Source organism: Juglans regia, chromosome 1 (assembly GCF_001411555.2).
Source record: "Juglans regia cultivar Chandler chromosome 1, Walnut 2.0, whole genome shotgun sequence".
In the NCBI taxonomy this organism is placed as follows: Eukaryota; Viridiplantae; Streptophyta; class Magnoliopsida; order Fagales; family Juglandaceae; genus Juglans; species Juglans regia.
In genome coordinates, this window is record NC_049901.1 from 15159003 (window position 1) to 15230791 (window position 71789).

At 37.4% G+C, this 71789-nt stretch overlaps 5 protein-coding genes across 7 annotated transcripts; 3 read left to right on the plus strand and 2 right to left on the minus strand.

Moving 5' to 3' along the window:
* The first annotated feature begins 6080 nt into the window (after positions 1-6080).
* LOC109010609 (probable mitochondrial adenine nucleotide transporter BTL3) lies at positions 6081-11621 on the plus strand. Its single transcript, XM_018991488.2, has 4 exons — positions 6081-6887; positions 7351-7654; positions 9215-9682; positions 11323-11621. Exons 1-4 carry the CDS (start codon positions 6418-6420, stop codon positions 11395-11397), a joined length of 1317 nt encoding a protein of 438 aa, XP_018847033.2. The 5' UTR covers positions 6081-6417; the 3' UTR covers positions 11398-11621.
* A 1305-nt stretch (positions 11622-12926) lies between these two features.
* On the minus strand, positions 12927-21065 carry LOC109010610 (cyclin-dependent kinase C-1-like). The gene is made up of 12 exons (XM_018991489.2): positions 20859-21065; positions 19208-19289; positions 18938-19028; positions 18805-18834; positions 18522-18631; positions 18361-18433; positions 18139-18259; positions 17832-17949; positions 16655-16794; positions 14828-14885; positions 13956-14026; positions 12927-13690 (listed from the first exon to the last, which is right to left on the minus strand). The coding sequence occupies exons 1-12, from the start codon at positions 20966-20968 to the stop codon at positions 13150-13152; spliced, it is 1545 nt and encodes a 514-aa protein (XP_018847034.1). The 5' UTR covers positions 20969-21065; the 3' UTR covers positions 12927-13149.
* A 226-nt stretch (positions 21066-21291) lies between these two features.
* On the plus strand, positions 21292-44089 carry LOC109010611 (calmodulin-binding transcription activator 3). 3 transcript variants are annotated; one of them, XM_035695491.1, is made up of 14 exons: positions 21292-21515; positions 21590-21771; positions 27092-27211; positions 34991-35106; positions 35273-35361; positions 36635-36677; positions 36931-37138; positions 37305-37418; positions 37547-37854; positions 39545-40084; positions 40213-40904; positions 42054-42633; positions 42944-43267; positions 43794-44089. In XM_035695491.1, exons 2-14 carry the CDS (start codon positions 21732-21734, stop codon positions 43911-43913), a joined length of 3294 nt encoding a protein of 1097 aa, XP_035551384.1. In that variant the 5' UTR covers positions 21292-21515; positions 21590-21731; the 3' UTR covers positions 43914-44089. The 3 variants fall into 3 exon arrangements, with proteins under 3 accessions (XP_035551384.1, XP_035551382.1, XP_035551385.1); XM_035695489.1 differs by having other exon boundaries at positions 21624-21771; XM_035695492.1 differs by having other exon boundaries at positions 21696-21771.
* A 1760-nt stretch (positions 44090-45849) lies between these two features.
* On the minus strand, positions 45850-51867 carry LOC109010613 (ubiquitin carboxyl-terminal hydrolase 4). The gene is made up of 6 exons (XM_018991492.2): positions 51500-51867; positions 50324-50440; positions 49224-49322; positions 48098-48286; positions 47445-47626; positions 45850-46596 (listed from the first exon to the last, which is right to left on the minus strand). Exons 1-6 carry the CDS (start codon positions 51614-51616, stop codon positions 46191-46193), a joined length of 1110 nt encoding a protein of 369 aa, XP_018847037.1. The 5' UTR covers positions 51617-51867; the 3' UTR covers positions 45850-46190.
* Positions 51868-52781: 914 nt separating this feature from the next.
* On the plus strand, positions 52782-54251 carry LOC109010614 (tubulin-folding cofactor C). Its single transcript, XM_018991493.2, has one exon. It carries the CDS (start codon positions 53004-53006, stop codon positions 54087-54089), a length of 1086 nt encoding a protein of 361 aa, XP_018847038.1. The 5' UTR covers positions 52782-53003; the 3' UTR covers positions 54090-54251.
* The last annotated feature ends 17538 nt before the right edge of the window (positions 54252-71789 follow it).

A 71789-nucleotide genomic window follows, 5' to 3' on the forward strand; every position in this document is an offset into this window, starting at 1 on the left:
AGTGATTTAACCAATTTCGTATATGAAAACTTTTGAGAGTGTGATGCATGGGACCAAGGTTTACTCTACAGGGGTGAGTCCAAAAGCTCCTGCCTTGAAGAGGTTTTTGACACTTCAGAGAGAGAGAGAGAGAGAAAAAAAAAAAACAACAACAACAACAACGTTCTTTTGTACGTGGGACTAGGTTGCTTGTTATGAGCCACTTTGACACGTCCCACGTTGTGTTGTGGACTTGGCTTCAATCTGCTCAATGTACTAAGTAAGCCCAATTTAGATATAGAAACATTCTCAATCTATTTCATCTCATCTCATCATTACAATTTTTTTAAATTTTCATACAAAATATAATAAACAATTCAACTTTTTCAAATATCAAAATAATAATAATATTAAAGAATAATATTCTAACAATATTTTATTCAACTCATCTAAAACGATCTCATCTCACTATCCAAACGAGTTGTAAAATTGATGAGCAGTATGTTCGTTGGTTGGGTTTTGATTGTCCTCTGTGAGTGTCAGAAACAACAGTTATACTTTGCAACAGTCCGTCCATTGCTCGAATAGAAGTTCGCCACTTCAACAATTTCACACAAAAACCATAAGGGTTTGGATGAAATCAAAATTATCGAACACATGCGATGCAGAGCAAGGGGAACACATGAAGATGAAGAAAATGACACGGTTAAGCTTATTAGCGTTGAGGGTTTCGAATTCGTGATCGATAAGGAAGCTGCCATGGTTTCTTAGACCATCTACAATATGCTTACCTCTCCAGGTCTCTCTCTCTCTCTTTTCCCTTCTTAAAATTCTTTCTATAGTGAAAACATCTAGGGCTGCCTTGGGTTGAGGTGGACAATTCATTATCTTGCATTATATGATTAAAGTCATGCTACTTAGAAGTCTCGCACTTTACATATCACTTAAAACATGTGATTTTACTTTTTTATCCTCATATTTCATGAAATATGAGAGTAAAAAGATAAAATGATATTTTTTAAGTGGTGTGCAGATTGCGTGGCTTATGTTTAGATTTTCTCATAAGATTAAAGTTAAAAATTTTGGAGAAAACAATTCCTATTGCCTCACATACTTTTTTGTGATTCGTGTCTGACGAAGTGGGTTTATCTATTCTGTAATTTATGATAGGAAGCTTTGCAGAAATGCAGCATGGGGAAGTGACTTTCCCTGAGATCAGCACAATGATTTTAAAGAAGATCAGCAAGTATTTCTACTGGCATCTTCAATTTGCCAAGTTGTCATCTTCCCCCTCATTTATTTCTTCATTCGTGTCCTTCTTTTGGTTGTCTCGTCCGATAATTGGTTTTGGTTTTTGTGTGAGATGATCTGGAGAGGGGGGACAGAGGAAGGGTTATGCTGGAGAGGTTTCCATTTGAGAGGAGGGGCTTTGGAGACAGGGGAGAGGGGAAAGGTTACGCGGGATGATTTTGTTTCCGTACATTATCATATGATATGCTTAAACATGGAAGCTAAAATGGGAAATCCTATTTGTCATTTATCGCTATTATTTGAAATTTAATGGATGGACCGGCCAGAAGATTTACTATTCATCATTCTATTTCACCTTGACCCTTTAGGAGACAACAAATACTTGAGCATCTGACTTTTTTTTATTAGTAAGATATAAAATAAATAATAAAATTATATATTTTCATTAATTTAAGTTTTTTAGATAAGTGGTGTGAGAGGGGAGAAATCTCTAGAGGCCAGGCCAAGGATAAGGCTTGGGCCCAGGCCCACGTATGAGGTTTGGACTGAGTCGGATCGGCCCAGGAGGAGAAGGACAGGGCAGGGTACACCGACAAAAGAACAAGAGGTGAGTAGCTGACACCATAACCTGTTAGGGACATCCCTTGTCCCTGACGCTACTGTCCAGACGGTGCAGAAGGACGAACATGCCTAACCAAGACCATGCCGCATTTAATAGAACGGGAGCAGGCACGCCATGGCAGGGGCCACGCCACATTCAATGTGTCCTGGGGGTTGGCACACTACAGCATGCCTCTTGGGTGTCAGCGACAACCATGGTCAGACCCGATAGGACTGCAGGGAAATAGGAAACTGGCAGGGACACCCGATCATACCAGTCACATCACCTCGAGGTGAGCCTCGACCAGGTATAAATACCCTCTCTCTTAGCCGAGAAGGGGGTTATTCAGTCTCTGATATACTTCACCTCTCATTCTCCTTCAATATTTACTTTCTTCATCTCTTGCATTGGAACTAACTTGAGTGTCGAAAGTACCATGGCCCCCTCCCCCCTCCTCCCATCCCAAAAAAAAAAAATAAAAATTCTCCTTCTTAGCAGGAACCAAGTCCAAGCTCAATAGAGTGGAGTTGTCCAAGCCGAGCTCTACCCCAACAACAGCCAGTCGGAACACAAGTCTCTTGACTTGTCGACCTTCATGATACAAGCTCAGTCTCTGGACTGGCTGCAGAGTAAAGGCTAAAGGCCAGAGCATCCCGAGCTCTACCCCAACAACAGCCAGTCGGAACACAAGTCTCTTAACTTACCGACCTTCATGCTAAAAGCTCAGTCTCTTGATTGGCCGCGATGCATTGGCTAAGGGTCAAAGTATCTCAAGCTCTACCCCAACAACAGCCAGTCGGAACACAGGTCTCTTGACTTACCGACCTTCATGCTACAAGCCCAGTCCCTGGACTGGCTGCGAAGTAAAGGCTAAGGGCCAAAGCATCTCAAGCTCTACCCCAACAACAGCCTGTCAGAATACAAGTCTCATGACTTGCCGACCTTCATGCTACAAACTCAGTCTCTAGACTGGCCTCGATATATTGGCTAAGGGTCAAAGCCTCCCTAACTCTGTCCGTTCCAGGCAGACATAAGGTATGGCTCGTTGCGCAAAAACAAGAGTTCCAAGCAAAGCATAAATGGAGTAAAATAAAAGGAAGTTACAAGCACAAGTACGCAAAGACAAAAAAAAAAAAAAATTCGAGACCAGTCCTTGATGTGAACTTGGCGCAACTCAAGGCTAGCAATACGCCTCCCAGGTGAACGCGCCTGATACACCGATAGAAACTCCCAAGGAGTTAAGTCAGGATACTCCTCCGAACCAGCGTTGAGCACCTTCCGATAGATATGTAATTGGCCACCAAGAGGCACTATGCATTTGGATGAAATTGTGCGAGGGCCAACCTAGGAAGTGGAGGACGTCGCGGATGGGGCGGCAAAAGGAAAGCCGGAGCCTATTCATGAACATAAAGGGATAGAGAGCCACATGGCCTGCCATCCCGTTAACGTTGACATCGGACTCACGGCGGTCAAGCACCTCCATAATAACTATCGAAGAGATGTTGTATTTCTCCCTAAACGCTCGAAGTGATGATTTACTTATACCTATTAATTTAAACTTTTAAGACAAATTATTATTTTACATTAATGCTCTCCTCTTTATATATATATGCCTTATTTTTTGAATGAAATGAGTCAATACTATTTTTTCCGTATAGAAAAAATAAATTGAAGAAATTAAGAGGAGAATTTTTATTTTTTGATGATGGGAATAGTGATGGAGTCCGAGTAAATTGGAGTGCAGGAGGCTGCGAAAGGAATATGAGAATATGATATTCCGGTAGTTGCCCTTTTTTTTTAAAAAATATGAATATATATAAGTAATTCTACATACAACCGTAAAGTGCGTGAACACTACATAATCGCTGTGAAAAAAGATTATGGTCCACTATTAAAAAATTAATTTTTTATGTGGGTCCTTTAATTTATTTATTTTTTATAAAATAATTACGCGACGATTGCAAAATTACAGTTGCAAATATATTTTCTCATATATATATAATCTATATAAAAAAATATTTTTTTAATAATATTTTTATTTTATTTTAAAAAATGCACAACACTTATATAATTAATTATTATATCTAGTACTACTCATGGAATTTTATCTTGCGGACCAGGACCAGGGGTTGATGGGCTTCCAAGTTCCAATGCGGCAATGCCGAATGGGGAAATAACTAGCGTAAAACTTGAGCTTTGGGCTTCTGTCATCGGCTCCAAACTCTTTTATTTCTTTTTCCTTGTTTTGTAAGTGGGCTCTTCCAATCTTTATATTTCCACCTCAAGCAACAATCTTCATGTAAGCTAGAGCCTAGAAGACGAACCCAAAAATAAAAAATAAAAATTATGGGATATGTTAAAGTATTTCGTACATCTTTAGATCAAGTTCTAGCAATTTGGGTTTTGGTTCTCAAACCTGCACACTTAAGAAAACATAGGGAGAGGGGAATTGTGGTAGAGGCAGGGTAGTCTCTGATACTTAAGTTAGTATATCTCTTTAATAATTTATGAGAAAGCTTAAAGGAGTCAAAGAGAGGTCTACATACCTACATGTTGGCTTTTATACCAGATTTTTGGGTGGGGACAATCCATACCTTGCCTTAGGAAATTCATATCACTTCAATTGTTTGTCTTGTCATAATCTTTTAATGTGGTGTGACTCTTGAGGTGACGTTATTAATATAGTGTAGAGTCTGGAGAGTTACGCCATTAATGTGGTGTGACTTTTTAACTCACTTTTATCCTAAGGATGTCTATTGTTAAGTTTCTTTATGTCTGTTGTCAGGAAATCGAGGGTCTCTTGCATCTCTCACTCACCTGCTTGCAAGGGTTCTCGACGGTTAGGTGTCATTGGGGAGTGGCAAGGCGTCGAATCTCATATGTCCCTACCATATGTTTTTTCCACGTGAGAGTTGCTTCACGGATTGGTTTTCTCATGGGCTGAGCACTCTGTAGAGGTCCAATGACTCTTTTTAGGAGAGTTGTTGGGCTCTCTCCCTCTTCCCCCGAGGTCCCTTATGGGCTTGCTATATAGTCAAACAAGGAGGTAAAATCTCCTTTCAAGATCATTATAATGTGATATTATTTTTAAATTATTAAATTTATTATTTTTTAAAAGATTATAGTCATAATTGATAGACGAGATGAAAATGAGATAGAGACATAGCATATAACATATCCCTTAAAATATTTCCATAATGTGGATTTTTAGAATCTTGGACTGACATAGGCCATGACAAAGATAAGATTGTCATGTGTACATTTGCCAACTAAAGTCTAAGCGATAGGAATCGAAGGAGGGAACATATTCCAGGAACAAGTGGACTGACTGTATTAACTTGTAAAAATGTTTGGATATATATATATACACACACCTTTGCCCTTTCTCTATTTTTTAAGCGAGAAATTATGATTACAATTGTGAGTGTATAAATATCGCGTAATTATTTAAAAAAATAAATAAATACAGAACTTACATGAAAAAAAAAAATTATTTTTTTAATAGTAAATCTCACTCTATAATAGAGAGAGAGAGAGTTTGGCCTAGTTAAACATTGATATGAGATACTCATAGATGACAAAATCCCATTTTTATAGGATCTTAAGAAATCTCGGCATTGGTAAAATGTGAAATGAGAATACTCACTACACGTATGGTCGGACCCGTTTAAGAAGAATATCAAGAGATCCGATGTAATTAAAACGTGACATGAATATGCTCATTTTTAAAGATGGCAATATGAGTAATCCTAGATGCAGTTATAGTGTACAATTATCATATAATCGTTTTGAAAAAGAGTAAAATTTATTATTATAAAATTAATTTTTTTATATGAATATCGTATTTATTCATTTTTTTAAAATGATTGCACGATACTTACGCACTCACGACTGTAATTATCATTTTTCTTCTGTACAATAACTTCTTATAAAACTAACATTATTTTATAAAAATACTCTTATTTTATAATATGTGTTATGAAATATATTGTGTATTACTCAAACATATAATAGTAAAGTATGTAAATATCCGTAATCGCTTTAAAAAAATTTAAAATTTATTATTAAAAAATTAATTTTTTTTATATAAATTTCATATTTTATTATTTTTTAAAAAATAATTATATAATAATTACGCAATTTACGATTACATATACCTTTTTCTCGTTTAAAAATGGGTAAAATGTCTCGTTTTACTTTTACCCAATGGCAATGCGAAAACTCTTTAAAGTGCTCTCATACCCTTAAACCCAGGACAGAAAATTGCGAGTGAAGCAAAGGACGGCGCCACCAACTCCCCAACTACGACCCGATGAAAAACTCCAGTCGAGTGTGAGGCCATGGAGTTGGAAACCAATCACTATCGATTCCATTCTAATTCCTTCTGTCCCTCTCTCTTCCCAAATCTGGTTCCATTCTCTCGTGCTCTTGAAGCTTCTCTTCCCATTCCTCCTTTTTCTTCCTCCTCCACTCTCTCCAACTACCCCTTAAATACCTGATGCTGCTGCTGAAATCCAAACACCACTTCCATCTGCTCAACCAAATCCAGAAACCTCTGTCTGTACCGCCGCTTTCACCGCTTTGCAATGCACGGTCCCGACCGCTGGCTCACCCACCTGATCAAATCCGAGCCTTCCGATTCGTTCCTCCTCCACGGACTCGGAGGCTTGTTCCTCAACCACGGCACCATTCCTCCTTCGTTTGTGTCGCTGATTCCGCCTAAGAGTTGCTCGGACTCTGCTTCGGGTTTGATCTCGGTTCCTCGGAGTCCCCGGAAGGTGGTCAGGTTTGAGGCTTCGAGGCGGGGAAAGAGAATATGCGGCCATTTCTTGTCGGTGAGCTTGTCGATAAATGGAGACGGTAATGGGGACGATGGGTATGTTCGGGAATCAGGGGAAGTCCTGGGGCAAAATGGGAATAAAAGTCTGGAGGAAGAGGAGGAGGCAATGTCGTATAAGGACGAAGAGAAGGTACGAACGGTTAAAACTGGGGGGTCAAATGCTATGAACGTGACCAAGCATCTCTGGTCTGGAGCTGTCGCTGCTATGGTTTCAAGGTTATTATTATTATTATTTTTTTCATTTTTAAAATATTTTATTATCTCAATGCTACTGGACATTGGTTGTGAATTTATGCTCTTTTCGATTAATAAACAGGACTTCCTATTAATGTTGATTGGGATATGAATGTTTCTCTGTGTTTGCTGCATGCAAAACCTTACTCTCAGTTGCATGGCTATAAACTTCGGTTGATCTATAGCTGCAGCAACAATGTATCTTCTTCATAAAGGAAAACGATTTGGTTTGTAGGAAATTGTTGCGCAAAAAAGCGAAGAAAATGAATAATTAAATTAGTATTTTCAGTCCCAAGTTTGCGTCGGACCAGGACTTGTAATAGTAGGATCCTAATGCACTACTCCATAAGAATTTTAGTTTTTTGTAGATCCGCCTTTTTAATTCCATCTGTATAATAATTCTGATGGTTTAAATTTTGTTGGTGCTCGCATTATGCTGTATCAGGACCTTTGTTGCTCCTCTTGAGAGATTAAAGCTGGAATATATAGTTCGTGGTGAACAGAAGAACCTTTTTGAGCTGATCACTAAAATTGCGGCTACTCAAGGGCTTCAAGGTTTCTGGAAAGGAAATTTTGTCAATATTCTTCGCACGGCACCCTTTAAGGCTATCAATTTCTATGCTTATGATACGTATAGAAATCATCTGATGAAGTTGACCGGAAATGAGGAAACCACAAATTTTGAGAGGTTCATTGCTGGTGCTGCATCTGGAATTACTGCTACCTTGCTCTGCATACCAATGGATACCGTATGTGGCCATTGATCACTTATGTTTTTTGTTTTGTTAGCCTTAGCGTGACATGCTATTGTGACCTTACTTTTTGCCTAGAGTAAGTTTCCAACTCTCATACATATATATATATATAAAAAAAAAAAACCTCTCATACATGTAAACTTTCACGTATCTGTATGTCTCTATTATGTAAATTCATGTGAGTTAAGACAGAATTGACATTACCAAATTTTACTCATTTTGCGTTGTTCTTGTTTTGTGTAAAGAAGGATTAAACTCCGCTTTTTTATTGCCCCGCCTGGAGAGGCTCCATTGCCTAAATGCCACTGCATCATTGCATCCTTTAAAACCCCCCTCCTGGACAATCTTTTCATTTAGGTGGTTACTTGATACTAAACAGGGTTTGTTCTTCTACCAATTTTTTTGGATCGCATATCTATAAAACCACTTTATACATTTGAGTGTTTTCGTGGCACGTCTAACTTTGATGCCGAGTACTGATATATGATTGCATTTGGTACCTAAAACCTGCACATCATTCTGGCTTTTGAAAAATCTGTAATCTCCAGCCATTTTAAACCCTATAGTGTAGTTTTATTGCTCTCTTATTTTAAGATGGAGCTCTGGACTTGCACCTTTGTTGTTCTTTATTCTCTAGTGCTTTGTCAAAAGGGTCAGGGTACCCAACTTGGGCAAGAGTAATAACTACCACAAATAGGTTTCTATCTAACACTGTTTCTTTTGTACTATGTTGTAACATAGTGCTGAAAGGCCACTTCCACTTCCACTTGTACCCATTTCTCATTACTGTTGCTCTTCTAGACTCTCCTTTATCTACAGGACTTTTTAAGTAATTATCTAATGACAAGCCAAGGCATGTGAATGAGGAGGGGCTGGAGAGTGATGTGGACATTGCAACTCCCTTAACTAATCTTAGTGGAATACTCTTGCTTGCAAGGGGTATAACTTTAGCCTATGAATAATACTTTGGTGAATAATAGTTGAATTTGATATAGTATGACCATTTCTAGCAATTCCTTGTGGTTTATTCTGACATCCATTTTTTCATGGCCCATTATGAGTCTATCTGTCTATGAGATAATTGTAGCTTTTCAATTGAGATAATTGTAGCATTTCAATTGGGGACCTTATTTTTGTTGCATTTTCATTTTAGTGGTTCACTGTCATACATGACAAAGTTTTGATTTATTATTGGAATCTTAGGTTCTAGATTTATTACAGCTAAATGGATTCAACTCAAATGCACAATTATATTGAAATAAAATCAAGTATGCTATCTGGCATACTTTCATATTACTCATGTTCATAAAAGTTGATATAAAATGATATTTGGTTCTTATGGGGGCATGTCTGTGAGTACCTCCATGAGATTTTGAGATATTGTTATGTAACTGATAGGTAGCTTTACATAGTGATAATGCCATGATAGACATTAGCCTTCACTCTTCACACTGTTTTCAGTTTTAATCAATCTAGAATAGTAATGCATGTGTAGGAATTACTTTCAGAGAGAGATAATTCATAGATCAAATCCTAAAATTTGAAATATTTCAGATCAGAACAAAGATGATAGCACCTGGTGGAGAAGCCTTGGGAGGTGTTATTGGTACTTTCCGCCACCTGATTTATACAGAAGGGTTCTTTTCTCTTTACAAGGGCTTAGTACCCTCCATTATAAGCATGGCCCCTTCAGGTGCAGTGTTCTATGGTGTTTATGACATGTTGAAATCAGCATATCTGCATTCACCAGAAGGGAGAAAAAGAATAAAAAACATGAAACAAGAAGGCGGGGAACTTAACGCTTTGGAACAGCTGGAGTTGGGTCCGACTAGAACATTATTGTATGGGGCAATTGCTGGTGCTTGTGCTGAAGCTGCTACTTATCCTTTTGAAGTTGTGAGGAGACAGCTTCAAATGCAAGTGCGGGAAACAAGGTTAAATGCCCTGGCAACTTGTGTAAAGATTGTTGAGAAAGGGGGTGTTCCTGCTCTTTATGCAGGATTAATTCCCAGCTTATTGCAGGTAATTTTTGAGTATTCGATGCCCTTAAATTGATAACTTGGTGTATGAATGCTTTAGTAGACCATAAAGTTGAAGTAGATGCTCGGGTTTTCATTCGTTGTTCTGCATTTACATATTAGCGGTCAGCATATAGCACAGCTTCCTTTTTAAAAAAAAAAAAAAAAAATTATTTATTTTTTAAAATTTTATGATGGGGCAACCACCCCATGGCAGAGCCCTTAGGACTCACCCATGGAACCTAAACCCCTGGGGAGACTAGCATGACAACCCACTGCCATGACCTCCCACTTAAATCGTAGTTTGATCCAGCGGGTATCGAATCTGTGACATGGGTTTCATGCACACAAGTTCGCCCTTACCACTTGGGCTATCCACGGGTGGTCATATGGCACAACTTGAAAGATGAAGTTTATGATAGTTTATACTGATAAAAAAGATGGTGACAGTTATGATCCCCCTTCCCATCTGCTGTCTAATTTTTCTTTCCCAAGATTAAAGACTTGTTCGAAAATATATAGGATTTACATGGTCTGCATGTCTCTTGACAAAAAGGTGAGCTTGCTAGTTTGTTCAGCTGGTTTAGCATTTATTTTCAGTATGTTGCAACTAGTTGATCTGCAACTGCTTCTATTTCCTAGGCAAGTTAATATAATATATAGGGAAAAGTTTTACTTTAGTTTGAGATAAAGGTGTGGTGAGAAAAAAATAGAATTGAAGAAACTGAATTCATAATTCAATACCAATTTGAGTTACAGAGGCTATCACCGGTCCTGCCCCTCCAAGTAGAGCCATCATGTGGCTGGTCATCGGCCTTACAAAAAGGCCTTTCATCTTGTTCGTGTGGCTGGCCATTGGTCTTACAAAGAGGTCTTTCATCTTGTTCATCTTTATCTTTCGGTTGGGTGACCTTCTCTGCCATTAGGCCAAAATACAGGGACCTCTTTTGTATAATGATCTCTTCTTAACTGATTGTTTGCTGAACAGTCAACCAAGTAGGCTATCTCCAGTAGTGCCCCTCCAAGTAGAGCCATCATGTGGCTGGCCATCAGTCTTACACAAAGGCCTTTTCATCTTTATTTTTCGTTAGGGCTAACCTTCTCTGCCATTAGGCAAAATACAGGGACCTCTCGTATAATGCTCTCTTCTAACCGATTGTTTGCCCTACAGTCTCCTTCACTATCATCAACACCTTTGTTTTTTCCTTCCACTCTCCTATATCCTCATTCCTCAAGTCCAAAACTTCAGGAAGAGCTCAACATTACCAAGATTATGAAATTCTTCCTAACAAATAATAAAAAACTATACTCCATGCATCTGATATAAATTCACTCTTGGCTCAAACCCTAGAATTTAAAACCCTATCTACAACCTAACTTACTGTAGAAAACCCTGTGTCCTCTTTTTTTAATAGAAAACAATACATCCTACCGAGCCAATATGTGAAACACTACCTCCAACCCCATAACCATGGGATATGATATAATTAGTCTCTTTATGCTCGTTTGCGGGCCTTTAGTACTCTTCTTTTCTTCACAAACATGTTAAAGTTCGATTTACTACTTTTTTGTGGAGCATATGATGAACTCAATTTGTGATTTCAAGTTGCTAACACAATCTCATACTTCGTCTTTGATTTTCAGGTTTTACCATCAGCTGCCATAAGCTATTTTGTCTACGAGTTCATGAAGATAGTTCTAAATGTCGAGTCCACTTAGACTGATAGAATTACAAGCCTGCTCAAGTCCGATGCAGAGCGCTCTGATAGATTTTGTTTTTGTTTTTTTTTTTTGAAAAAGTGGGGAGGGGGTCGATGGGATTTATTTGGAGTAAAAGCAGTGATGTTTTCAGTTATGCCAGACGATGAGAATCTTTTAAGAACAAATTTCGAACTGATTTTTTTTTTTTATTTGGGATAAAAATGCAAATGTCTTCTGCTAAATTTTTGATCGTTAGCAAAGTATGTTGGACAGACCGAGCACAGTCCGTTTTGCAACTTCTCCGATTCTCGTTTGTAATATGTGTGCAAGCACTAAAAATGCAACTATAATTCAGTCTAAGGCCTCCGTTTGGATACATTTTATTTTATCATTATAATTTTTTTAAATTTTGAAATAAAATATAATAAATAAATAAATTTTTTAAATCGTAAAATAATAATAATATTAAAAAACAATATTTTATTTAACTTTTATCTCATCTCAAAGCACTATTCAAATTGCACCTAAATTTTTAGTCTCATTCACTAACACCATGCAGATAACGTCGTGTTTTTGAGTCATGTTTGTATCGTGTCAAGTCATGAATATCCGACTATATAAGTCAATCCGAATCTGACCCGTTAAGTTAAACATATCAAACTTTCAAACCTTAATCCAACCAATTTAGATAACGAATCATGTCGTGTCACCCATTTAATAATTAATTAGAAATAAATTAACACAACACGATCCATTTAAATCTGTTTAATATAAATAGGTTGAATTAATACACAACTCATTTGATTTGATTAACATAATTTCATATAAAAATTAAAATTTATATTTATTAGTAGCCACAATATCTTAAAAAATATATATCAATATTTTTCAAATTTTAACATATAATAAAACTAATATTACAAATCATATAATAACAAATATGAGCATAGGTCTAAAATTACGATCCAAATAATAAAAACAATAAAAACATAAATATATTAAGAAATACCAATATTACAACTTATCAGTAATACAATTTTAATATTAAAATAAAATCTAAATGGGTTGATCCGTTATTCGCCCGTTAATAAATCATCAAACGGGTTAACCTGTTTTAATCCGAACCTGTTAACATCAAATCCAAACTCGTTAATTTTATCTCATGTCATATTAGATTTACAGATTGTATTACATATTGCCATCCCTAAAAACGATGGAGGCTGGAGAGTGCATCAGGCTGGCCAAGCTTATATATTAACCATGCATCAGCATGTGTCATGATTTCATTCAAGTAATATCTTTACTTCAACGTTACTTTAGCCACAAAATGTCTTATGTTCATCAGTAAATCAGTCGGTCGCTACTCAAGGATTTTTTTTTCCTATAATCTGTAAAACGTACAGGATTGTTCGTGTTACGTAAATCCTCTCATCATGTTCCTTGTCTGCATGTAAAGAAATAGTTCTTAAAATACACGATGAAAAAGTTTTATTTTACTGTTGGCAGATAACATCTAACGAAAACTACATAAGCGTGGAGGCATCATGTTTGAGCTAATATCAATCGTTTCCAGAATAAAAGTCTTTACTCGAAATTCACCGAAACATTTTCGGCAAGGGCATCATTCATGGTTTTCGTTAACACTTTACCAAAGTATAAATATACCTTGCATTATAGCCGAGGCCAACTTCACACTGATTTCTCTCCTCTCCTGGATCATATAAATCGAGTTAAAATATTCTCACAATTCCGAGCACTGGTTCTCTAAAGCTATTGCTGCCAACCATACTGTTGATTTCGGTTACCACCCAATGGGTTTGGACCTCTACCACCAGCTGAACCTCCAAATTGACTACTTTGGGAGTAATTCGGAGGGGCAACACCATAACCACTCGTGGCCCCCCTTTGACCTGGGGCGGGCATACCACTCCCACCATATGGTGGACCCCGTCCTTGTGGTGGATATGGCCCACCACTGTAGCTTCCAACTTGGGCACCGCGGTTTTGGTTATACCCTCCACTCTGGTTTGCACTTGGAGGGTACCTATTTGGACCTCCAGGAGGACCACGCGGCCTACCATATTGGTGATGACTAGGTCCAGTAGAAACTGGAGGCTGTGCATTGCTGATGGGATGATTAGGTCCATGCCAATGAGAAGGATGAGCTTGCCCAGTATGCTGAATGGGAGGCAGACGGGTATGTGGCTGAGGGTGCTGCAATTTCTGTCTCTTTGCTGTTTCTTCGTTTTGTCGTTGCTGCTGCCTTTTTTTCTTTGTCTGGAACTCATGTGATGATTCATACTTGGGGAGGCTACACGATCCAAAGATAGGCAGGGCTCAACATCTCATAGAATGAAGAGAGCTACACGTATTTGATAAGAAGGATAAAAGACAACTGAAAATTTTGAGGCAGGTGGCACGCAACAAATGCGGATGTGTTTTGGGACAAGACAGTTCTCTGTAACATTTTCTATTTGAGCGAAATGCATAAAGAAATCTATTTTTTAATAAGAAAATGCACAAAGTAGTCTTGGAACTCCTATGAAGCATATTATAATTTTAAGATGGAACCGTACCTCTTGGGATCACAAGGTAAGGGATCATTCCAGAAATACTCTGCAACTAGTGCATCCTGGGCAGATATTCTCTACAGACAGGTGATCAGTAACATAAAATGAAATAAAGGTAACGCTGAGGTGATCCAGAAATTGTTTAGGATGGAATAAGGTTGCTTCATTCAGGTGGAAAAAGGATAATCCCCATACTATTGACAGAGATATTACTTGAAGAAAAAATCTATCAGCAGAGATATTGGCATTGAGATTCTTCCTCTAGGGTTTATAATGTTTTTACTTTATTCAGCTTTTTGTGGATGATGGGGCTTGTTACCCTGTATAATTGTCAGCTAAAGAACAAAAGAAGAATAAATAATGATAATAGCACAGGTTGTTTGAGTCCACTCGGGCCTTCTGATTCTGCTTTAGTCTGAGAAAAATTCAAATTCTATACTATCTAGTCATTGGGAGTCAGGCTAGAAAGTAGAAAGAATGATGGCAACCATGTACCAACTGATGAATGAAATACAAAGAAACAGCCCAAAGAAGAGATGCAGTGGTTACGAAGCTTGATTCCATTACAAATGTTCTGCACTTCCAATGGACTTGTAGATGCATTCTAAATGGATATGCTTAAACAAATTCAAAGCTTTAAAGATTCTCTATGAAATTATAAATATTTTTTTGGCCAAGTAAAATAAAATAAGTAAAAGTACTCAGAGTACAACAAGGATTCATGTACCAAAATAAAGAATGGTAAAAGAATATTTCAAGCAAAGGAAAACAATTACATTGATAATGGAATACATAATTTAAAACCCAATGAGTAATCATAATGAGGTAAGGATCATGTCATAATCAAGAAAGGCACAACTTCAGATGATCATCAATACCTTATCCGGATTTAGAGTTAACATGAGGTCCAGCAAATCTAGAGCATGACGGTCAAAACTGTAAGCCAAATAAAATTACAAAATTTAGAATTTCCTGTTTTCAAAATTTAGAAAAAGAAAATAAGTAGATATCTTCTCGCTGTCAAATCTTTTCCATTAATATTAAGGCAGAATATAGGTACTATTAAATTATGGCTGGTTTCCCGATTGGTGGCCCCAATAAGGGTACTATTAACATTTCTCATTTGTTGCTCGCAGATGATACATTAATCTTGTGTGAGGCAGACCAAAACCGTGTTTGGGCACTGACGGCCCTCCTACTTTGTTTTAAAGCAGCATTCGGTTTGAAAGTGAATTTTGACAAATCAGAAATGGTGCCAGTTGGAAGTGTTAACAACACAAGGCAGTTGGCTAGCACGTTGGGATGTAAGGTTGCCTCTCTTTCCATGGAATATCTTGGCCTCCCATTGGAGGCTGCCTCAAGAGCCATTCCAATATGGGACACTATGATCGAGAAGATAGAGAAGAGATTGGCAGGCTGGAAGATACTGTATCTGTCAAAGGGTGGTGGGATTACCTTAATTAAGAGTATGCTGTCTAATTTACCTACTTTCTGTCTCTATTCTCTATTCCTGCAAATGTAGCATCCTGGATTGAGAAACTTCAGCGTGATTTCTTGTGGAGTGGAGTGAGAGATGAATTCAAATTCCATCTAGTCAATTGGGACAAGGTATGCTCCCCAATCTCATTTGGTGGGTTGGGTATTAGAAATATGAGAATTTTTAATCGGGCGCTAGAGAGGATGGGGCTCATGGAGTGGGAGTGTGGAAGCACATTAGACGAGGACAGGGGGTCTTTACTCGACATACAAGATTCATTCTGGACGAGGGCACTAGGATTAAATTCTGGAGCAACATATGGTGTGGAAATAGTGCCCTAAAGGAAATATTCCCTTATGTGTTCCAGGTGGCATGTGAAAAAGAAGCTTCAGTGGCTGATCTCATGGTGATATCGGGGGAGCAAGTTCAATGGAACATCAATTTCAGTAGGGCAGCCCAAGATTGGGAAGTGGGCAGCTTTGAGGATTTTTCAGCCTACTGTATTCCATAAAACCGAGCAACCAACGAGCTGATATGTTGTAGTGGATACCTAGAAGTAAGGTAAATTCTAGATTCGCTCTTTCTATAAGTCTCTCAAACCGAATAATCAGTTTTCATGGAGAAGGATTTGGCCATAAGGCATTTGGCAACATAAGGCGCCTTTTAAAGTGGCATTTTTTCACGTGGACAACTTCCTTGGGGAAGATCTTGACAACAGATAACTTAGGAAACGCAGTGTGATTATAGTGGATTGGTGTTGCATGTGTAAGAAAGCCGGTGAGACTGTTTACTACACTGTGAGACTGCTAGAGTGTTATGGAATGAAGTGTTTAGCAGATTAGAGGTAGCTTGGGTTATGCCTGCTACAGTGGCTGCACTATTGGAAAGCTGGACAAATTTGAGAGGCATTCAACAAATCAAAACTGTGTGGAAGATGGTCCCGATATGTATTTTGTGGTGTCTATGGTAGGAGCGCAATGAGAGGACGTTTGAAGATAATAGAGGAATTAAGAGCTTTGTTTACTAGAACTCTATATACATGGGCCATAGCTGTAGACTTTAATGGCCCCGACTTTCATGACTTTCTTGTCTCTATTGCTTCAATATAGATAGGGTGTATCTTTGTATATCTTCTTGTGTACTCAGGCCATGCCTATCATTATTCAATAAAATTGTTTACTCATAAAAAAAAAATATTAAGGCAGAAAATAAATGTATGGTTACTTACTGTCTGAAAACCTCTCTGATACGTCTCTTCATTGGCCTTGATGGCTTGAAATTATTATACCAAGGCATCTTGGAAACACCAGGCCAGTTGATCTCATCAGGTGATCCACAAAGCTCAAATATCTTGTTCAATTGCTCAGGCTACAACCAATGTGAAGAGTTTAATTTCAATTTATTGATGGAAAAAACATTTTATTTCTAAACTTCTACATATAGATGTGCAACGCCATGTATCATTGTGTCTAAGGTCAATGATTTTCTCAAAAGGTTTCTCAAAATTTTTAAAAATTTCTAATAATCTTCTATCTATGAACCAACAAGTTCATGCTTAGTTGTAATAAAGCCATCATAAATTGTAGGGTGATTACTTAGGCCTCGTTTATATAGTAAGATGAGATGAAATGATTTGTGAATAGTAGTGAAATTGTATGAGTTAAAATGTTTTATAGAGTTTTGGGAAATAAGAGAGAAAAAATTTTGAATAAAAATATTATAAAGTTAAAATATTGTTAAAATATAATTTTTAATATAATTTTTGTTTTGAGATTTGAGAAAGTAAAATTTTTTTTGTGTTTTGTTTGGAAGTTTGGAAAAGTTGTAATGATTAGGTAATGATTAGATGAAAAATTTGAAAATTTGAAATTTAAAAGTATTTGTATTTGTGGTGTTTGGATATTGAGATGGGATCAGATGAGATGGGAGGATTTTACTATCCAAACCAGGCCTTAGCCTTTTGAAACAACCCAAGGCCTAGCAAAGTATGGTGGAAAGTGCAATAAGGTCGCGAATGTAATTCCATGATATTTCAATTTCTTCCAACTCAACCAAGTCCTGATCCCAACTAATTGGGATGTGTAACGTTGATTCTTTACCAAAATGAGGATGTGAGATGTTGGGGCTGTAAAAGTTGGTATCTAATGAAGCTGATATGGAATTACACGAATATTATATGTGCATTTTGGTTCATAAATTTCCCTAAGCAGACATAAAACACCACAAGGTCAGAGCCAATCTAACTAAGATCCAAAGCAGTCGTATACAAAACCATGTTACACCACCAACCATGCTCACCCACACAGATATCAATAATAAACCACAATGAGCCTGCTTATGCACATCATTCATTCTGCAAAATATCTATCAGACCAAAAAGACAAAAATCAGTGAGGATATCTAACCTCATTTTTCCCAGGCAAGATTGGTTTTCCATTTAAAAGCTCAGCAAAGATACAACCAACAGACCACATATCAACAGCAGGGCCATACTTTGTGGCTCCCAGCAGCAACTCTGGTGGCCTGCGCAAATCATACCAATCTGAACCCACTAAATGGAAATTGGGGGATGCTCAGAAAAAAAAAAAAAAAATTGAAAGCATATGTTGTTGAGAAGGCTGAATGCTCGAGTAAATCGGGGATATTCTTGAAATTGGGACTCACACTCAATGCAATGTAATTTCTTGTGCTCAAAGTAAATTGGCAGTTTACCTATACCACAAAGTGATGACACGGTTAGTAAGATTCCCAGTATGGTCAGTAGAAAATGATCGTGCAAGCCCAAAGTCCGCTAACTTCAAATTTCCCTCATTATCTATCAAAAGATTAGAACCTGCAAGAGAAGGTATTAGTCAAACATAGCCCCAATCACAAAACAACAATAACATCATCTACAAAAGATACTATATTAAATAATAATACAAGGAAAATCACCTTTAATGTCCCGATGAAGCACTTGATTAACATGACAATAATGGAGCCCAGTCAATAACTGCTTCATATAACACTGGATGAAAATGATACTTATCAGCAAATTTATGGGCATTAAATGATGATTACAACACATACAAAGTCCAAATTTCCAACATAAATACTTTGATCTGGGGAACCGTAAATCTCAGCCCAGGACGGTCGGCAAGGCCAGTCAAGTCATGGTCCATGTACTCAAAAACCATGTAGATGCCTCCCTTAAACTTATTACCATCTGTAGTTCCCAAAAGATATAATGTATGTTAAAAACTACCATCTATTGCAGAATTTAGGTACTGGGACACTTTTACACCAAATGCACGACCATAAAGAAACCACAGGATGACAAGCAAGCACAAGTAACTCATAGAACTAACCAATCAGGAAATCATATGACAGCTCTCTCACCTTGATTCCCTTGCTCGTCAGTCTCAGGACCTTAAAGACAATGAAAAAATATAGAAGCTATGAGTGAATCAGTGTGATATTGGTGCAAAGAATCTATAAATGATGCAAGTCAAACCTGTGGAAACTAAAGTACCTGGAGACGTCACGATCTCTTTTAACTTAATAACATTTTCATGATGAAGCTTCTTCAGGATCTTGATTTCCCGAATGGCTGTTATAGGAAACTGCATCAAGTAAAAAGTGCCCAAAAAATTATTCTAAATAAACATGAATTTGTGTGAATCAGTTCACACACACCTGTGTACTTTGGTGGGCTATAATTGCCATAGAGCACACATAGTAAATGAAAAGAAAAACTTTTTGTTTTTTTTTTTTATAGTTAGTAAATGAAAAGAAAAACTACCCCTTCTTTTTCATTGTCCATGCGTATCCTTTTCAAGGCAACAATTTCCCCAGTTCTAATTTCTCTGGCCATATAAACTTGACTGCAAAAACACACATGGAAAAATATAAAAGTGAAATATCATTCTCTAGTGTGTAGAAACAATAGAAAAACTTAAAAAACATAAAAAAAAACCTATAAAGTAGCATTACATAAACTACAGTCCCTGCCACATTTCACAGTAAAGTCATCAAAACTTCATTCTTTATGAACAAATATCAAACTCAAGGCACCTTGTCGCAGCTATAACTTAATATCTCCAAATGAGAAATGAGATCCAAATGTATTGTTTCTAGATTTAACCATGTCTTTTCTGGTTTACCCCACCGTAAAGAATCTCTTTGAGTATGAGATGAGTTGAGATCAGTCGTTGCAAAAATTGTCATTGTTGTGCTTCAAATATATATATTTTTTAATCGGTAAAGCTGTGCTTCAAATATGTGACACCGTCTAATCACTTTATATATACTATGTTATACCCATAAAACCCTAGTATCCCACGAGAAAGGAAAACACGTAACTACATGAATTCCTATGCCAATATAATTCTTGTTACTGTCATAACTTGAATCATCCTGGAGAAGCAAACGGCTTGGTAAAATTTTCTAGTTACATTCAACAGGGATTGTGCAAGAATGACTGCTTCTAGGAGTAACTTCCTTGTTTGGATTCAAAAAGCATCTCAACTCATCTCATCTCATCTTTACAATTTTTCCACATTTCAAACAAAATACAACAAACAATTCAACTTTTTCAAATCCTAAAACAAAAATAATATTAAAAAAATAATATTTTAACAATATTTTATTCAACTTTCATCTCATCTCACTATCCAAACCTCCCCCGATCACACTAAAGAAAGTAATTAAAAATTTGAAAGCATATTTTCACAAGATGAAACAAAAAAATTAAAAACAAATAGCTTGAAATCTAGAGATATTGCACAAAAACATAGTCCCATAATCATTTGGCAATCATTGTCAATAGTTAGAACCTATACAGATCAGTACAGACAGAATGCCAAAGTCATAAACAAAAAAGTTACACGAATAGAACCTCGAAACATGAAAAGGAAGCTATTTGGGGCTCAAAAAAGAGAAATAGAGAATGCTCGAATCAAAGGAGCAGGAAATAAAGGAACCAACAACAGCACTACCACTTCTTCTTCATGCCCCCCCTAAAAGGGTTGCCTAAAAAAATGAGATAAAGGCCAATAGATCAGTTAACCACACTAGTTTTTGATATATTCAGAATCGCAATTAATAAAGGAGAGACGAAATCGCACACTTAAAAAACTGAAGAAGAAAAAGGAAGAACATAGAAAAAAAACATAAACTTTGTCAACAAAACTCTTGTTCGGCAATACTTATTCCAGCTATGAACTGCGGAAGCTCCAATGAAAAACCCAAAACCCCGACAAAAATCAGCGGATAACAGAATGTACAAGATCGAAGCCCGCAACCAAAAAAAAAGGTGATCCACGAATTCCATTAAAAAAACAAAAAAGGCAATATTCTCTCATGGCAGAGAAGGAACAACGAGAAGAACAAAAAATTACAAAAAAAAAAAAATCAAATAAAAAGAGAATTATGTGTGTGGGTTGGGGACTGACCCATAAGTGCCTTCGCCGATCTGCTCCAATTTCTCGAAACAGTCGACGCTTCGGGAACCCCAAGAGGGGTACTCCTCCACGTTAAGCTGCCCTGGTCCGGCTACTGCCATCTCCCTCCCCTCACTCGTTCTTCGTTTGCCTATCTCGTTGAAATATAAAACAGCGGCTGGGTGAGAGGGTCTGCTTTGAGCTTTCTCTGAGAGACTGTTTTTTTTTTTTTTTCCTTTTATATTCTGGGTGCGATGGATTGTTCGGTCTTTTCATTGGACGAGGGTACCTTTGTCCATACAGGAGAGTATAGACTGTAGAGGACATGTATATATATATATATTATATTATTAATAAAATGAAATCTAATTTACTCAATCCCACCGTTAAAAAGAAAAGTATATCATGTATGACTATCGGTCACAGGCGTTTTACACAAGTGCGGACATAGAAATGAAGTGGAAGCAAGATATTTTTCACGCTTCCTGCAATATCCGTTGTCGCGAGTTTTACGTCAGATTGACCCCAAACTCCAAAGCCTTCGACTTTCCTTTTCTTTTTAGTATTATTTTTATCATTAGCCTTTATTAATGACATTATGACAGGGAGCCGCTGTTTGTTAATCGACACTGTCTGAATTCCACTTCGGCTGCGACCTCTGTTTCCTCCGTAAGTTCCTCTTCGTACACTCCTATGTCTCCCACTTCTCTAATATGATTTCTTAGTTCTCACTAATATTATAGTATCTCTCCATCAAACACGTTTTTATTATCATAGACGCGTTTCAACTCCACCTTTCGGATCAAAGAACTATCTGTCAATCAATTGTGTTTGTGATGATTGCGTTAGAGTGCTGAGTTGGAGTAGGTAACCCAGAACGATTTCATGGCGGACAGCAGGCGCTACGCTCTTGGTAACCAACTGGGTGAGATTTTTGTTGAATTATTGGTTTTCCTCGTTTTTCGATCCTAGTATAATTTTGGGTTTTAAGTGTTTTCATTTTCTTTTTCGTTATATCTGATGGATAATTTCACGGTTTTAGCATGTTTTTATGAGATTCGCCAGGAAGTGTTTGTAGTTTTGTTTGTACGTAGTTGTTTGGGGAACGTTGCATTTGGTATTTATATTGCTGAATTGGTAACACTTGTTGAATTTCTACTGTTAACTTCTTATCAAAGATACTTGTGTGCTTGGTTTTAAATGAATTGAGATTTGTTGAGACCATATTTTGGAATGCTTTCACTTTCTACATATGGTAACAAGGGAACATTATACATCAATGCTAGAGCACTGGTTAAATCGTGCTTCGTGAAAGTAGACTTTAGAGAGAATCTTAAACCTGTTAGTCCCGATTGGGTTGTGTATCGTGGAAGACACTATTTTTTTTATCGATAAACAATTTTTTTTTTTTTTGATAAGTAATAAACAAAATTTTATTGAGCATGAAATAGACAAAGGCCCGAGTATACGGGACATATACAAGAGCATTGCCTATGCGTGCTAGTTTAGCAATACATGAGACACTATATTAGAACTTTGTAGACGATGTTGTTGTGATGAGAAACTAGAATAATAAACGACAATATCACTTCTTTGTAGCCCAATGGTTAACTTTTGATGACAAGTAGGGCTGAAAACCAATTTGATCGGTTCGGTTTTCTCATGAAACCGAAACCGACCGACCGGTCGCTTAAGAGGAAGAAAACCGATCGAAACCGACCGGCTTAAGGGCTGAAACCGGCCCGGCCGGTTTCCGGTCGGTTTGATCGGTTTTGGGCTTTTCTTGGGCCATTCTTTTGGGCCATTGTTCTATTCTAATTGGGTCAATTTAACAAACTGTTTTGGGCTTTTTTTTTTTTTTTTTCTTTATTTCATTATCTAAGTTCTTTTTGAGCTTTTTGAGTTGATTTTATTTTAAATTTTAATAGTAATATCATTTATAATTTTCTAGTATTAGTCTATTACTAACTAACTATATTAATTATTACTTACTACTTATTACATAATTAAAAAAAATAAAAATAACTTCACTAGATGTTTAGTATTACTCAATACATATTAAAAAAAAAAAACAAAAATAAATTGTCTTAAGCATAGCAAAATGCAACTAAAAAATATAACATAATTAAATGACAACAAATTGGATAGTTGCTACTTGCTTCTTCAACTTCACGCTGTCAACCTTCAATCTTCAATACTTGTCACGTTTGATTGTGTGCCCAACTCTATATACAAACATTAATAATAAAAATAAAACATCAAGGAGACGTTTGGATTCGAAGATGACTTGAGATGACTTGGGATGAGCTGAGATGAGTTGAGATAGATTGTGAATAATAATGAGATGAGTTGTGAATAGTAGTGAGATTTGTGAGTTAAAGTTGCTGAATAGTAATGAATAGTAGTGAGATGACTTAAGATGAGTTGAGATGACTTGCGAATCCAAACGTCTTCCAAATGTTAGTGAATTTGGTTTATAAAAAATACTAAACTTAAATTACAATGAAAACCAATAAAATATTACCTGATTCTACTATGAAGCTCTCCACATTATCCATAGCCTCCCGGATATCAATGGTTGTTGCTAGATGTCTTAACCAATTTTGAGTACAAATCAGTGCTTCAACAGTTCTCGGAGCCAATGAACTCCGAAAAAGGGTCAAGCACACGACCTCCCGTACTAAATACTGACTCAGAGCCAACCGTGGAAACAGGCATAGCCAATAAGTCTCGTGCAATCCTCGCTAGTATAGGATAGTTAGCCTCATTAATTTTCCACCAAGTCAACAAGTCAAACGATGTGGAAAGTGCCTCACAACCATCTGATAAATATCGATCTACTTCTGTTTTGGCAATAGTAGATCCCATGGCGGAAGATGCTTTATACCACTCATAGAACCATTTGGTCTCACGCTTGCTATCACCATCATTCATGGTTCTAGATGTCGGAGGGGGCACATATTCATGGCTACTCGTGGTGGAGCCGAATTCCACATTATATTCTGCATACAAATCTTTCAATAATTGTTTCACACTCGACACCAACTCCTTAGCACGAAACTCATCATGAACTTTTTTCAAGTGAAAAGTAAGAAGTCCTAACTTGCTTCGTGGATCAAGCACAACTGTAACTAACAAGAGCAAGTTCAGCCTGTCTAATGACCCCCAATACTTATCATACTTTGTTATCATATTTATGGTCATACTCCTCAAGCAACTATTAGGACTCTCGCTCAACTCCATCAACTCATTTTGGAGATCACAAATCTCCAAAAAACTGGTGTTTGCTGTCATATATAAAGACCCAGAAAATCTATTAGTAGCATCATAAAACATCTCCAAAAATTTAACAAAAACCCTCACTGTCTCCCACTCCCTGGCTTTAGGAGGCCCCATGTGTCCAGACCCAGTGCCATCATCAAAATAAGAGAGGTAATTATAATCCTCACTCTCCATCCGCCTGAAAGCCTTCTCAAACTTCTCAGCTACCTCCAACATCATATAAGTTGAGTTCCATCGTGTTTGTACATTAAGACACAACATTTTCTTACAATCAATTTTTTCTTTTTCAGTATATCTCTTAAACTTGTCTAATCTTGCGGGAGATGAACACACATATCTAACTGCATTTCTTACCATTGTGATGGCGTCATTACACTCCTTCAAACCCTCATTCACAATAAGATTCAATATAATAGCATAACATCTCATGTGCATATACTTACCCCCCAACAAATTTTCACTCAAAAACTATTTCAAATATGAAATTGCAGTATCATTTGAACTTGCATTATCAACTGTCACAGTAAATATTCTATCAATGCCCCAATCATACAAGCATGACTCAACATATCTCCCAATAGTTTCCCCTCGATGATTAGGGATTAAACAAAAGTTAATGATTTTTTTCTGCAATTTCCAATCTTGATCATTGAAGTGTGCAGTTAGACACATATAATTCAAATTCTGTATTGATGTCCATGTATCGGTTGTCAACGAAATCCTCATGCCACCATTTTTTAACATTTTTTTCAGTTTTTCCTTTTCACTTTTATACAATTTCATACAATCTCTTGCCACTGTGACACGACATGACACTTTAAACCAAGGTTCAAAAGCCCAACACACTTTCTTAAATCCCTGTCCTTCAACAATTCTAAATGGTAACTCATCGACAATTACCATCTCTGCAATCGCCAACCTCACAATATCTTCACTATATTTGTAGGTTACAAGACTCCTTAACATACCATCACTCTCTCCAACCCCCTCCTCAGGTGTTGCCTCACCTGTTAATATTTTTTGATACCTATCCAAAGGACCACGTTTATGAGGATTTTTAGGACATGAAGGCAAATGGTTTTGCATTGTTGAAATCCCATTCCTCTTTGAGTTGCAAGCATATGTCTTGCCACAATAATTACATTTAGCCTTTGGATCATCTATAGCACAACATTCCACTTTCGTAAAATGGTCCCAAACAATGGATGGATCATTCCCTTTTCGTTTCTTAGGTAATGGACAAGTAGTACTAGTAGGGGCACTAGGGGGTTTTGATGACTGTGTCTCCCTCACATCATCTCTCAAGTTAATGGTTGGTGTTGATGCATCAACATCAATCGGAGACGACGAAGAATCCATCTAATTATAAAACAAAACATAAATATTACACGTTAGTACTTAATACGTTATCATGTACATTATCACAACAGCTAGTTTGCAACATAGCAAACATCACAAGTCTAAGACTCTAATCTAAGTTTAGTTCACTCATCACATTTCATGCTTTAAATTCATTAATTCAAACTTTCAAAGATTGGTAAGAAATAAAATTAACAAACATAGCCTACAATCCACAAGTCTATCACAGACACACGCACAAAAATTATCACTAATCATCACAAATTATCACACTGTAAGCACTAGCAGTGGCACTAAGCAGTGGCACTTCACAGTTCATATTTCGGGCAGTGGCACTTCACAGTTCACATTTCGGGTAGTGGCACTTCACAGTTCACATTTCGGGCAGAAGTCCTAAGCTCATTTCAACATTGCTCCATCACACACGACGCAAAGTCAATCACAAACCACAATATTTTTACTAACCAAGGAAAAAACAGAGGCAATACATCATCTTCCTCCCAAAAAATTCCTCAAGAAATTTAACAATAACAACTTCAACGTTCAAGAAAATAAACCCATAAAAGATGAATAAAACTTACAGTGGGATGTGGGCCGTGTGGGTCGTCGGCGATGAGAGAGGAGAAAGGGCTGTGCCGCTGTGGGTTGTCGGCGACAAGAGAGGGAGTCTGGGTCACGGGGTCCGGGGAGAGGGAGAGGGAGTCTATATGGCCACGGGGTCCGGGGAGAGGGAGAGGGAGTCTGTATGGCCTATGGGGTCCTGGGAGAGGGAGAGGGAGAGGGAGGCTGCCGCTGGGACTGGGAGCTGCTCGGGCTCACGAAGGAACGAAGAAGACGAAATGAGAAGGGGGGGAGGGTCGGGGTTCTAACCCTAGCCAAAATGATGCCGTTAGACCAAACGGCGTCCTGCTTAATTTTTTTTTTCATTGGTTTAAAAACAAAACGACGCCGTTTCATGTGAAACGGCGTCGTTTTGTATAAGAAATATATTTTACATATATAGATTTAAGACGTCGGCTGGTTCGTCGGTTTAGACCGGGATTGAACCGCAGACCGAACCGGCCGACGTTGGTTTCCTTAATTTCCTACCGCCGGCCGACCGGTTCTCTGCCGGTTTCGGCCGGTTCCTGAATCCTGCGGCTGGTTTGAGTCGGCGGCGGTCGGTTCGGCCGGTTTGTGTACAGCCCTAATGACAAGATGAAACATTTATCTGCTCAACTTGTCTATGTATGTATGCATGCACTTATTAAACAAGAGACTTGTCTATGTATGTATGTGTGCATAAAGAGAGCCCGGCTTAGATTAAAAACCATTTTCAGTCACTTGGCCTCTGAAAATGTGCTTTGTATGTTCAAGAATATACTCCACAGATGTGGATGGAGACTTTTATTTGGCACTGGCCCTAGGCCAGGGAATCAGTGTGCCTATATTTTATTAGTCCTTACATGGCCTTAAATTATTTCTTTCGACCCAAATGCATAAACATAAATTTGATGTTTAGGAAATAATTTGTTTATTTTCTACTTGTTAGTTCTACATGTAGTGGTTCCCTAGGATCAAATAATTGTATAGATGTTTTGTGAATGTTGTTTGGTGGAATGCAGATATTGAACAACTACTCCTAGAAGCACAGCATCGATGGCTTCGTCCAGCTGAAATTTGTGAAATTCTTCGAAACTATCAAAAGTTCTGTATTGCCCCAGAGCCTGCAAATATGCCATCAAGTATGACTCGTTACTGAATTTCTTTTGTTTGATATCATGTGCAATAATTGTTAGAAGTACTTCTTCTCGATAACAGCGGCTATCTAAATGATATTATTAACGCATTTTTTTAGATGAATTTTCTATTTTTCGTATATTTGTGGAGTCCTGGAGAGAAATTTTACATAAGGTTTAGCCTCCTTTCTCTATGATCTACTTGCATTATATTGGGAGTATAGGCTTTTGTTTTTAATCTCCTCCATCTTATAGCTAAGATCAAGTATCACTTATAAAGCAGATACCAAGTTTCTCTTTCAACTGGTTTTGTTGATGATATTTCACCAGCATTTGTGATCCTAACCAACTCCTTGGTATAGTCTCTAGTCTATGTCAATCTATTGTAGTCTTGTAGACTTCCTATGCTAGAGCCTACTAGACATGCTACCTGCAACCCCGGGGCATTCGCCCACCTCACCCATCAAACAAAACTACCAATCAGATCAGATTCATAATCGACCACTAAAAACCACAAACAGACAAAAACCAAGATCATAATCAACCACCAACCAGACAAAAACCGAAGAGACCAAACTAGTGAACCACAATGAAAAAAAACCAGCGAGAGAGAGAGAGAGAGAGAGAGAGAGAGAGAGAGAGAGAGAGAGAGAGAGAGAGAGGCACGAGGAGGGGAAGGGCTGGGGGGATTTTATACGAAAACCCTATATCGAAAGGACATCATTTTTTGTGCCCATTGCTCACCCCTAGAGCCTACTATATCATTCTTGTACTATCTTTTTTGCCCATTGATTTTAGCAATCAACATTGGAAATCTAATTGCTTTGCAAATTGTTTTCCCAACTTATTATTTATTTGTCTTTTGGATATACGTAACCCATAGTCTGCCAAAAACTCACTGTGATGAATGCTGGTTTCACACCCAAGCCTGAAGTATGGTGGTTCTCCATGTCAAAATACTCAGCAAACAAGAGCACGGAGAGAACTTTTTGTGAAAAAAACAGTCTGCCATTGTGTGTAGCCTCATTCTCATTGAGTAGGCAATATGCCAGTCTTTACATGGTAACAACTCCTAACTATTAGCATCTATACATGGTAAGAATAACTATTGAGTATATACGGTAAGAATAATTGTTAGCATCTATATATGGTAAGCATAAGTATATTTGAATATCTAATAGCTACGTTAACATCCCCCCTCAAATTGATGCTAGTAAGTCAATGAACAACAATTTGCCAACAAGAAATTGATGCCGTTGTCGAGTCATGGCCTTGGTGAAGACATCAGCCACTTGGAGATCAGAATAAATGTAAGGAAGATATATCACTCAACTTTCCAAGGTGTCGCGAATAGAATGACAGTCAACCTCAATGTGTTTTGTGCGTTCCTGGAAGACGGGATTGGTTGCAATCTGAATAGCACTAGTGTTATTAGCATGAAAAGGGGTAGAAGTAGTCTGAGGAAACCCAAGCTTCTCAAGAAGACTGCGTAGCCGTACAATTTCAGAACAAACAGTAGACATGACAAGATACTTTACCTCAGTAGAGGATTTAGAAACATGATCTTGTTTCTTACATCTCCAAGAAATTAAGGCATCACGTAAAAACATACACCAACCCGTAGTAGATCGATGCGTATCCGGACACTCAACCCAATCAGCAACACTATAAGCAACAAGCTGAAGAGATGAGCTTGTAGGAAAGAATAACCCACGTGTAGGCGAACCTTGAAGATAGCGGATGATGCGTCGAACTGCAACAAGATGGAGATGCCGAGGAGAAGACATAAACTAACTGACCTGATGAACGACATAGGAGATATTGGGTCAAGTAGTGGTCAAGTAGATAAGACTCCCAACCAGGTGCCGATAGAGAGTAGGATCATCCAGAAGATCCCCTTCATCTTTCCTGTATTTGACATTTACTTCCATAGGAGTATCAACAGAAGAAGTGTCCTCCAAACTAGCCAAGGTAATAAGATCTTGAATATACTTATGCTAGTTCAAGAAAATACCATTGGCCTGATGACGAACTTCCAGTCCTAAGAAGTATGTGAGCTGACCAAGATCTTTCATATGAAAAGTTGCATGCAACAGCTGTTGAAACTTAGTAATCAAACTACAGTCAGTGTCAGTAATGATAATATCATCCACATAGACCAAGAGAAAGACTATACCCAACGCAGACTTGTGGAAGAAGAGAGAAGAATCATAGACTTTGTGTAAAACTGAAGGTAAGAAGTATACTGCGAAACTTCTCAAACCAAGCCCGGGGAGCTTGCTTAAGCCTATACAAAGAATGCCTTAGCTTACAAACATCATGAGGAGAAGAAGTAGTCATACCAGAGGGAATCTTCATGTAGATCTCTTCTTGGAGATCACATGAAGAAATGCGTTCTTCACATCTATTTGATGCAGTTGCCACGACTGTGAAGCGACAATAGCTAATACGGTTCGAACCGTGGTTATTTTGGCAACAACATCAAATGTCTCCTCATAATCAACCTCATATTCCTGTTACCCAGAGCTACTAGGCAGGCTTTGTACCAGTTCAAAGAGCCATCAGAACAAAGTTTTACAGAGAAAATCCATTTAAATAGGTTTGATTGTAGGAGGACAAGGAACAATATCCCAAGTGTGATTCTCCTCAAGTGCTTGAAGTTCTGTTTGCATTGCATTTTGCCAACACTCGTGTTCCATGGCCTGTTTGTAGCAAGAGAGAATGGAAATAGAGGATAATGTAGCTACAAGAGAGACAGGAGAGGAGAAACCATACCGATCAGGGGGTCGAGAAGGACGAGTAGACCGGCGAAGAGTGGTGGAAGTAGGAGCGGGACAGGCGCTAGGTCAAGATCGTGAGGGGGCACAGAGGAAGTCGAAACAGACTCATGTTGACTACATCTTTTATGCACAAGACCAGATTTGAACCTTTCCACAATTGTTGGGGAATCAGAAAAGCTAGGCAGAAGAGATAAAGATGCAGATGACAACTCAAAATGAGATGTAAAGAAATATTGATTTTCAAAGAAAATTACATTTCTAGAAACTCGTATACGACGAGTATGAGGATCATAACAAACATAACCCTTTTGAGATATAGCATAACCAAGAAAAACAAACTTAACAGATTGAGCAGTAAGTTTATGTCGTTCATGAGCAGAGAGATGCATAAAACAAACATAACCAAATGCCCAAAGATCAAAATATGAAGGAGAATGATCAAACTTAAAGAAGGGAGAAACATGATGTAATGCAGGAGAGGGTAAGCGATTGATCAAATGAATTGAAGTAGAAAGTGCTTCACACCAAAAACGAGGAGGAATAGATAATTCAAGTAAAATGGTTCTTATCACATCATGAAGGTGATGATTTTTTCTCTCAGCAACACCATTTTGTTTCTGTGTTGAAGAACAAGAACGCTAAGAGATGATCCTTTTGCTTTGAAGAAAGTTCTGAAACTCATTAGACATGTATTCTCTGCTAGAATTAGAACGCAAGACCTTTATGTTGGCAGAGAATTGAGTCTCAAGAAGTGCAAGAAAACGCTTAAATACTGAAAAAACTTCGGCCTTAGCCCATAGGAAGTAAACCCAAGTAAAGCGACTGAAGTCATCAATGCAAGTAATAAAGTACTTGTAATGTGCATGAGAAATAGCAGGTACAATCCCCCAAACATCACTATGAATAATATCGAAACATTATGAGGCACGAGATGTATGATGAGGAAAAGGTAGAACTTTACTTTTGCCAAGTTTGCATAATGTACAATCAAGAGAAAGATCAAGAGAAGAATATGCTTTATTTTCCAATAAACCAGAATTAAACAAAGTGCGAAGTACATCAGAGTTTGGGTGGCCTAGATGTCTATGCCACATCTTATTTCCAGAACTAATAACATTACATGCAAATGAAAGTAAAGGAAAATTAGGAATAATGGTGGAAGGAGGAACGTGGAAAGGAAAGAGGCATCCCACTTTAGGTCTCTTCGCGACCATTTTCCCTGAAACTTGATCATGCACAACACAACCAGAATGAGAGAAATTGATATTACAATTATTATCAACCAATTGACCAACAAAAATAAGATTTGTGGAGAGCTCAGGAGACACAAAAATATCAATTAAGGAAGAGGAAAGATCACCAACAACACTAATAGGCAGAGAACTGCCATCAACAGTGTTAATTTTCAGATTTCTATCATAACTTCTGACATTGGAAAAAGGAACAACAATATTGGTCACATGGTTAGAGGCTCTGGAGTCAAAATACCATGGCTTAGAAGAAACCTTATGACTAGCTGAGAGCCCAAAAGCAGAAAAAGCATAAATGATCATCTGTTGTACTATTTCAGGAGTGAGTGTGTTCGGGTTTGTTAAGGCTGTAGGAGCAGGAATAGGAACCACTGGCGAGGCAGCATACAATGCAGCAGAACTAGAGACACCAGTGGAGGCATGATAAGCAGTACCTTGCTTCCTTTCAGGTTGAATGGGACAAGTAGAGATGATATGGGCCTGTTTCTTGCAGTAGTTACAGAACTTCTTGGGACAATCTCAAGCAATATGACTAAAAGTTTTACAACTAAATCACTGAACAACATGCATGTCTCTACCCTTGTTCATCCCTTGTACTGCGTAAGCCACAGTAATAGGTACACTAACATTAGCCTGATGTTCCATGGCAACCTGAGTTATTATACACTACTCCTCATGAAGAAGTTCACTCAAACAAGCATCCAGAGATGGTACAAGATGACAATTCATCAGATTAGAACTGGCAATTTCAAAATCAGAACAGAGCTTCATCAAGAATTGATCTCTCTTGCTTGTTTCATGCACTACTTGAACAACAGAGAGAGCTGCAGCGGGAACATTAGCATAAACAATGTCTGAATAATCAGCCCAAAGATTTTGAAAACCAGAAAAATATTCCTCAATGAAGAGACTTCCCTGTGTGAAATTAGCCAACTCATACTCCAATTGAAAGTGTCGAGCCGTGTTGTCCTGATTGTAAACCTTGTTGAGGTAATTTCACGTCAGCGGCAGTTTTATAAGGTCTTAGATTGAGAACAAGGTGAGGTGCAATGGAGCCAAGGATCTAGGTCATGACCTTAGCATCATTGATTTCCCACTTTGACAAAGCCTTGACATCTCGAGGTACGGGATCACTTCCATCAATATGACTCCACAATTCCTTTCCTCTGACAAATAACTGAGCAGAATAATTTTTGCCAGTAAATCTAATATGAAACGATTTTAACTTATCTAATGACATGATGCAATTGAGAGACAAAAAAAAAAAAAAAAAAACCCACCATAAAGTTGTTGCGTGAAGCAAAAATATATATGATGCCGATAGGGCTGTAAATGAACCAGTTTTTTCGATAGCCCGCTCGGTACTCGCTTGGTTAAACTCAAATTGAACTCGACTCTTGAAAAAAAAAAACTTGTTCGTGAAAACAGATACCCGCTCGATTTGTAAATAACACATACTTGAAAATACTCGACTCGACTCAACTCGGCTAAGGCTCGTTAAGGCCCGCTTGTTTATGCTTGAGTCGACTAGTTAGCTTGACTCGATTAAAATTCATTAATATATTGATAAATATATACATACAGCTATGTATATATACATATATATGTATTGGCTAATAATATAAGCATACCACTTTTATAATTAAATATATAATATGTAATCTAATTATTATGTATTTATAGTAAATATACTTTATAAGTATATTTTATAATTTATATAATAATTAGTCGATAAAATTTAATAATTTCATATACTAGTATGTAGGAACCGTATATGAAATAGATATATGCTATCATATTAAGTATATGTATTAATAATATATGTAGGCTTATAATATATTGTTATTTTGGATAAATATCAAATAGTTAGATATTAATTATTTATAAATTTTTTAAAATTTTATAATTCAATAGAGGTTCTACTTGTTAGTTGTATAAATTTAATATTAGATTTTTATTTATTTATTTATTTATTTTTAAAATTTTAAATTTTATTCAAAAAATAAAAAAATAAACAATTCGAGCTCGAGCTCGAGCTCAAGCTTGGTTTGACTCGAACTCGTTTGTGAGACGAGCTCGAGCTCGAGTTAAGAGTTTAGCTTATCGAGTCGATCTCGAACAAAGAATAAAAAAAAATCTCGAGCTCCGGCTCGAGTATTTTGAGTCAAGCCAAGCTCGGCAAGCCAAAGACTAGCTCGGCTCAATTACAGCCCTAGGTGACCCGAACACCTAGACCAGAGAAGATAAACAAGTTGCCGACAGTTATACTCACCAAAAAGTGTAATAAGAAGGTGCCGAAAAAGGGAGCCACACAAGAAGAGGAAAATAAATTGCACCTAAAAAAAAAGCACAAACCAGAAACGGGAACAAACTGCACCGACGTGCAGAGCAGAACTAGAAACTGCCACAAAGGGTGCCGAGATACACCTGGGAACCAGAAACAGTCAATTGAGGCGCCGAAAACCACGAACCAACCAGACTCCAGCAATAGAAGCATTGAAAAACAAGAACCCAGACCTGGAAACTTGACTAGAGTGCACCGACAGGGAGAGAAAAAGCCAAGACCAACACTATAGGCACCGAAATCACCAAAGAAGACCCCCCAGAGAAAAAAAAATTCAAAGCAGGCAAGAATTATGAACCTGCTCTTGATACCATGTCAAAATACTTAGCAAACAAGAGTACAAAGAGAAATTTTGTGAAAAACCAGTCTGCCATTGTGCGCAACCTCATTCTCATTGAGTAGGCAATATGCCAGTCTTTACATGGTAAGAACTATACATGGTAACAGCTCCTAACTATTAGCATCTATACATGGTAAGAATAACTATTGAGTATATACGGTAAGAATAACTATTAGCATCTATATATGGTAAGAGTAAGTATATTTGAATATCTAATGGCTACGTTAACACTCCAGCCATGGGTTTTAGCTCCTAAGCTAGGTGGTACCTATTACTCAATGAGTTAAAAGCAGAAACCTTTTAATTTAAAATGATTCTGAAACATATGTTATTAGTTTCTAACTGGGGAAAAGACATTTTGTAGCTCTTAACTACCATCGTTTTTTCAATTTCACCCTAACATATATATAAAACAAATGACCCCTAAAGTATCATAAATGGTAATTGATACCCTAAACTACCAACGAAAATTTTCGCTATTAAGATCCGACTGTCAAGATTGATAAAAAAATAGAAAATGAGATATAATTTTTACAATCATATCTCAATTAATGTTTAAAATTTTCAAAATTTGGTAGTTTAGGATGCCAATTGCGAGTTTTGGTAGTTTTACGGTGCATATTGCAATAAGGCAGTGGTTTGGAGGTACAAAGTGTAATTTTTCCTTTTTGATTTGTCATTCATTCCTCTAGACTTTGTATCTCCCTTTGCTTGTTCAGCTTCGAAAGAATTCCAGCATATTATTGTTTCACCTCGAAGTTATTTTGGCTAGTTGAGAATGCCTTAGTGTTGGATTTAGAAATATATGCTGTTACATATCTCTATAACATAGCCTTTATTCTTTGGATAAACTTTCTGTTGTCTGTAAATGATGTTTAGGAAGCCTAAAGATCATTTAGTTTGTGTTAGCTCGTAAATAATGACATTTCTTCATTTCTTGTAGTTGGAGGTAGATTTTAAAGTATTATCTACTCCAAAAATGGGGCATTCTTTGAATGGTTTTTTTTTTTTTTAACTTTTTGAAACATTCTTCTAAGCATATGTTCACCTCACATGTATTTCCAATTTCAGGTGGTTCACTTTTTCTTTTTGATCGGAAGGTGCTGAGATACTTCAGAAAAGATGGTCATAACTGGAGGAAGAAAAAAGATGGTAAGACAGTGAAGGAAGCTCATGAGAGGCTTAAGGTAGGCATTGCGCCTGGTTCTTCCTTTTAGACATTTTAATCATGCTGCTCTCTGCTTTTACAGAATCATTGTTTTTAGTGTTTCATTCTAGTTTCTGGAGAGATATATGTTCAAAGACTCTTTCAGCCTCTTATAACTGTGTAGAGAAAATTGTCCTTCGTTTCAGGCTGGAAGCATTGATGTTTTGCACTGCTACTATGCCCATGGTGAAGAAAATGAAAATTTTCAAAGGCGCAGTTATTGGATGCTTGAAGAGTGAGTGTGTGAAAGATTGTTTTTGAGTGTGTTTGCCAAACTTATTGTTTGAATTTATCATTTTTCACCCTATGTTTTCTATACTGTATAATTATAAAAAAAATGTTTTCTATGCTGTATATGTTACAACAAATTAGATGTAAATGTTAATGTTCTTTGAAAAAAATTAATCGTCTATGTACTGTTATTTGAAGGATAATTGAAGATAGTGAAACATTCACTTATGTTAGAATATTATTTAATGTTTTAGTTTCACGATCTTTGGGATATCTTTGAAGTCTGTTATTAAGCATGGAGACCAAGCTTTCATTTTTAAAAATTTTAAAAGACTTGTTTTTTATTGAGAATTCTCAATTCTTTTAGTACATTCCAATGAGTTGTATTTTTTTCATTTTTGGCCTTGCAATGAATCACTTTCGAATGAAAAAAAGAGTTCAGATTCACTATACCTGCTTCCACAGTAAACATTCTTCTTTCTGCTTTCAATGTTTGATGTGACTTGGATGGAAAAAAAGGAATTTGCAAGTAGATAAATCAAGGACATAAACACTTATAAAATGAGGAAGGAAATTAACAAAATTATATAAATTCCAAAAAGAAGTAAGGTGACCTGTAGATTTCCCAAATCAACCATAAAGTTTCTGATAAAAATAAGAGTTATCCACAAATACTTTCTTATTCACCAGAGTCACGCTTCGAGCCGCAAGTTGTCTTTTTCCTCACATTTAAAGGGAAATAGAAAACCTGGAAGCTGAGAGAGGACTTCTAGGATGGAGATCTTGCTGTTTTTGTATTTCCCCAGCTTGAAGTTCAATGGAGGCTGCAACAGATGAGGTGAAAGCCAAAAGGAAAGATAAAAATAAAAATAAAATCATCAACCATCTTTTTCTTCTTTTTTCCCTAATATAAGTAAACAATTGTCAGCTGTATTAGCTCAATATATATTGTAGTATAACTCTTGAGTGCAGTATCCTACAATTACCAAGCCTCTAGACTTGTTACCATTTCTTTTTGTTTCTGTTTTTGTATCTTTTTAGTTTTCTCAAAGTTTTTTCTTTTGCCTCCCCCCCTCTCCCCAAACAATTATTTATATCTGTGCTCCTTGGTCTTAAGGGTATGTGATGAGTAAGAGATAGCTCTGGTTCTAGTTATCAACCAGTCTTGAGCAGCTGATATTCGTATTTGTTCACTTTAAGTAATTGCCATTCTACTTCCTTATAGTTTCTATTTCTAGCATGGCTTATGGTTGGGGGTTTCTTACCTAATACTGCAGTGACCTCTCACACATAGTTCTTGTCCACTATCGGGAAGTAAAGGTAAGACTCTATCCTCTCTCTCCTACTTTTGTTGCAACATATTACCTATAAAAAATTAGTCATAGATGGATAAACTGGAAGGCTTAGCTTTTCAATAAATAAGAGCTTTTCAGTAGTGCATGATAATTTTGATACCTTAGATAAGGTCTTTGACATGATAAAAACCATGGCCTTGAATTGAAGATTTGCTCTTGTTGAAGCACATCTCATAACATTGGATTTTTGCCCTTTTTATGTTTCACAACTTGATCAGGGCAATAGGACAAATTTTAACCGCATTAAAGAGACTGAGGAAGCTATTCCCTATTCCCAAGAAACTGAAGACATTTTACCCAACTCTGAGATTGATAGCTCTGGGGCTTCTAATTTTCATCTAAATAATTACCGAGTGCCTTCACAAACTACAGATACAACAAGCCTGAACAGTGTTCAGGCATCAGATTATGAAGACACTGAATCAGGTAGATTTGTCAGACATACCTCAGTTTATAATAAAAAACTGCTAGTGTTACTTCATAAAGAAGATTTTATACAGGTTTGAGGATGATGTATGCCTTGATTGTTCATTGTCAGCAAGTTCTAAATTTTCATTATTTATATATTTGCAACTTAATGTTATATATGCAGCATACAATCACCAAGCAAGCTCTGGACTCCACTGTTTCCTTGAATCACAACAGTCCATGGTGGAGAAGATTAATGCCGGACTTGCTAATCCTTATTTTGATGCATCAAGTTCAAGTAAGCTTATTTAAATTCATCATTCTATATATTTTTATCATTGACGCATAGAGAATCTTAATATTAGTGTTTGTTAGCTGATACTCATGCCATACCAACTTCATCATAATACTCTAAACTGTTGACAGGAGATTTTCAAGGAAAGTTGTCAGCCATTTCTAGGGTAGATTTTGTCTCTCTCACTCTAGCAGATAAAGTGAAAGACAGCAACAATCCTGAATCAAAACACCTTGATTTTGCGTTGTGGGATGATATATTGGGAAATGGTACTTCTGGTGGTGAAGCTGTCCCTTTACAGCCATCATTTCCAGAAACACAACCTGATACCATTGGAGTCCTTTCTAAACAAGAAAACCAGATACTGGGGCAACTTTTCACTAGCAACCTTGAAATCCAGGAGTTTGGGAGTCACCTGCAGGTCCAAGAAGAGTGGCAGGTACAGAGTTATATACAATTTATAGTATATCTAATCGGCGTGAAGTATTTATAATATTGCTAAAATATTTTTGGGCATTTCATCAGGGTTGCTCTCAAGGATCACTTTAAATTTGGAAAATCTTTATTGTTTTTATGTTACAAGCTGAGCTGGGATTTCATCTAGAGATATAGTATGGCAGCATTTTGTGTTATTACTCAGAATTATATGTTCGCAATAGTTTCTAGATTTTTTTTTTTTTTCCCTGATACTATGGTTACTTCCATTTGACAACTCCAACATTTTTTTCTTACTACAACAGAGATGCTTTGGGTACAAGTAATACCGATTTTATTTATTTCTAAATAATATTTGGAAGCAAGGAGGCCAGCTCAAGAGAAAATTGACCTTCTTCTGGTCTTAAATTGTGGTGGTCCCTGTGATTTTCTTATATCTTTTTCTACTTCTACATAGGTCTTTCTCTTGTATGCATCATGTGCACTTAGGTTGCAACTTTTGCACTTTTAATTGAAATTTTTTACTTGCAAAACAAAAATTGTGGTTCCCCCCTAACAAAACAATAGTGATGCCTCATTGACATTAATATGTGAAGTTTTTTTTACATATATATATATATATATATATATAAATATATAAGTAAGAAGTAATTTTATTAGAAGTGAATGTATAGGTGAAACCCTTATACACAGGAAGTATACAAAAGAAAACTCCTAAATACATTATAAGAAACAGAAAGTGACAATAGAAAATCATGAGCAGAAGCTCCATTAATCACTAAAGCAGAAAACCAAAGCAATAAAGAGTGCACGATAAAGTTTCAGAGTTCCTCCAAAGGATGCTCCTTATCATTAAAACACCGCTCATTCGTTTCCATCCAAATGCACCATGTAAGACCCAAAGGAACCTTCTTCCAAGCCGCATCCACTTGAGAACAACCATGAAGCCTGTTCCAACACGCAAGAAGATCAGCCACTCTCAAAGGCTTCACCCAAGCGTTCTGCAAAAAATACCATTCCACTAAGCCCTTGCCACCTCACAATGCAAAAGTAAATGATCCACGGTTTCCCCATGCTTCTTACACACGAAACACCAATCCATAACTATAATACCACGTTTCCTTAAATTGTACAACGTTAAGATTTTCCCAAGAGAGGCAGTCCTTATGAAAAAAGCAACTTTGGAAGGCATGTGAGACCTCTTTAATATGTTGGAAGGCACGTGAGGCAGTCCATAACTATAATATGTGAAGTTGCATTACCTCTTTCAACTTGTGATGTTGGTCTATTTAAGATTTGTCAAGGTGTAAAGATGTTGCATATCTATAAAGATTTGATACCCACGCATGATCTGTCACAAAACTTGGATAATTTGGTAGTTATACTTCCCATGTTAGTTAAGCAAGCATTTTGTGCTAGATCACAAAATGTCTACTCATTCAAGTATTTGAATTGTCTCTGTTTCTCTTAATGTATAAAATTGTGATGGTAATGTAGCTGCTCTTAGTTAATAATGAACTAGTAGTTGCAGATTGAAGATGCTGACAGTAACTTAAAGTCAGAAATTTTGTTGTAAATGCAGTGGTTTGGATTTTGACTGTCTAATAGAGTATGTACTTATATGTTGGGCTAAACGTTAGCTGCTGTTTCTTGTCAACTCCAACTAATTGTGTTTTGCTTTTTCTTAAAAACAGACTTCTGAAAGCAAGTTGCCCTTGGATCGGGTTGTGCAGACAGAATTAGCATCTGAAGTCACTTCCAAATTTCATGAAGATGTCATCCGAGCCAATCTGCTCAATTCTCTTGAGCCTTGCTTTGCAGATAATGATAACCTACAAAATCATCCTATCCAAAATAACCTCCAAGTACAGCTTTCAAACACAGAACATGAAGATTATCTGAAATCCGATCGAGAGAACAAGATGGCCAACTACTCTTTTGCCATAAAACCACCTCTATTAGATGGCTCTCTGTCAGAAGAAGGTCTGAAGAAGCTTGACAGTTTCAATCGGTGGATGAGTAAGGAACTCGGAGATGTAAATGAGTCACATATGCAGTCCAGTTCTGGGGCCTATTGGGATAGTGTTGCGAGTGAAAGCAGGGTTGATGGATCCAGTATTTCTTCTCAAGTGCACTTGGATAACTATATTCTTGGTCCCTCTCTATCCCAGGATCAGCTTTTCAGCATAATTGATTTCTCACCAAATTGGGCATATGAAGGCTCTGAAGTTAAGGTACTCCAGGATTTAATCTTCCTTCTGTGTTGTAGTAGTATCTTCAAAGCTTTCAAATGTTCAATCTATTTGCTAAATGTTGGTTCAAAGCTTTTAATTGTTTCTTTTTTATCCCACAATTTATGCAGGTCCTGATTACGGGGAGGTTCTTGAAGAGTCAACAAGAAGCAGAAATTTGTAAGTGGTCATGTATGTTTGGGGAATTGGAAGTTCCAGCTGAGGTTATAGCAGATGGTGTTCTACGTTGTCATACTCCTGTACATAAGGCTGCAAGGCTGCCCTTTTATGTAACGAATTCCAATAGGTTAGCATGTAGCGAAGTGAGAGAATTTGAATACCGAGTTAGCCATATAAAAGATATGAATGTTATAGATAGTTATAGTAAAACAAGTGAGATTCTTCATATGCAATTTGGAAAACTATTGTGTCTGAGCTCTGTCTGCCCTTCGAACTCTGATTCCATTGGTGTGAGTGAGAAATCCCAATTAAGCGATAAGATCAGTTCATTGTTAAAAGAGGATGATGATGAATGGGATCAAATGTTAAATCTTGTTTCTGAGGACTATTCTCCTGAAAAAGCACAGGAGAAGCTGCTTGAAAAGCTCCTGAAAGAAAAGTTGCATGTATGGCTCCTGCAGAAAGCAGCAGAAGGTGGAAAAGGACCTTCTGTATTAGATAAGTGTGGCCAAGGTGTGCTACATTTTGCAGCTGCTCTTGGCTATGATTGGGCCCTACAACCCACAACAGTTGCGGGTGTAAGTGTGAATTTCCGTGATGCGAATGGATGGACTGCACTTCATTGGGCTGCATTTTGTGGCAGGTGAGGACTCACATTTCTTGCTTGTGAGCTGTTTCTTTGTAGTAAACATTGTTTTGTGCGCTTCTATTCTTTCCTCTTCTTTTTTTAGGTAAAACTTATTTGATCAAAATAAATAGGTAAAGCCAATTACATAGGAAGTATACATGGAGAACACCTAGTCACAAGTTAGGATCTAGATCATGGGAACTAGTCCCATTGAGGACGTTGACAGAAGCCCACAAGAATAAAATATGGAAGAAGAAACATCCAAGATCATCCAAAGAGCGTTCTCCAAAACTCAGGCCATTCCTTTCCAGCTAAATACATCACATGAGACATAAGGATATTCCACACTGCGGCAATTTAGTGATTACTCTGATTGCCCCTCCAACTCAAGGAGATCCACCACCCCTCTAGGCATTGCCCACACAAGTCCAGTCCTGCTAAAACTTTCATCCCATAAGTCCCTGACCACCTCACAGTGAAGCAATAAATGATCCACTGTTTCACCACTTTTTTTACACATATAGCACCAATCCATAACAAGCCCTCGCTTCCTCAGATTGTTCATGGCCAAAAGGATAAAGAGTCATTTTAATCTATTCTTTCCTCATCCACCTTCTGGTGTAGGGACATCACATTCTAGGCTGAACACGATGGCAGAGGAAAGGGGAAAATATATGATTTAATATCAGAAGATATTGGAAAAAATAATGCAATGAAAGCCTTCCCCATACAATGGGTGGAAAACTGAATTACATAGAAATCTTGTTTAGGTTAGAGAATAGCTGCCCTGTCAGGAATAAACTTGAGAACCCCTATGGGTTGGCTCAAGTGATAAAGGCCTTCGGCTTGGGGGTATGCTCCCCCCAGGTTTAAATTTCAAATTCCCTTGGGTACAAACAATCTCTTGGGGCCATTGGATTGAGGGATTTTCTCCTTGAATTACCCAAGGTGCACTGGCAGGAAACTCATTGTCGAGGGGCTGTGCACCCCAAGGATTAGTCAGGACGTTGTTCCCGAGCACCTGGTTCCAATAAAAAAAAAAAAAGAATAAACCCAAGCACCATATGGTAGTCCTTCGAACTTCTTACAAATGCTATTGCTCATCCATAACCTTTTTTTTCATCTCCTTTCCTATTAACGTCTTTTCTGAACTTCCTTTATCAGAGAGCGCACAGTTGCTTTCCTTATCTCTCTTGGTGCTGCTCCTGGGGCGTTGACTGATCCGTGTCCCCAATATCCTTCAGGCAGAACACCTGCCGATCTAGCTTCTGCCAATGGACACAAAGGAATTGCTGGTTATCTTGCAGAATCTGCTCTGAGTGCCCACCTTGTATCCCTTAAGTTGGACACCAAGGAAGGTGATGCTGCAGAGATCTCTGGATCAAAAGCAGTACAAACAGTTTCAGAACGAAGTGCAACTCCAATCAGCAATGGGGAATTATCAGAGGGATTATCACTGAAGGATTCGTTAGCTGCTGTCTGTAATGCCACCCAAACTGCTGCTCGGATTCATCAAGTCTTTAGGGTGCATTCATTCCACCAAAAACAGTTAAAAGAGTATGTTTGTGGTACATTTGGAATGTCAGATGAACAAGCTCTTTCCTTGCTTGCTGTTAAGATGCACAAATCAGGACAACATGATCTGCCTGTGCACACTGCTGCAATTAGGATACAGAAGAAGTTCCGTAGTTGGAAGGGTAGAAAAGAATTTTTGATCATCCGGGAGCGAATTGTTAAAATTCAGGTTCATTGCCTTTATTGCTTTTCTATGTTTAATTTATGGCTTCTGCTTTACTTTCAGCATTTATTCTTCCTAGTCTTTGTTTCACGAGTAGTGCTATTTGAAGGCCTTGACACTACGCACCATCCACGTGGTATAATTGGATTTGTAAGATTCAAATTTTAAAATTTATCTTTCAAATCAAATTATGACACGTGAATGGTGTGTGGTGTAAAGGCCTTCAAATGGAATTGTTCTTGTTTCAAACTTTTTCCCTCAGTTGAGTAATCACGCCCAGTTCATGAATACTAACTATTCGTTCTCATGACAAAAGGCCCATGTAAGAGGCCATCAGGTCAGGAAGAACTATAAAAAGATAACCTGGTCAGTTGGAATTTTGGAGAAGATTATTTTGCGTTGGAGACGAAAAGGAAGTGGTTTGCGTGGATTTAAATCAGAAGCACTTACTGAGGGTTCCAGAATTCAAGATACATCTTCAAAGGAGGATGACTATGATTTCCTGAAAGAAGGCCGAAAGCAAACAGAAGAGAGGTTACAAAAAGCCCTTGCTAGGGTGAAGTCCATGGTTCGGTATCCAGAGGGAAGAGAGCAATATAGTAGGCTGCTGAATGTTGTGGCTGAGATTCAGGAAACCAAGGTACTTGATTTTTCTTGTAGATCTCTCTCTCTCTCTCTCTCTCTGTGTAGCGATATCTCATCTGGAATATGATTTATGTTTCTATCACAGAAAAAGAGTTTTCACCCAACTCTTGTAGCTTACCCATAGGGGCTTACACTTTACCTATTAGGAGTGTGGGGAGGGGAGGGACAAAAGGAATCTTGCCCTCACACATTGTATTAGATTACTGAAGTCATAAAAAATTAATACTTGTGTTGACCCCCAAGCCCTTAATCTTGTGATTGGTAATGTGATTTTCTCGTTAGCCCCATAATAGAAGGCATGCTATCGACTTGGTAGCTCATCTGCAATGGATCTCTAAATAGGATGTCATTTGTTGGTTTGTATATTACATGTACTCGGGTTATTCCTTTTGAATTTTCTAATAAAATCTTCAATTACTTCTAAAAAAAAAAGGATGATGTTTGTTGGTATGCTGCAATATGCTTCATCTAATTGGGTTCATAACCAAAGTCTCTCTGTGTCGCTCCTGTTGATTTGGCAGGTTTATGATGGGGTTCTAAACAGTACCGAGGAAGCGGCTGATCTTGATGATGATGACCTGATCGATCTTGAAGCATTGTTGGATCAGGATGATGACACTTGCATGCCTCCGACAATGTAGAAAGTGAGCCTCTGGTTCAGTCTTTTCTCGTGTAAAATTACCGTTTCATTGTAAATTTACTGTTTCGTTACTGGCAGTAGGACTGGTATTGTCCATGTAATCTTGTCTTTTGCTAAAATTTTCTGTAAATGGAAAACTCATCCGATTCATCTATAACCAGACCTTGATCCTACCAATAGATTTCGCCTTGAACTATACATTCAAATCTGACTAGGGGTGCTACCGGCACCCCAGGACGGGAGGTACCTCTATCTCACCCCTCGATTTTTTTTTTTTTTTGGGAGGGGGGGAGAGAGAGAGAGTTTGTGTCTCTTGGACGCCCCACCGCGCCCAACCAAGGCGAAAAACACCAAAAAATACAAAATAACCGAAAAACATAAAATCCATAGAATCACAAATTCATCCACAACAAATTAGAAAACTAAAAAAAATACAAAAGAAGTACAAAAAAACCAAAATAAGTTAATAACATCATATTTGAGAAAAGTGGTTCCTTTTCTTTTAGGTTGCAGATCTGAGCAAAGATTCAAAGAACCACGACCACGACCATGAATGGTCGTGGATTTGCAAAGCCATTTGGGGTCGTGGTTCCATGGCCATTTGTGGCTTCGAGGAGGGGAGGAAAAAGTAGAGGAGGATGAGGAGAAGTTGAAGAAGAAGAGGATGAAGAGGAGAGAGTAGACTTAGGAGACGTACGAGCCTCATTCTGAAACGACGTTGTTTACGTCGTTTTATTTAAAAATAAATAAATTCTTAGATAAAACAACATCATTTTATTAAAGAATTTTTTTTAATATATGTGGGTTGGGCCAGGCAGGTTTGGGCCTAGCCTTTGGTTCGCGGGTATTCGCCCCACACGACCCCCATCTGCGGACGGGGACCACGCTCCAGCAAGGCAAATGCCGGACGAGGTGGGGTAGGTGGTGGTGCTCCACCACCCAATCCTAAATATGACGATTAAAATGATGTCACTTGATCATATTTTTTTTTGTTCATTTATAATCTTCATATCCTAACTTTTAATAATTTCAGGTGCAAAATGCAAAATAGATTGTAGTTTAAGGGTGAAAAATGCAATTACCCGTAGATAGATTTCTAACAACATTATTGTAAAGCCTTTTAAATTTAAATTGTGAATCTCATGATTTCATGATCTTACTGCAGTAGCTTTGGGCAAAAGCTTCAAAACATGATAAAAATTGATTAGTGTAATCAGGACTTCTTTGGTTGATGTTTGGCCTTTTGGACTTCGCTTTGTTTTTATGGGTTGAATAGAAATCTTATCCAAAAAACAAGAAAGCTGATCGGTGCAATGCCGAAACCAAATTGAACCAACAGTGACACTTCGCATAGTGGAAAACGGAAGTAACCGCATAAACCCTAGCAATAACCCAACAATCGAATTATGGTCTTCCGGCTGCTATTCTCGCTGGCTCAACAGCTTTGAGGTCTACAGAGGCAGTACCCATAATTCATTCTGATGCATTCTTATTCTATACCTCTCTTGCCACAAGTTGTAAACATGGAAATTCCAAGTAATCTCAGAACCTCGATATCCTGTGCTCGAATCTTTGAAAAACCAGACTGAATGAGACCATTTGACACTGTCCATCACTCCAAAGTATTTACAGCAGTAACTGACGACTTTAAAAGGTAACCCAAACAACAAAAACTTCCTGATGAGCGTTTGGCGATTGTGCACTACAGGGAACAGCCTGAATTTCCACTGAATTTTCCGACCTAACAAATTGCCATTTTGCAAACAAACGGGACAGAAGATAACCAAAATTCAATTGCACAAAACCAAAAAGGATTCTGAGCTTCCTGTGATGACCACTTTTTTTTCTTTGTGAAGGTAATATTGTTGGGATGACTAAAATATCACTATGATAACTGCCTCCAATAACATTATTTTTAAGGCAAACAAAGCTAATAATGATATAGAACCGTCACGAGCAGATCCAATTGCATTTCATTTCTGATGTGGAATAAACATTTTCTCAATCATGAAGAATACAAACTTTCTCTGTGAGGTTCTCTCACACCATATACACTGCTCTTTTCTTCTTATTGTGAAACACCGAAAAGGACAGTGTGCTTCCACCATCCACTGTACACGACAACCACCTAAGTATACAATTTCTCACAACCCACAAAATCTCGTTGATATTTGACATCTCCTTCCCATAGGTTGAAAAAAAGGGGGGGTAATAACAGAAGAAAAATGAGTCTGAATAATTAAAGTATCTAATCTTAGTAAATTCAAAGCACCTCTTCTTAGCTCCTGTTACCAGCCCCCAGGCTCTCGTAGAATAAAATGTACCCATGATCCGTATTACTTGAATATTCCTGTGCTGACCCGAAGAATGTCTGCACAACGGACTCATCAATCATCTCCACATTTTCATCGTCAAAAAATAGCCAATGGTTATGGCTTTTCACAAGGCTGACATAGTGTCCATGGTTGGGCCCACTTCCAACATGGACAACTACGGCAAAGAGGGAATACTCGGAATCTGCATCTTCCATTGTGTTGCTCAGCTTCAGCTCAAGTGGGAAGACAACCCTGTAAGACAGCTTCTTGTAGCGACCCAGCTGCTCAATGTATTTGAAACGCTTCAGATGGATTACTAATATGTGAGGTGGCTTCTTTATCTTCATCCTCTTCTGCGCCTCTTGCAAACTGCATAATGAAATCCACTTTCAGTTAGCACAAGGGAAAAATAAACAGACTTAACAATATAAAGAACGAAAGTGCAATGCTTCTTGGTTCTTTTGTTTGGATGCTATCTCTTTTCCTCCAGAATAATCTCCAGAATCTCTGTATGGTGAAAAAGGGTGGAGCACTGCTCAATACAGCACGTAATTAACCCAAGAGGAACTAGTGGGTGGCTGCACTCAGACACAGCATTTGGAATGGCACAAGACAATAAATAATAAAGTCCTCAAAGAAAATGCACATGACTATAATAAGTTCATCAAAGAATAAATTGCCGTATGGTGCCAATAATCTTTAAGACATCACCCACTCAAAGAATCAAGTCGGTGAGGTTTTGCATATGAAGAGGGAAGGCTTTGTGGTAATAGTGGGGAGAGAATTGTAAAAGAAAAGAGAGATTCATTATTTTCAACCTACGGTGTTAACAAATATTGAACCTCTCTCTCTGAGCTAAAAGTTGTTCCCAACACATTGTAGCCTTGTTGAATTCATTACAGGCAATGCAAACTAATATAACTTTTACAATGATGGCTATTCCATTTTAGAGTGAGTGCTTCAGCTTTGGATGCACATATAATCACTCTTACTATCATCAAGCTAAGACCTAAACTGTGTGTCAAGCTGCCTGGTCCAAATTAATATGCATAAAAGATACCTTCCGCATTGTAACATACAATAATTTGATTAAATTGCCTCATCCAAATTTCTCAGTGAAACATGTAATCAAAGCCATCTACAACTAATTAGACATTCGTTAACATTTAAAAAACAAGGCACGTAATACCATATTAATGTGCATAAAAGCTACTTACCTACAGCATTTGTCACAGAAAAATTTGTCCTCTGCATTCAATGTCTCTGTTGAGCTGAAGTTTTTCAAACAGCTCGTAATTGAGCTATTTTGTTCAATATCGAGGCTCAAGTCAAGATATGTTTCATCCCTTGCTGTCACTGTCTCACATCGCAGGCACCTTGTTTCATTGGTGAGTATTCCCTGACCAAATAATCAAACTATCTTATGAGAATCTACACAAAATGTCATGAGAGTCTTATAATGGGCAGCAAAGAAAAAGGCAACCATACCATCACTGCTCAACGATGTATTAAGGGTAACTATTATGCTGCTACTCTTTTTTTGATCAGTAACTATTATGCTGCTAATCACACATCAGCACGGACACAAGGATGTCCTGTACTTTTTTCCCTTGGAGTGAGAGTAGTCGGGAGCTCATTTGATAATTATAATAGGCCAGAGAAAAGGTATAGATATCAAGAATTGGACCAATCAAAACAATAACAAAACTGATTTATTTGTACAGAAATTTGGAACACAAAATTGGTTTCATTGCAACATCTTTAGCCATTTATCTTCCCTGACGAATTATCAAAATCAAATACTTGAACAATTTTTTTTTTTATAAGTAAATACTTGAACAAAATATATGAAATGGCAGATCAAAGTCACCTGAAAATTTTTGTGCACCCAGGTAACTAAAGGGTCTTTTTGACAACCGTTAGCCTGAACATTCTTTGGCCCATTTGCGGCTTTATCAGAAGGTGATGAAGTTTCTGGATCACTTTTTACAGCTTGGGCCTCTTTCTCCAATATGTCGACGAGCTCATTCAGCAAGAAATTCAGAAATTCATGGGCATCCTACAAAAAGGAGAAAATGTCTTTATAATGAAAGGAGACATACAAAATTCGATGCTTTGTATTAGACCAGAGAAAGTTAAGAAATTCAATCAAGATACAATTAGCATCATAATTTTTTGATAGGTAAACAATTAGCATAATAATTGAATAGTTGAAGAGAGAGATTTAGCAATGATGCAAAATGAGACATTGGTATGACCTAAGAAAAAGCCCAAGCTACATATGGGCCTATAGTCCAAAAGGACTAGTCAAGTTGCAATTGGAATCCTTTAATTTTTTTTTTTTGATAAGTAAAATAAGTATTATTAACAAAAAAGGGCAACAACTGCCAGTTACAAGGAATCCTTTAAATCATAACAAATTGCAAGAACTTCTCTCTCCCAAGCAATTTGGAATCCAATTCACTACTCAATCATACTCAATCCAGGGTATTACAGCCTTTCCCTTAAATTCTAATTGTCATCGCTAGGCCATTTTGTTGTAAGCGGCAAGACTCAAGCCCCACAATTCTGGTTGGAATTGGCTCTGATACTATTTGTAACAACAACCAAAAAGCCAAAGCCATATGTTATACTCCAAGAAACCTAGTTACGATAACAATTGCAGCTCCTTGAAATCATTAGAGATTGCAAGAACTTCTCCCTCCCAATCAATGTGGGATCTCATTCACCACCCTCATACTAGATACGAGGTATCCTAGACACTAATATCGTAAGGAAAGGAGGAATCTCCACTTCAGAAATATTATGTATTGCTCCATTTAGTAAGCATTATCTTACAGATCAAAATGTATTATAACTGAAGATGTCTATGCAACACTACATTCTCAGTCCTTTACACGAGGAAAAAAAAACTCTCAAAGAAAATTTTCTCAAGTTAAATATATGTAACTGTCAATTCACCCAGCCAAAGATTATTTTGCTTACTGTATACATACCTGGTGCATATAGCTACGAAAAAGCTCATTTTGTTTTTTCAATCTTTGTACAAAGCGCTTTGGAGCAATGACACCTGTTTTCTTCTTCTGTGAGCTTATCTAGACAAAAGGAGCAATGAACTTTTTTAGATCCACTATCGTGGCTGAAAATATTAGCATGTAATAAGCATTGCATGAATAGACATTCCTGTTTTGCCCAAGAGGAGAAAAGTTGGGGAATAGAATTTAAGAAGTCACAAAGAGACCAAAAATTCCTAAACTCCAGCTGATATCTTAAAATGACATAAAAATCTACAGAACTGCATTAGATACAGATGTTATATTAGCTCTAGAAAGAAATCGAAACAGTCTATTAGACTATTCGTATTACTTGAACCTAAGAGTGATGACCAAAATAAGCCATTGGACATGTTATGTTAGTTCTAGAAAGAAAAATATATCTCAAGAAAGGAGATGCCAGATCTATCCAGAAAGGAAAAAAGATTCAAGAGTAAAACCTGCCAATGAAGTATAAGTAAACCCCTAAACAGGGCCTGATATAGCAGAACGAAGCTATACATATGTGATGGAAGGAAGATTTTTTTTGTCTCTCTATAAGTAATCAGTCCATTTAACAAATAAAATACAGTTAGGGTAGAAGAGGATCTCCAGAGGTTGAAATCTGAAAACAACAAAAAGAAGAGCTCTCAATATTTGCAACTAATATAATAAAGATCCCTAAATCATGGTGTCCATCTACTGTAATGATGGTTTTCTATTTAGACTGATAACAGGCACCTTGACAATTTCAATCATATTACATCACGAAGTTTTTTTGATCAGTTACTAGCTAGTAAGTAGTCTGCCATCAAAATTTCAAGCAACCCATATTGGAGAGTTCTACTTAATGCTCTGGGCTGGTTTACTGCTTAAGATATGTATATCTGCATAACATAAATGCACACCCACACCCACACACATAGTTGTATACATATTATGCATGCACACACATCTACACACACCTATAATAAGATCCTAAATGCGTGTGTCGATATATATATATATATATATATGGGCTAGATATGTTTTTTGATAAGTACATATATGGGATAGATATTAACCTGCAAAAATAGGTCTGCTAAGCATGTTAATAGATTTTCTTCTGCATCCCCAATGTTTTTGTTATTTGCATAATACTCTAGCAGTTGCTCACGAAATGGGACACAAAAGTAAAGTGCCTGCGAGCGCAAAAAAATTACATTAGTGGAGTACCATAAAAAAATGCCTGTCAAACGTAATCAAAATTCTCCATTCACCCATCATTAAAGTAACATGTCAATGGATACCATTCAACAAATTTATGACACCATTGAACCCCCCAAATGACAATAAATACAGTGGGTATATCCGCTTAAAAGCTTGTGGGTTCTAATCTTACTAGGGCATTAGAAATTTGACAAAATGCTTACCAAGCACGTGTTGCTCTTGTATACCCCCCATGTACTTGGCAATACTTATTTTTTATCATCAATAAAATTATTATTTACCAATAAAAAATGGGAAAAAATAAACTGTAATCACCTTCCATTTCTAGATTATATAATGACATGGTGACTATCTGTAATGAAATTTAGCAAACATTGTTTGTATCATATACTAGCAAATTTTTTATAAGAAAATAAATTTTTAATACTAGCAAATTTGAGCCAAAATAAAGGTAATAGATTCACTTTTCCCCATAAAAAATAGATTAAAAATAAAGAAGACAATCATTCAAACATTTAGAGGAGACACCTGCAGATTGAAACAACTTCAAAGTCTCTTTTCTTTCCATCTTTTATTTTTAACTACAACTTCTCGAAGTAACCGTGTTGTGCATACATTCAGACCCAGACCCTCAATACAGCCATATAACACAGGCGCCTAGTATGACCACCGCATCTCAAAAAAACTACGCCCTCGATAGACTAGCTAATGATTTCAGCTACACACCCACTACCAAATGTAAAACCAGCACTTCGCACAAATAAGCGATCACCAGCAATAACACAGCTCAAATTTCCAAAATAAAGTATATTAGTTTAAGAAAAAGGTTATACTCACGATCAAACCCCGCAAAGCATAGATAAGCAAGCTCTCTTAACCACGATTACCATCGAACACGCAGAAAATTAAAAAATCTTTAAGTTCATATATTCCATCGGAAATTAAAATACTAATAACTAATACAATTATACAACACGGAAAAAAAAGAAGAAACTTGAATGGTCAAGAAAGTGGATTTGATGGAAGCAAACCTGCAGGACGCTGTTACAATAGCAAGTATTGCCGAAATTCTCAAGACCGAAGTAGCGCTCTCCTTCGGGGAACTGGTCGCCGAGAGCCTTCTCGAGCTTGGAGCCCGCGGCACCCATTAGCGCGCGTAAAACACCGATGACTTTTGGACTCAGATCTTCAACCACGCTCAACTCTGCGATTTCTGCGCCATCCACGATTCACCGGGACTTTATCGGTTGGAATCGGTTGGATTCGCTTGGGGATGCCAGTAGGTATGGTTTTCTGGTGTTCTTTAGGTCGGGAGTGGAAAGGGAAACGAGGGTTTCGTTCGAGACTGAGAGAACAGAAGACGAAGAAAATGAAGGTGGAGAAAAAATATTAATTGAGAAATAAGCAAAAATATTTGAGAGACAGCTCCATTTGCAGCTGGCGCTGCACATTCTCACGTGCTGTGCCAAGCTGTAAAATGGTTCTGGAATTGTTGTTAAAAATCTTTCGGGCTTGGGCTTTTTTCTATTTTATCTGTCAATCAACCCATGATAACGGATACACGTATGAAGTTATTCTCATAGTTTTAACTTTTAACTTCTATGAGTTTCCATCGTTGCATGTACTATTTATTATTATATTTTTTTGTGTTTTTATGTTTAATATTTTTAATTATTTATGGCATGTCTCGGTGTGTGTTGTTAGGAATTTTTCAATATTTTGAAATCTAAAGTGAGTGCTAAGATTTTTAACTAAGGTTGGATTCAGATATTGAATTGAAATGAAATGACTTCAAATAAAAATTAAAAGTTAAAAGTTAAATAAAATATTATTTTTTAATATTATTATTATATTAAAATTTGAAAAGATTGAATTCTTTATTATATTTTATATTTAAATTTAAGAAAATTATAATAATGAGATGTGATGAGATGAGATGAAATATTTTCACTATAAACAGGACCTAAGTTCTAAATAATTATGTACAAATTTTAATAGATTGCAATTTATATTTACAAATAAATGTAAAAAACACATCACATAATTGAATTTGATTTATAAAAAATATTATTAATTAGATTCTTTTAAAAATAAAATATTGGTGCATCAACATATCTTCCATGTCAATTTGTACATAGCATATATATTAGTCATAATTTAATTTGTAATATTTAAATTTAAATTTTATCTTTTAAATTAAATTTTGAGACGTAAATAATATCAAGATTAAAAATCTTCAAATATAATTATTAAAAAATATGTCGTTAGCACCAAATTTGAGTAGCAAAAGTGCAAAACTCATGCTAGTAGTCATGGGGCTTTATTCTAGAAGTGAGCAGCGGGGGCCGCTCCCGCTGCCCCGCCACGCCCCGCTTCCGCTCTGCCCCGCGTGGCTTAATACGCGAAGGACTTGGTGTCGTTTAGTTACCAAACAATTGAACTGGAATCAAACCAAAGTTAACCCGCCTCCCAGTTCCTGATCAGATTCACGAGCCCCTCCCCCCATCTTCTCGCGCACTCTCACAGGCTGAGACAATGGAAAACGAAGAAGCACGCTCAACCTCAATCTCAAGCCAAGCCCTAGGCTCAACCCTCCACAAAAAGCACCTCTCGATGCTCGAGCGCCTCTCCAACCGCGAACAAATTCGCCTCGACAACTCACTCGCCCGCCGATCGGACTCCGACTCCCACTCTAACTTGCCGTCGTCTTCTACCGCCTTCCTCTCCCGCTTCTCCGACTCCAAGCGCTCCATAGAGTCTCGAATCGCCCAGTCCCGACTCGACCATCCCACCGACCCGAGTCAAGTCAGATCCCTCCTCGACAATATCTCTGCCTCCATCTCCGACCTCGAGAAGCTCGTCGCCGAGAGCTCCTACTTTTTGCCTTCCTACGAGGTCCGTTCCTCACTTAAAACCATTTCCGACCTCAAACAAGCCCTCGAGACGCTGAATTCCGAGCTGATCCCCAGAAAGAAATTCACTTTCAAGAACAAATCCGCCAAGAAAGATCCAACCGCCGAACCCAACGAAACCACGCCCGAAAACCCTGAATCTGTTTCAACTAAACACGTGAATTTGAGTTTCCCGGTTAGGGATTCCCCGGGGTTTAGAAACAAAAAGGGTGAGATTTTGGTTATGAATTTCAAGGGTTCGGACATTGGAGAATTCACGGTTTCGGATCTCGATTCTTGCGAAGTGAGATTGACTGGTTCCGTGAGAGCATTATTTATCCATAGGCTGAGCAATTGTAGGGTCTATGTTGGGCCGGTAACGGGTTCGATTCTGATTGATGAAGCCGACGGGTGTGTGTTCGTGATGGCATCGCATCAAATTCGTATTCATAATGCCAAGGGTTGCGATTTTTACTTGAGAGTGAGGAGTAGGCCGATAATTGAGGATACTAGCGGCGTGAGGTTTGCGCCATATTGTTTGAACTATGAGGGTGTTGAGGAGGATCTGAGGGGTGCGAGTCTCGATGAGGAGACAGGGAACTGGGCCAATGTGGATGATTTCCGGTGGTTGCGTGCAGTGCAGTCGCCCAACTGGTCGGTTTTACCGGAGAACGAGAGGTATGAGGTGGTTAACATTTCAACTTTGGGAGGTGGAACTGACGGCAATTAACTTTGTTTCGTCCTCTTGATTTTAGCGTCTATTCGAAAGTTTCTATCTATTTTTTTTTGGTTAAGGAGCACGTTGAGCTATTCAAATTTGAGGTAACGTTCTTTGTTGTACTTGGTATTTAAATTAATGGGAAATATATGATTACCGATTTTCAGTGCTTCATTTTTGTGATAATTCTTTTTAGTCGAACATGATGGTGGTCGGCCAGCAAGTTTTTGCTATTTGTTAACTAGCTTCTCCATTATTAGTTTGCCAAATTTGGATTAGTTAGTAGTAATTTGTATTGTACATATCTTCCATCTCCAAATAAGTAGGTTCCATGCAATATAGAGTCAGGCGTGTTCTCTACTGATGGTTTGTATTTGGGTTTGACCCAAAATGCCTCTTTTTATTTAGACCCCCACTGGTTTATAGATTCCTCTTGGCCTAGTTTACTATGATGATGTCTTGCTGATGGATGATAATTGGTTAAATGAAAGAAGCAGACTGGGCCTGGCTAGTGTTTTCTCTTGTGTGGAGAATGGTGTCAATCTTCAGTGGTTTTGCTTTTTACTGTTGGCTCAAAACAGTCCCTTATTCATATTTGTGTGGCTCACAGAAAGAGACACTTGAGACTAAAGTTATGTGGAAGAGAGACTGAAGCTTGAACTTTCAACTGTTAGAGAGGAAAATTTGAAGTTTCTATTGAATACTTTTTTGTTTAGTGATGGTTCTTGTTTGAAGGTTAACTAAAATGGTTCCACTCAGAACTGAATAATATTCACTGCAATCAGCTTCTTCTCATGTTACAATACTCCACATGGGAATTTTAGCTGTCTACATTGAGAAAGGGGTGATAGCATTGGCGTTTTCTTCCTCCCCTGAGAGAATATAAAATGGTTTCTCAGATTTGACTGTTTCTGGCAGTCCCTTGTGATATTCCACAAGTAAAGCTTGTTGGTGGTTGCTGGATCAATTGCTAGGGGTTCCAAGGAGTGAGGTGTGAAAACGTCCTCCATCCTTCAACTGATTTTCTCATTTTATGTGCTGAAGCCATAAACAGAAATTTGCTGCACAGAAAACAACATATAGGATCTCTGCAGTGGTGTTTGTGTAAAATTGAGGAGGTCGTTTGTTTGATGGAGCTTTATTTTAACAGCAGGGGGTGGCTCTTATGCTATTTGGGTATGCCATGGTTAATCATCTGGAGATATTGAGATTATCAGACTTTTCCAAGCTTATTAGAAGATAGCATGCTGATATGATTTCTTGTGTCCTTGTAGTTGCATCCATTTTTCATTGCACATTGTATTACTCTTACAGCAAACCTCGACTTTGGTGATTCTGATTAAGATAATACAACAATCTTCTTATTTCTTGTAGAAGGAAGTTTTGCTACAGTAAGGCTTAAATAAAATTTAGTGAATATCCAAATTAGAGAATTATTGGAATACCTAAGTTCAGTTAAAGTATTAATACACTTGTGAAACTGGATACAATTTAGGGGTATAATGTACTTTGAATGAATTGTACTTTAGTTTTAGAACTATTTTCATCGATCCTGACTTTTATATCAGTGCAGTCTGAGATGGTATGTTAGGAAGTTTTTATATGCTATATAAGATGCATACTCTTGATGGACTTGAATGTTTTGGGAGAATACATTTTTGACCTTCTAACTAATATGCGTTTTGCTTTGCATCCCATTGACACTTTACCCCCACCAACAAAAAACTGCCATATGCACTTTTTGTTAAGATCCGATGGTCAATGTTCTGCCACTTCATATATTTTCACTTATTTTAATTCATCTTAACAGCCAGGATTGGAGAAGGTTGTTACAGCTTGTCAGTTTCTGGTAGTTATAGGATGCAATGTGTTAGTGTCGGTAGTTTGAGGTTGAAATTGTGAAACGCCTATCAGTTGGAGGGTGGAAAGTGAATTCTTCTCTTCTTCTTTTTGTTTTTGTTTTTTTGTTTTTGTTTTTTTGTGTATTTTCAGTAGGCCTGCTACTTGCCCCTAGCGAGTAGGCAGCCACCCACCCCGCCCCCATACTTCCATGGGCGAGGGGTCGAGTTTGGTCCCTTGGCCGTCCGCCCACCGTCACTAACTCACTGGTATTTCACGGGGAGGGAGAGAGAGAGAGACCGAGCGGCGATGGAGGAGAGACTAAAGCCTTGTTTGGTTATATAGATGAGGTGAGATGAAAAATCAATAAATAATAATTAGATAATTTGTAAATAATAGTGAAATAATTTGAGTTAAAACTTTTATAAGGTTTTGGAAAAGGAGAGAGAAAAAATTGAATAAAAAGAATTATAAAGAGGGTTAGAATATAATTTTTTAATATTCGTTTTGTTTTAGGATTTGAAAAAGTATTTTTTTTTTTTTTGTGAAAATTTGAAAAAGTTGAAAAGTTAAAAATTGAAAATTGAAAAATAATTGTATTTAAATGGTGTTTGGATGTTGAGATGAGATAAAATGAGATGATTTTAAAGGTTTGAAATCAAACTAGGCTTAAGGGGATGCTTAGAGAATGAGATGAGATGAAAATTTTGTGAATGTAGTAAAATGGTTTGTGAATAGTAGTGAAATAGTTTGAGTTGAGATTTTATTGTGTTTTAGGAAATGAAGAGAAAAAATTAAATAAAAAATATTATAAAGTTAAAATATTGTTAAAATATAAATTCTTAATATTATTTTTATTTTGAGATTTAAAAAATTAATATTATTTTTTATGTTTTGTTTAAAATTTTAGAAAAATTATAATGATTAGATAGTATTAGATAAAAAAATTAAAAATTAAAAATAGATAATAATATCCTTGCGGTTGGTTCACTACTCCTTTACTATTTGTCTTACGTGGACTATTTTCTCATTTTCTCCATAAAGCTGAATTCTCAAACGAATGCTCCCTTATCTCTTCTATTCTCTCTCTATGTGTTAGAAGATATGATATGGATGATGTGATTTCTGCAGAAGATATGATAAAATTTTGCCTCGCGCCCAAAATGAATCGCGTTGCAACTTTCTCCTCCGTTTCTTCTCTCCTCTACTCTCTCTCAAACCACATAGGAAAGTTTTTATTTCTCTTGCCCCACCGTTGAATGGTGTTGACCACAACCCACTTGCCCAGCCCAGCCCAGCCCACGAGTCCATACGAGCCCACTAGCCCATGAGCCCTCAGCCCGAAGAGAGTGAGCCCATCCAAGCCCAGACGTCGAGCCCACCTTTGCTGTGGTGAGGATATTTCTGACGGTTGTGATTTCTGTTCGTCGTGCCTTCGTGGTGCACTTTCTTTGGTATGAAAAAATGAGTAAATTACTTGAAAATTCTGAGATATAGAATTGAATTTGTAGACACATTCTCGCAAGCATACACATGAATTGAATTTGTATACCATGCACTTCTTGTGTTTGAGTGAAGTTCTTTAATTTAATTTGGTATCATCCTTCCGTGAATTAAATTTGGATAAATTATTTTCAGAAACTTATTTTCAGTAATTAATTTGGATAAATTAGGCTTAATTGTTGCAAGCATAACCTATTTTTTATTTGATAACAAACTTCAGTATCTGTATTTCATTTAAACTCAGACATTACAATTTTGTCCTGTATTACAAAGCTGTAAAGACCCTCAGGGCCATCTTCTATCCAAACCTTTTATTCATCTACAGAAAAAGTAAATTTTGCTAAAAAATCAGCTACCTTGTTTCCTTCCCCATAAGTGTGTTGGACCTTCCAAAAAGATCTGTTTGCAAGGACTGTTTTGATGTCCTTCACCTTCTGGCCATTCCATTCCCAATTCTCATCTTTACTATTTACTACCCTTATTATTTCCAAAGCATCCCCTTCAAAAGTAGCATGCTCTATTCCTAACTCAACACTCAACTGCAGTGCTCTCCATAAAGCATTTACTTCAGCCATACCTGGAGAAGGTATATTCGATCTTGGCATACTCAAAGCTGCAAGGACTTCCCCTTCAACATCTCGAATTATCACACCAGCCCCCATCCTTCTCTCTTTTTGGTCAAAAGCTGCATCCCAATTTACCTTCACTTCACCTTCCCTAGGTGCGATCCACCTCACCCGACCTCTATCAAACTGTTCTCTTCCTGGCCAGACCTGTAAGGTAGTTTGAGCTTGTCTAAATTCCTCCAAGCTAGCTTTTGCCTGATTAAAGACCTTACCCGGGCTAAAGAAAACATTTTCAAAAACAAACTTGTTCCTCCTTAGCCAGATAGATCTCATGACTATTGCAATTAACTCCAGATCTTCATTTTTTAGTCTTTCCACCATCTTGATCCAAACTAAAACCATGTCTTCTTCACCATAGTTCCATTTTTGTACCGGGCTTCCTATCTCAACCCACACATCTGTAGCAGCTGGACAACACCACATCGCATGGCTTGTAGTTTCTTCTTCCCTCTCACATATTGGGCAGCAAGGCTTTTGAATCACTCTTCTTTGGAACATATTTCTACTTGTCGGAAGGCAATTATTCAAAGCTTTCCACAAAAAAGACTTTTACTACCCCTGGCACTGTTAGCTCCCATAGAGTTTTCCAGCTCTCTATACCTTCTGTTCCATATGAAGTTTCCCCAACCAACTTTCTTTTTCTACTAAGTTCCAGGTGGTAGGCAGATTTTACACTAAAAAGCCTTTTCTTTGATGGAGCCCATATTCGTTTGTCAAGTAAACCTGATTGGCTGATTGGGATACTACAAACCAGGTCTGCTTCTTCTTCACAAAGGACTTTTCTAACCAGATCCTCATTCCATCCCATTTTTCCTTCATCAATTAACTCTGCCACTTTTGCTTCTTTATTCAGAATCTGATTTGGTGATTGAATCATGTAAGAAGACTGCTTAGGTACCCATTTATCTCTCCATATCTGAATATTTTGCCCATTACCAACCCTTCAAACAAGTCCCTCATTTAATAGTTCCATAGATCCCATCAGACTTCGCCAGATCAGAGAAGGTCCTCTGCCTAAGCTTGCCTCCAACACCTTAGTTTTTCTATGGTACTTATCTTTTAGGACTCTGGCTGCAATTGAGTTGGGATTTGTAAAAATTCTCCAACATTGTTTTGCTAAGAGAGCTATGTTGAAACTCTCCAGCTCTCTGAAGCCCAACCCACCACTAGTTTTTGCCAACCCCATCTTCTTCCAACTCCTCCATTGTATCTTCTTTTCATTTTCCCCATGACTCCACCAGAATCTTGACATTAAAACAGCTATTTCTTTGCATAGCCTCTTAGGAAGAGTAAAGACACTCATATGGTAGGTCGGTATTGCTTGTATAACAGCTTTTAACAGGACTTCCTTCCCCGCTGGTGATAGAAACTGGTTCTTCCAATTACTGATCTTCAACCATATCATGTCTTTTATACCTCTAAAAGTATTGTATTTTGACCTACCTATCATTGTAGGCAAGCCTAAATACCTCTCATAGTTGTTTTGCACCCTTGCTCCCAAGTCTTGTAAGATCTGGTCCCACTCTTCCTTTCTTCCATTTTTGCTGAAAAGAATTGTAGATTTTTGCTTGTTCAAACATTGTCCCGATGCTTGTTCATATAATTTCAAGAGGGAGCTGATCTTCTGCCATTTAGTCCAATTTGCCCTCCTAAAGATGATGCAGTCATCTGCAAAAAGTAAATGTGTTAATCTAATTCCACCCCTAGCCAAAGCCACACCCCTTATTTCCCTCCTTATCTCAGCCATATTTATGAGGTTGCTTAACCCTTCAGCACACAATAGAAAGAGATATGGGGACAAAGGGTCCCCTTACCTTAGGCCCCTTGTAGGCTTTATCACACTTCCAAGACTACCATTATTAAGAACATCATATGAAACTGAGTTTATGCATGTCATTATCAACTCAATCAATCTAGCACCAAACCCAAGCTTCTTCATCACTGCCTCTAGAAAGGGCCATTCAACCCTATCATAGGCCTTGGAAATGTCCAGTTTTACCACCATGCATCCCACTCTCCCCTTCAATCTAATCCTCATTGAGTGTAAAGCCTCATAAGCAGTTATGATGTTATCTGATATCAACCTCCTAGGAAATAAAGCACTTTGATTTTTTGATATAACCTCATCAAGCACCAACTTCAGTCTATTTGCAAGAGCTTTTGCCATTATTTTGTATAGCACATTACAGACTTATGGGCCTATAATCCCCTACCTTTTTTGGCTCAGCACACTTTGGAATTAATGCTATATAAGTAAAATTTAATTCAGGGACCATCTTACCTCCATTCAAGAAATCCAGGGCTGCTTCACATACATTATCTCCTATTGTGTTCCAACAACCTTGATAAAAGCATGCACTGTAACCATCAGGGCCAGGAGACTTATATGGCCGCCCCATCTGCTTCAGAGCTATCTCGACCTCTTGTCTCACAAAAGGTTTCAGCAATGCTTCATTCATGCTACTAGTAACTCGAGAGTCAAGCTGCCTTAAACATTCTTCTATTGAAAGGCTGGGAGGGTTTTTAGTTTTAAAAACTCCCTCAAAATGATCCTTAAAAGCTTCAGCAACACCCTTTTGATCCTCTCTCAGAATTGATTGACCATCTTCAACAGATAAAATCTGATTTCTCTTTTTCCTTTGATTGGCACAAGCATGAAAGAATTTTGTGTTCTTATCACCCATGTTATACCAATTTCTCTTAGCCCTTTGTCTCCATTTTAAATCCTCCTGCTCCAAAAGTTTGCCTACCTCATGTTGTAGCTTAATAATTTCACTATTGTTGTGAGGCCCCTCATTCTCCTGCAATTCCTTAATTCTGGCAGTAATCTGGTCTATATGTCCACTTCTTTCTCTATCTTTTTTCCTAAAGCCTCGACTAAGTGTTTCACCGCATATCCTTAATAACTTTTGCACCTTTTCTATTGGTTTACTTGACTACACCTTTTTTGACCAGGCCCCTTCAACCATGCTCTTGCACTCCTCCTCTTTCAACTAGCTAGCTTCAAACCTAAAGACAAAACCTCTCTTATTTAGCCTTCTTTCACCTCCCACAAAAGACAACAACATTAGCTTATGGTCAGAACTTCTTGCAATTAAACCTTCCACCACCACCTCTCTAAACATACCCTTCCATTCTGCATTCATCAAGTAACGATCTAGCCTTTCCTTTGTATATGTTTGATCCGAGTGTCTATTACTCCAAGTGAAAAGATTCCCCACATAGCCTATATCATACAACTCATTACTCTCCAAGGCTCCTCTAAACTGTGCCATTTGGTATTCTACCCTCATTTTTCCTCCAACTTTTTCACTTTGAGTCAAGATCTCATTAAAATCACCAGCAACACACCATGCAATTCCTCTCCCTGGATTCACTCTTGCCAACAACTCCCAAGAGAATCTTCTTTTTGAAGTATCCGGATGCCCATAAAATCCAGTGAACAACTATTCTCTTTTGTCATCCTCCCTAACTTTAGCACTAACATGCCAATGAGAGCAAGCATAACCTATTTTAATTGTTTTAGTTGGAAAAGTAAAATTTATTAAAGAAGCTATACTTTACATTTGAAATAGTTTTAAAGATAAAAGACAATCTTTTAACAAATAATGATTTTAAAGGTTAAACTATTTGATATTATTCAAATCTTGAGATGTTGAGTCTAATTATTAGACTAATCTTTATCACTCTATTATTTTCATTTTAATTCTGAGAATGAATTAAATTTATAACAAAAGATATGTTTTCTTTTTGACCCATAAATAAAAAAAATGCAAATGATAAATTTATAACTGAAAATTTTGTTGCTATGAAGTTAAATGATGATATATAAAAAAATTGCATTGGATGTTTTAATGACTTTGTAGATGGAACCAAATGTTAGTGATCAGGATTTTGTTGAAGAGTCAGAGGAGGGAATGTCATTTTCCTCAATTGAGAAAGTAAGGACACACTATACAAAGTATGCAAAATAAGTTGGTTTCGAAGTGACAAAACGAAGTCCAAAGTCGGAGAAAATGGAAAAATAAGATATTTCACTATTGCTTATATCCGTCAAGGCACTTGTACGAGCACATAGTCAAATATTCTTAAATCGAGACCGATGGAATACAACGGATGTAAGGAAAAAATCAATAAAACATTGGCTTCTGAAGGTGAATTTTGCTTGACCCATGTTGTCCTTGAGCATACTCATGCTCTCAGTCCTGGAAAAGCAAGATATATTAGATGTCATAAGAGGTTGGATGAGCCGATGAAGAGAAAATTAGAATCCAATGATATGGCTGGCATTCAATTGAGCAAGAACTACAATTCTTGCGTTGTTGAGACATGAGGGTATGAGATTTTGACGTTTGGAGAAAGAGATGCATGTAATTACATACGTGAGGTCAAATTACTTCGGCTTGGGTTAGGAGGAGTCGAAGCATTACAAAACTACTTCGCTTGTATGCAGACACAAAATGATAGTTTCTATTATGTCATGGACGTTGACAATGAAACCAGATTGTGCAATGTATTTTGAGTGGATGCACGTAGTAGAGCTGCGTACGAGTCGTTTGGTGATATTATAATTTTCGACACGACGTACTTGACCAGTGCATTCAAAATGTCATTTGCTCCTTTGGTGGGCGTTAATCATCATAGTCAATCAATTCTTTTTGGATGTGACCCGATTTTTGGGGAGGACATAGACACATTTGTATGATTATTTGAGTCGTGGCTTAAGTGCATGAATGATTGCGCACCAGAAGCCATTATAACAAACCAAGATAAAGCTATGCAAAATGTAATTGCTAAGGTGTTTCCTAAATCTTGACACCGGTTTTGCTTGTGGCATATAATGAAAAAAGTTTTCGAGAAATTTGGGTCACACAGTCAATACAATGGCATCAAAAGTTAGCTACACATGTATTTGTTTTCCATGATTATTTCTTCAATGCTGTGTTATCTCCTTCAATTATTATGGGAAATAATATTTTTTCTTTGGATTGTGCACATAGGTTTGTTTATGACACATTGAAACGTGATGAATTCAAGTGTTGTTGGTTGCAATTCTTTGATAGTTTTGATCTACATGATAATCCATGGTTTGAATGGCTATATTCTTAGCATCATCTTTGGGTGCCGGCGTACGTGAGGAACAAATTTTGGGCAGTAATGTCAACTACTCAAAGAAACGAGGGTATGAATGCGTTCTTTGATGATTATGTAAATTCAAAGACAACACTAAAATAATTTGTAGATCAGTATGATAATGCACTTAGGCGCAAGATTGAGAACGAGTTGGTAGCCGACTTCAGTTCATTCCACACACAAATTTTGTGCATAACTTTTTAGGGCATTAAGTGACAGTTCCAAGCAACGAATACAAATGCACAATTTTAAAGAAGTTCAAAAAGAGTTAAGAGGGTTGATTTATTACTGTGCATCAATGGTTCGAAGGGAAAGAGAGATTTTTACATATCATGTAGCCGACGAGATCCAAGTTATGGATGGATTTAGAAAATACAAAATATGTTGTTGAGTTTAACGAGGAAGAGTGCGAAGCAAACTACACATGTCAATTGTTTGTTTTCAAGGGAATTTTGTGTAGACATGTCATCCGTGTGTTGACATTTCATAACAAGGAAGAGCTGCCTGCAAAATACTTTCTTGATAGGTGGAGGAAAGACCTAAAATGAGATTACACGCTTGTCCGAAGTATTCGCGATAATCTGAGTCATAGTCCAAATGCACACCGAATTAATAAATTAAACAATGCTTTTTACAATATTTCTTCAATTGCGGACATCTCAGATGAAGGTTGTGCAAAGTTAATGACTCAGTTAAGTAAGTTGAAGTTGGAGTGGGTTGACATCTAGCCAGTGTGTGATAATCGTTCAACTAAGTCGTTAAGGGTGACAAAAGGGTCTGACAAATTAAAAAGTCATGTAGTTGCATGTAGTAAAGAGTTCTAAGAGGAAACAATCCACAGTTGAGAAGATAATGAATAGGCTGAAAGCAATGAAGACTCAACGGACTCAAGTAAGTCAGGTAGTTTAGGTATTTTGTATTTTTAAATTTAGTTTTGTAACCTATTGACATTAACTATATGTCTTGAAATTATAAACAGAAGAATATGTGTCTAGATAGAACAACTGTAGTAGATTTTGGCTCACATAGCTTGGCGGAGCGTGACTTTCCTATAGCCTCTACTGCTTAATCAACTGTGATATTATTTGCAAATATTGTTTATATATGGTGATTCTTTGACGATATTAATTGTGGATTTCTTCTCTATTCTTGGTAGGTACAACCGTCTTTTCAACTTTTGGACGATGATATCTCTTGTTGTACTCTTACATATCAAGATATAGACGTTGATATCTGTACGTATAATATCGTAACACTTATTTATGCTGAATCTAAATATTACCCAAAATAATACATTCACTGGTTTAACCATATAATTAATGCATGTTTGGTATTGTAGATCCATTCTTTTGCCATATTGGCTAGACCTTAATGTGGCAGACTAAGTATAAGATAGAAGGTATATATATTAAGATGTTTGAAAGCATAAATTTGCTGAGTTTGGTGAGAGGATAGTGATGAATTGCACAGTGGTAGTTTTGTGCTCATTTGTTGAATTGTGGAATTTTTATATAAAAGGGTCTTGAAAGAATGATTGAGGGCTTGCTTTGCATTTTTGCTATCATGGTTGGTTTTGCATTCTTTTATTGTGACTTGAAAGAATGATTGTGGTTTTGGTATTTTTAAAAAATGGGCATCAAATTCATGAACTTTGAAAGTAAAATTTGAGGAGCTCTAAAAAGCCAAGTGATTGTTGTTGACTTTTTTCTTTTTTGTGTTTACTGTAGAATGAGATACTGCAGGATGTTCCTATATATATATATATATGTATATATAAAAGATACCGCAGGATGAGAGTGTTGTAATTTTGCAGTTTTGTGGATATGTTTTATGTTAGCAGTTAATTGGGAGATGAAAGAAGCAAAAGGAATGAAACTTTGACAATGCAAGGCTGGAGTGTTGATTTGTGAAAATTTGAGTATAACCAGTCACTTGGAAAATTAACCATTTTGTAACCATGCTTTTAATGTTGATAATGTTATAATAACAATATTATTATTATTGCTGATGTTATCTGGATATGATTCCATTGCATGATATGCAGTGGTGCACGTACGCACCCAAAAGAAACAAATTATGTCGCCCATGAAATTATGTTCCCTGCTTCTCAGCACTTGTGTTTTCGTGTTTAGTGTTGGGTGATGAAACTCTATATATGCAGGTAGTTGGGACCAGTAGTACGTACTACATGTGTCCCCACCCTTCATTATCCTCCCAATGGCTAAATTCATCCCTAGTATATAAATCATATTAATTAGAGAGATCAAACTAAACTAACTTTCGGCATTATTCTAATTTCCAGCATGCTCAAACATACATATTGAGATCTCAAATAATGCTAAATCTTCCAAGTGATATCACTCAAAGTCATTTGTGACATCATTGTAGCCTGCATCAAATATTTTCATGTGATACAAAAGGAAATGACAAATCATTATAGACTCCTATCATTTAAAATAGAAACATATAAATTCTGCCATTACTGGTTCCTTTATAATACAAACGACATATAGAAGTTTATAATTTCCTTCAAAATACAAGTCACAAAGTTTACTTTCCTTCATAATACAAAGGCACATAAAAAAATTTACTTTCCTCCAGAATATTACTCAGGTTTAGAATTTACCAAAAATATCCACCAAGTCAAACAAAAGGAATTACTTCTCCCAATCAATAAAAAATTCCACATATAAAATGGTGGCTGCCATCGGAAGATAATAACTTTTCAGTTCTCATTCCGATTTACATCGATATCGCCGACCACAACTCTTTATAGGTCCAATTGTGTCCCAACGAAGCTATCTGACTGTGTTCCATTCACCTCAATCATCTATGCATATATATAAATATTTATCAATATTTTAGAACAACAAAAATGATCTTAGGTTATATTAGTTCAAGCAATTTAACCATAAATGTCAACATAGTCCAAATAAATTCCAGTCAATACATTCCTAATGAGATGAAATTACCCAAAGGATTGCAATAACATGTCAAATTATTTGGTGCCGTTTAGTAGTCTTAAGACTGGTACAGTTTTTGCCACTGTCTCCAAATCTAATATAGTTCCCTGAGTTGAACTGGAAAAATCAAGCTCCAAAACAAGTTTTAAAATTATATTGACGTACCCCAGAATAGTAGGTCCAAATGAAAACATGAACTACATATTTCTAGACTTCTAGACTTCTAGACTCATTTCTAAAACCTCAAGCAACATTTATATTTCTTTTTAATGACTGGCTGGCTCAACTCAGTTTATGCATGTGAACAGACCATGCTCTACAAAATGAACCACATATATATGGCCAAACAATGTACCAGAGAATGATTACAACATAAAGACTACATCCACAAATATATGGCCAGAGAGTTTATACCATGTACAATTAACAATTTCTTCAGTATCTGAAAATTAAGTTCTCAATATAAGGATACATCCCCAAAGAAAGAAAAAGAAGATGGAAACAACATATATACAAGTAGCATCCACAACATATACTTTCAATGGTTTTCGATCTGAAATTCACTTGGTCAAACAAATCATATTCCTCAATTGATAACCAATTTATTAGACAATACTCATCACAATTACCACAAAATATACATATTTTCTTTCAAAGGGGGTAATGGATGATTCACTACCGATTATGAACAAAATATACTCAACACAGTTATCACAAAATATACAAATTTATGAATAATAATGGATATTCCTAAACTCACAAAAAGATTTTTCATAAACTTTATAAAATACAGTATACAACAATCCAAGTAATCATCCTAGAAAAAAAATCGTAGAGAGAGGGAAATTTTGGGCCTTAACTGGTGGCTCAGAAGGGTGGTCAACTGTGTGGGGTGGCGGCAGACTTGATTTCACCGAAATCTCTCAAACCCTAGACAGATATAAAGACAGAGAGAGTTAGACAGAGAGAGAGATGAAGTAGAGGGGAGAGTTAGACGATAACCTCACATTCGAAGGTGCAGTTGAACGGTGGCCACAACGTAGGAGGCGCGATCGGCCTGGGAGTGATGCTAGGGCTCTTGTCACACACACACACACACACACACACAGAGTATGGGAGACTGGTTTTGGGTATGGGGGACATGTATCTCACCTTCAACGGTGCTGTTCATCACTATTGGAGGTTTTGAAAGGAACGAGTTAGGCAGTTCTGAGAGGAACGACTCTTGCTAGTATGAGATATGAGAGTTTTTGAATTTCAAAATGAAAATGAAGATGAAATGTGGAAAGGTGATTCAAAAATTGAGAGGGGCACAACTTATGGAAAATCACATCATGACAGAAAAATCACATCATGGCAGAAGTTTCAGACTAAATAGGAGAGAAGCATTCAGTTTTAACAAAGAAAATAAGAAAATAATCCACGTAGGACAAGTAGTAAATGAGTAGTGAACCAACCATAATGGTATCATTACTCATTTAAAATTAAAGAATGTTTGTGTTTGAGTGATGTATGGGAAGAAAATTATGAGAAATTTTGAATTGAGATGAGTTATGTTTTCCAAATAACTCAAGTTGCGGCGACAACTAGAGGCTGAGCAACGGGAGATTGAGAGGCGAAAGAGAGGAATGAGAGAAAGATCAAGACTGAAGTGTTTGCAGCGAGGGGGAGAACATTTTTATGCAATGCCCAGCTTCACACCCGTTTTCCCAGGGGGCTGGTGCCCATCAATCCGCTTGCCCAAAGCAGGGCTGGGTGCGGGTACCTAGTCCCCATCCCTAATTTTAAGACGTTGGTTCTTAATTAGGTAGAATATTCTTGTTCTTATTTTTGGCTTATGGTTTTTTGATTTGTGATTAATTGATAAAAGATCATATTAGTTGACTATTTGTTTAGTAATGCAAAACTCAATGGAATTTTTTTATTTGACTCTTTTTTGGCTTTCTCAAAGTATTATTTTCTGAAGCACTTGCGTTTTTTTCTATATCTTGCCATTTAAACTATGTGAAACAATGAATATATCGTTTGTTTTCATAACTTCTGAAGTGTCTCAAATATATGCAAGGTTCATTTATATTTTAATTTGTAATTCTGATTTTTAACGCCCTTAAATACAAAAACCCATACATTTTTTCAATCATATGGGGTTTTAGTTCTTACTTCCTTTTTATAAGTAGTTCTTACTTCTTATCATTTTTCAATAAACTACCACTTGTTTTCCATAGTGTGGCCTAAACTACCAAACTTTCAATTTGTACCCTAAATTACCCGTACTTTTCAATTTCTCCTTCAATTAAAGTTTGACCTAGATATTGCCATAAACAAAATTTCATCCATCCTAATGGTCAGATCGTAAGTGATTGTGCAAATTAAATATATATATATATATGTAATTTAGGATGCAAATTGAAACTTTCAAAGTGAAAAACATAGGATAGTTTGAAAGTGAAAGGTGTAATTTCATCTTTATGTTGAAAAAGAAAAAAAATCATCTTTCAATAGTTGTGGTAGGTTTGGTTAGGATAGATACTCATTAAAGATTGGTAAGTATTTTCATTCTTCCTAACCAAGCATTTATTTAGAAATGTCTATGATATCTTCTCCATGAAAACAAATTAGTGGAATATTTGATTTTCAATTTGATTTTTTATTTTAACAGATTGCTCTTTCTATACAGGACATATAAGATGCTTTGACTACAAAAAAATAATTCACACTTTCATCATTTGATGCCTACTAGGTTTTGGGGTTCCCTTAGTAGCTTTCAAATGCGCACACAACTCTTCACCCTGCATCCTATTCTCTCCCTATATTTTGAAAATCATACCTTTATATAAAAAAAAATTTTAGAGGAGAAAAAAATTTGAGTAAAAATTGCTCCAATATGAGATGTATGTCGCATATGCTTTTTCTTGAAATCAAATGGGAGAGAAATTATAATCAAATCCTTTAATTTGATCTTAGCAGAGAGAGCCAGCCTCAGCTGCTCAAAGGGTCTGGACATCTTACTCAAGTCAAGAAATTTACCAGGACAAGTCCATGGTAATGGTTCTTGTTGAAGTCGTGTTTCCCAGCCCGATTAGTGCCACAAATGCCAATCCTACGCCACCTGCAACAAAGAGGGAGAATGGACTCTGGTGACTTCCAAGGTCACTTCGATGCCAAAGTTAGTGAAGAATCCGAGTTTGATAGGAAAAGCTTAAGGGACTAGAGAGAATGGTAAAAAGTTCAGAAAGCTTTCCTGTGGGAGGGATGACTGTTATTTATGAGAATGTTTGAAAATTCACCTTACCTTTCTAGTGGTGAATGTTTGCATTTATATAATTTTACATAGCGTATTGCTTTAATACAAATAAATTAAATTACAATTGAAAAGGAAACAATATACAAAGAATTTCCTACAATCACGTTGGTCAATCTTTGACATAAATGGGAAGACTATGATTGAGGAGTGATATCCTCAACACCCCCCCGCAAGCTGAGCGTCGGATTAGATCGGACGTGGAGCTTGGATCGAAAAAACTCAAATAGAGGTCGAGAAACACTCTTAGTAAAAATGTCAGCAACCTGTAAATGAGAGGGGACGTGTTGTGTACGTAGTTTGCCAGCAACAACAAGTTCGCGAAGAAAGTGGTAGTCCAATTCAACATGCTTGGCCAGCTTGTGGGAAACTGGATTTGAGCTCAAAAAAATAGCACTTTTGTTGTCGCATAAGAGAAGAGGCGGCTGTGGGATAGGGACATGAAGATCATGCAGTAGATGAGTGAGCCAAATGAGTTCAGCGGCAGTAAAAGCAAGGGCACGATACTCTGATTCGTAGCTGGAGCGGGAGACAGTGGGCTGTTTCTTGGCACTCCAAGAAACCAAATTATCACCAAGATAAATAGAATAACCAGAAGTCGAACGACGAGTATCAGGGCAACCAGCCCAATCAGCATCAGAATAAGCAACAAGAGTACCAGGAGAGACAGATGGTCGAAATGTTAGACCAAACTGAATGGTGCCTTTCACATAGCGAAGAATACGCTTAACAGCCAGAAAGTGATCGTCAGTGGGAGCATGCAAAAATTGACTCACAGAGTTGACAGCATGAGCAATATCAGGACGCGTGATGGTCAAATACTGAAGTGCGCCAACGAGAGATCTGTAAAGAGTGGGGTCTGAAAATGGAGGACCATCTGCAGACAGATGCTGAGAAACAATCATGGGAGTGGGAACATGCTTATTGTCAAGTAACTGAGCGCGAGAGAGAATGTCCCGTGCATATTTGAGCTGACTGATGAAAAGACCATCAGAAGTGGGGGAAGCTTCAAGACCAAGAAAGTAACTGAGGGAGCCCAAGTCCTTGGTGGCAAACTCAGAATTGAGTTTGCGAGTGAAGCTGTCAAGAAGAGAAGAATTGTTGCCTATAATAATGATGTCATCAACATAAAGAAGCAAATAAATAACATCCGACTTCTGATGAAAAACAAAAAGAGAAGTGTCAGCAAGGCTGCATGAAAAACCAAGATGAATGAGAAAAGAACTGAAGCGCTGAAACCAGGCACGGAGGGCCTGCTTGAGACCATAAAGAGCTTTCTTCAACTGGCAGACATGATTGGGAAAGCGAGGATCAATGTACCCAGGAGGCTGCTCCATATAAACTTTATCAGTGAGAGTGCCATTAAGAAACGCATTCTTGACGTCAAGTTGGCGAAGAGGCCATTTCTGTGTCACGGCAAGAGAGAGCACAACTCGAACTGTAGTAGCCTTGATGATAGGACTGAAGGTATCGGTATAGTCAAGACCAGGTACTTGCGTATAACCCTTGGCAACAAGGCGGGCTTTGAGGCGCTCAATAGATCCATCGGGCAAATATTTGGTCCGGAAAACCCATTTGGAGCCCACAATGTTGGTGTTGTTGGGTCGAGGGACCAAAATCCAGGTACGATTATTCTACAGTGCATGAATTTCGTCATCCATGGCAGCTAGCCAGGCAGGATTCTTAGCAGCAGATTTGAAACCTTTAGGCTCTGTTGATGCAAGAAGAGCAGGAAGAAGACCCGAGGAGCCCAAGAAACTAAGATGCGCCGGATGGCGAGTCTTGAAAATACTAGCTTTAGCTCTCGTAAGCATAGGATGAGAGCTCAATGGAACTGCAGCAGGAGTAGAATCTGTACGGGGCTCAGAAGGAGATGAACTAGGGGCCAATTGCTGCAAAGGGGAACCTGCAAGAGAATCAAGAACCTGCAAGGACTCATTCACTGGATTAGTACAAATAATGCACGGGCTAGACTTAGATTGAGTAATATGTGGGGAATGGGGTGCGGAGCAAGAGGGAGGCAGGTCTGTATGGAGAAGACTAGGTTCAAGAAAATTTGAAAATTGAAGTGAGGATATAGGTTGAGCATGAGAGGTAGCAAGGGAAGGAAAATGAGTTTCATCAAATTGAGCATGGCGAGTGATGTAAAGCCTAGAGGTGGTGGGATCAAGGCAACGAAACCCTTTGTGAGAGGGATTGTAACCCACAAAAATGCACGGAATGCTGCGAGGAGAAAGTTTGTTAGGCATATAATCACGTAGACAAAGATAGACATGACAACCAAAAGGATGAAAATTTTCATAATTTGGAGAGGTACCATACAAAATCTCAAAAGGCGATTTACCTC

Bases quoted from the DNA above. Each gene is read 5' to 3' on its own strand.
- LOC109010609 (XM_018991488.2), top strand. From the start codon at position 6,418: ATGCACGGTCCCGACCGCTGGCTCACCCACCTGATCAAATCCGAGCCT. The intron at 6,888-7,350 runs GTTATTATTATT...ATGCTGTATCAG, and splicing joins GTCGCTGCTATGGTTTCAAG to GACCTTTGTTGCTCCTCTTG. The intron at 9,683-11,322 runs GTAATTTTTGAG...TTTGATTTTCAG, and splicing joins TAATTCCCAGCTTATTGCAG to GTTTTACCATCAGCTGCCAT.
- LOC109010613 (XM_018991492.2), bottom strand. From the start codon at position 51,616: ATGGGTGCCGCGGGCTCCAAGCTCGAGAAGGCTCTCGGCGACCAGTTC. The intron at 49,323-50,323 runs GTTAATATCTAT...CCTTTTGTCTAG, and splicing joins TAGCAGACCTATTTTTGCAG to ATAAGCTCACAGAAGAAGAA. The intron at 47,627-48,097 runs GTGACTTTGATC...TTATTTGGTCAG, and splicing joins GGGTGCACAAAAATTTTCAG to GGAATACTCACCAATGAAAC.
- LOC109010611 (XM_035695491.1), top strand. From the start codon at position 21,732: ATGGCGGACAGCAGGCGCTACGCTCTTGGTAACCAACTGG. The intron at 37,855-39,544 runs GTACAGAGTTAT...TCTTAAAAACAG, and splicing joins AGGTCCAAGAAGAGTGGCAG to ACTTCTGAAAGCAAGTTGCC. The intron at 40,085-40,212 runs GTACTCCAGGAT...CAATTTATGCAG, and splicing joins ATGAAGGCTCTGAAGTTAAG to GTCCTGATTACGGGGAGGTT.
- LOC109010610 (XM_018991489.2), bottom strand. From the start codon at position 20,968: ATGGCAGTAGCCGGACCAGGGCAGCTTAACGTGGAGGAGTACCCCTCT. The intron at 18,632-18,804 runs GTGAGAGAGCTG...TGGGAACTACAG, and splicing joins TGACGAGCAAGGGAATCAAG to ATGGTAATAAGTTTAAGGGA. The intron at 18,260-18,360 runs GTGATTTTCCTT...CTTCTCTTGCAG, and splicing joins GCTTCATCGGGACATTAAAG to GTTCTAATCTTTTGATAGAT.
- LOC109010614 (XM_018991493.2), top strand. From the start codon at position 53,004: ATGGAAAACGAAGAAGCACGCTCAACCTCAATCTCAAGCCAAGCCCTA.